Source organism: Onychomys torridus, chromosome 20, assembly GCF_903995425.1.
Source record: "Onychomys torridus chromosome 20, mOncTor1.1, whole genome shotgun sequence".
Classification (NCBI taxonomy): domain Eukaryota; kingdom Metazoa; phylum Chordata; class Mammalia; order Rodentia; family Cricetidae; genus Onychomys; species Onychomys torridus.
In genome coordinates, this window is record NC_050462.1 from 18,926,799 (window position 1) to 18,998,887 (window position 72,089).

The 72,089-nt window shown below is 40.2% G+C and overlaps 1 pseudogene; it reads left to right on the plus strand.

The window, feature by feature from the left end:
- Positions 1–25,506: 25,506 nt before the first annotated feature.
- Positions 25,507–25,638, plus strand: LOC118571277 (annotated as a pseudogene).
- The last annotated feature ends 46,451 nt before the right edge of the window (positions 25,639–72,089 follow it).

A 72,089-nucleotide genomic window follows, 5' to 3' on the forward strand; every position in this document is an offset into this window, starting at 1 on the left:
TCTGTTTATGTCTTCCATGGAAAAGATTATTACCTGGTGTTTGGGCTGCCTTTTTTTTAAAAAAAAAAAAACAGCATAGGTATTAAAACTTCTTTGGGACTGAGTGTGAGCTTCGATCAGTTTTATTCATTTGTGAAAACCATATCAGACTAATTTGACACTATAAACACAGCATACACAAGGAAGGAAGTGCATTGTTCCATAGGCAGTCTTGCTGTGACTAGGCATTTCCTGTCTTTTTTTTTTTTCATCCCTAAAATACATTCCTGCAACTTCCATAAGATCCGAATTAAAAGTCCACACTTCCCAGAACTCCACGACTAACTCAGATGCTGACATGCTGATAGCTGCTGAGCTGAGAGAAACAGAGATCACATGCCAAAACCGGTTGCCTTTTGGTATGTTTTAACATCTGGACTTCAAGTCAAACGTCCTGTCAGGAAACTGGTTGCCTTTTGGTATGTGATTAGCATCTGGACTTCAAGTCAAACGTCCTATCAGGAAACCTCTGCTCCTCACACTCAATCGCTCACAAGAGGATGGGCACGAAAAAGAAGTAGAGGAAGCTGGAAGTTTGATGGAGCAGGCCAGGCACCATCTGGGTGATGTAGGAGGACTGGAGGGGGAAAGGGAACAAGATGGCATATGCTAGGAAAGTACAGATTGTAAAGAAAGGGTAGCACCCTTGTTTTGCAGACTAGCTACTACATTTATGTTGCTGAAGATTCGGGAGGCAAAGAGATATCTTCGGGTTTCTGCAGAGCTACATGGCAACATTCTGCAGCACTGAGGAGGAGAGAGAGACTCACCCATTACAACGCAATAGGTATAAATAACTGTCCATGGGTGTGAATTCTAACAACTGAGTAAGAATTTGTGGGGAGGAACCATGTCTAAAATGCCTCCTGCATTCCCCCACAGAAACGCAACCCTGGGCACAGGAGACGGGCAGAAGCGCTGTGCTTGGGGGAACATCTGGGTCTAATTACAAGCTGTTTCTGTGAGAAAGTCAACCTTTCAACCTAACTCCTCCTCTGCAAAAAAGGGGGGGGGGACAGAAAGGGTGGATTATGCCAATCTTAAGGGCTCATGTCAGAATGAAATAAACTAATGCATGAAGCCATGCAAGGTGAACCGGGAATAGCTCCACCCTAGCAGGTGATGGTGTCATACCTGGGACAGAAAAGAAACAAATACTCCGTAAACTGATTGCCTGGTGAGCTTTGCTCATACGCCTCTGTACAAGGATTCCTTTCGATTGACTTAAAGGTTTCCCAGCTTCGGCACTACCAACACTTTGAATCAGGAAACTCCTCAATGAAAGATGGAGGATGAGGGGAAGCAGACGCTTCTTGTGCATTGTACCCTGTTCATAAATAAATGCTCTTCACTCTCTCCCCACTAATTCCAATAGTAGCATGCTGGTGACCATTCCCATAAGTCAGAACCAAAAATGTCCCCTGACACAGTCAAATGTTCCCAGTGGAGGCAGGTGTGCCTGTACAAAATTGATCAGCAATTGAAAATAAAATGCTGATTTAGCTTAGATACCAGTGCAATTAATCGATTTTGGTAAAGCTATGAGAGTTCTGCTTTCTCTATCCCTGAGTCATAGGTGATAACCATAGTAGGCACCTGTGGGTACACTGCAGAAGGCACCCCACTAATCTGTTTACATGCATTATCTCCTTTACTCTTATAAGGGAGTACAATTAATTTGTAACTTCCAAATGAAGAAATAGATGCTCAGAGGGCTGAAGGGTCTTGCCCAGGTTCAAAGTGAAGTTCTGCATCCTGCTCTATAGCATTCCAGAGATTCACTTGACCACTGCTGCTGCTCATAAGATGAGGTGGCCCATAGCTTGTGTCTGATGAACGCAATTCATCTCTATCAACGGGAACATGATTTTAGACGTCAGGAGGATTAAAAATAAATACAGCTATCAGGAGTTTTAGATACTTGGTAAGTATTTACATGAGCCATGAACCCAAGTTAGGCATTAAAAGAATCAAGCATACATGAATTGAGGCAATTCCCAATGTGTGCACTGCATGCACAATTATCATTTAATTCTGTAGAAACTGGGTTTTGTGGATTATAGTTTCTCAGTAAATGTTTCTGTTTTCTTGCTTCGGTGTTAATGGAAAACATGACACTGTTCAAAACACAAAAATGTTAAGATTGGGTTTGTAAAAGTATGTATTATTTGACAGATATGACTTCCTAAAGACTTTCTATCAATAAGCTCGTGGCAAACACGATTGTTCATTAGGTTTTACACGCTGGTTACTTGTTGCCAGAGACCTAACACAAAGTTAGTACCAAGTTGCTTAATGCTGAATCTAGGCTCTTTCAAAATACTGAGATTTATTATTGTCATTTCCAAATTCAAACACTGGAGATGAGGAAAGGCTGAGTCATATGTGTTCAGTCCCAGGAGTCAAGGCAAAAGAAAACTTTAATTACTGAGTAATGTATAACTCAGATTGTCCTATTGGTGTCAATCATTAATGTCTATTGCAAGAGTAACCAGGGTTGCAAAGGTATTTAGTGTCGTAAATGATCCATCAGCAGGGGATGAAACCTTCTCCACTGACAAAGAACAAGATCGTTAAGTGCTAATTTACTACAAGGAAGTCTGATTTCACATCCCTCCGACTTCTTTTCTGCTCCCTAGGGCAAGCAGAATCCTTACCTTCTACAACTGAGCACACGTATTGTGTCCTCAAACAACAGCCTTGAATCATAATAATGCTGACAATCATTCTCTCCACTCATGCTAAGATCACACAGTGGTTCCCATGGGGGCCCAGAAGATCTTCTCTGGGCTGAGATATAGTGCGGCAAATACCATGAACAGCATGACTACAATCTCCCCTAGTGAGTGCCACAAGCCTTTGGTCAGCCACATTTTTATGCGCTGATGAAGCCCCTGGATGGGAACCCAGAAGACACTCTGCAAGAGAATTTTGTTGTGTCTTAGAACTGTGTCTATCCTGATTCACACCAGGCTTCTAATGAAGCAAGGATCTGAATTCGGAAGCCCACCACAAGTGACACGGGCTGCTTTTCTGTTGTAAAGGACAGAAACCTATCTCAGTTTTGTTTAAGGAAAATTAAGAAGTAACTGTCTTTGCTAACTGGAAAAACTTTAGGCACGAACAGATGCGAAGTACATTAAGATTCTGACACCGCCCCAAAGCATTCCCCAACACATTTGAGCTACAAACAACCGGCTCCTTTATTGGATTGTTAAAGCAAGTAACACGAAACAAAACGAAGAACTTAACAGATAGGCAGAACAACTGTTATCTTCATCTTGTAGAAGCTGTTAAATGATATGTTCTCAGCTAGTAAGCTACGTATGTCATTACTGGTGGCCCCAGATGTTCTGAATCTCAAACACTGTGCTTTTTCCCAATACAACATACTCTGAAAGAAAAATATTATATAACTTCTTTTTCCCAGTGTACTCAGCTAGTAGTTATGGGGAGGGGAAGAAACCAGCCACCATAGGAGCACTACTGGTGAATATTTGGATCATGTTTTAGTCATTGTGACTTAGAAGCATCCCCCAAAGGTTCCTGTGTTGGAATCTAGCTCCCCAGCCTGTGGTGCTAGAAGTCACAGAACCTTTAGAAGCAGGGCCTAGTACAAAGGTGTTAGATCAGTAGGGCCAGCCTTTAGGAACAGTAGTTCTCAACCTGTACGTCTCAACCCCTGCGGCAACCCTCTAGCTCCAAAAATATTTGCATTACAATTCATAACAGCAGCAAAATTACAGTTATGAAGTAGCAATGAAGATAATTTTATGTGACCACAACATGAAGACCTGTACTAAAGGGTCACAGCATTAGAAAGGCACTGCTTTAGAGGGTATATTGGGACCTTGTCGTTTCCTGTTTCTCTCTTTGCTGTCCGACTGTCATGAAGTAAGTAACACTCTTCCACCAGCCTCTCACGATGTACTGTACCCTCAGAGGTCCTGAGCAACTAGGTTAGACCACCACTGGCTAAACATCAGAAAATATATGATGAAACAGCTTTTTTCCCTCTTAAGTTCATTTTCTCAGATATTTCATTGCTCAGTGTCAGAAAGCTTAACACGGAAGTCTCTTTCCTGTGTTCCCCTGCAACTAAGTTTAATTCCACAAGAGGAATTCATAGGATTGTTTCAGGAAACTAGTACTTAAAGTCTACAGCACAGAGAAGCTGATGCTGGTTTTGATGAGCATCACGCCAAACAGCAAGATGGACAGAGGTTTACGTCAGCATGCCCACCTCCCCATTGTATACTGGCTGTGTGTCAAGATCAGCAGAAGCTACAGAAGGGACCTTGACATTCTCTCCAAACAGGTCCTTTGTGAAAATGCAGTATCTCAAGGGCAGGTAATGGGTTTGGTTCCTCATCATATCCCTGACAGTAAGCATTATTTTGGCTCAACGGAGAACATGCTTTAATGAGCCATAACATCTGAAGAATGAGTAAAGGAAAAAAAGGAACTCTGGAGACTTTATGAAGGCCACAACTGTAGATATTCTTCTTCCTGAGAGCATAATGAAAATGAATCATTTCTTAAAACTCCCATTGGTAATAAATGAAGATTACTAATTGATGAAGGACACATATAAGTTACCCTATTGTTATGGGGCTGTCTAAAGTTTCAACACAGTTACAATGGAAAGACACCAGCCCTGCCACTTAAGAGACTTTCGGCTCTGAATCCTGTCTCCCCTTGCACATCAGGGACTTTTGGACATTAAATATCTACTCTTCACTTGTGGAGTTGCGCATGATGAAATTAAAGTCATAAACTTCAATATTAAGACAAATTTGACTCCTCTCTGCGTCCGCGCCACAAGATCCATTCTTGTTCCTTCCCTCCAGAACTGAGTCTAAATTCATTGTGTCCAGCTCTTTACCCCTCATTCAGTTTTTATGCTGTGACTCAGTTTCCACACTGCTGTTCTGTTATACTTGTTCCTGAGAGCTCCTGATACCATATACCAACTTCAAAGTATTGTTTTTATTCTGTGTGCTACCCGACTTTTTGTGACCTTCAACGTTATAAACCACTCAGTCGTTAAAACTTTCCCCTCTCAACAGCTCATTCCTTTGATTTTTTTCCCCAATTACTGTTTCCCTTACATCATTTTCCTCCCACTATCATCCCACTGAAAGCCTTTAGTCCCCCATTTCTCCATTGTCTGCTATCTTTTCCATGTACACACCCTCATAGGAAATGTTATCTAAATCCATGTCTTCAATGATTTACCAACAACCTAACAAGTCTCTCATCCTAAATGTGTCTCCATTCTTGAGCTTTAGACCAATAAATCTACAAACAATCCCTCTACTCCACAGGCATCTCAGTTTCAACCCATTGACTCATTAGTCCGCTCCAACTCTCACAATGCTAACCCCTGTTCTCTGTGAATACCAGTAATATTTACTCCATTGCCAAAGTCGGAATAAATTATGTCAAATGCTTTTAGTCTTCTTGGCATTTTTTTTTTATTTGACTCATTTCCCCAAGCTCTCTAAAATTTCTATTTACCACAAAAAATATTTCTTATTTGGTGTTATTAAATAAAGCCCCATTTGCCTCCATTTCCCCATCACTACAACTAAATTCATATGCATAGGTCATCCTATCAAACAAATACGATCACGTCATATCTCTGTCCAAGATGCATCAATGGCTCCCAATACTTTCAGGATGCAATTCTCCCTCCATTACAGGTTTATTATATAAGGTTCTGGACCACAAAACTCTGGCACTATTCATCTTCATTCATAGACACTTCAGTCAACTTTCATACTATGAAGCAAAACAGGTCTTCAAAGGAAATTAAAGGAATAAATTCTAAGGAGATGGGGCTGGAGAGATGGCTTAGCAGTTAAGAGCACTAACTGCTCTTCCAGGGGACTAGGTTTAACTCCCCACACGGCAGCTCACAACTGTCTGTAACTCCAGTTCCAGGGGCCCCAAAACCCATGGCAAAACACTAACGCACATAATATAAAGTAAATAAATAAACAAATAAATACCTAGAATGGAATATATAATTTTTTTAAATCCTGAGACGATTGTCTCTAGATGGTATGACTCCTACTCAACCTTACACAAACAATTCTTCCTACACAAAGAAAATTTCGTACTATGTTTTTGCTCTGAAGCTTAACATGTTATCTAAAAATGAATCCTCCCTAGGCATAGTGGTGCATGCTTATAATCACAGCATGTGAAAAGAGATGGAGGCAGGAGAATTGCCGCAAGTTCTGGATTCACAATGAGTTCCAAGTTAGCCTGGACTAGAGTGAGATCCTGTCAAAAATAAACAGTCCTAAATTTTACCCTTCTTTTTAGGAAATACTCTCTCCAAGGAGGACTTTTAATAAGATATTTAAGAATTCCCACTCCCCAAAATATATGAGAAATTCCTGAATTTATAAATGGGATGTGTTCCAAAAATTCTTTTATAACTTGGATCTGTGAAACTTGGAATGCATTTTCTCATAGAAACAATGTTTTATATTTTTATTTAATTTCGACTTAAACTATTTTTAAAGTGATTTAAAGCATTATATAATAAAATACATATGTCATAAGCTTTTAAATAATGAAAGAGAGGTCCATAACAATATATTTGGCCTATGGAAAGTAATTATATCATAATTCCTATAAACCTACACTCACCCAAAACTAAGAAATGTTAACTCAGAGAATCCTGCTGCACAATTCAAAATGAAGAAAGTAATAAGAACCCTTTTCTTTCTTTCTTTCTTTCTTTCTTTCTTTCTTTCTTTCTTTCTTCCTTCCTTCCTTCCTTCCTTCCTTCCTTCCTTCCTTCCTTTCCCTTCCTTCCTTCCATCCTTCCCTCCTTCCTCCTCCTGTTCCTCCTCCTCTTCTTCCTGTTAACTTCTCTTTGGTGTCTCATTGTCTAATAAAATGATGTAAGGTGACTTACATGATATATGTTTGGGTACTCAACTTTGGGGGAAAAAAGGGCTGGCCCTATTGCCCTTTATAGTATACTCGATAAACCTATTTTTATGAAAAATACATATCATACATAAATAATTAGTACATGAAGGTAATTTAATTTAAAAAGCAGAAATATTAATACATGACTGATTATTAAAAACAGGATTTAACAAAACAGAGACCACACACATGATACCCTACAGAAATTTATATAGTTAATTTGAGAAATAAGAACCTACCACTCTGATGATATGGAACACACTAGGAAGAACTACACAGCAATCACTTGGAACATACGTACATATGTTATTGCACTTAATCCTTGGAATCACACTGTGAGGTAATACTATTGTTACTATTGCTTCATTTTACAAATGACAAAACTGAGGCCAAAAGTGAATAACTCATGAAGTTATTACAGCTACAACACTAAGATCCCCTTACATTTTTTTCTCAAATATCAGTGGCGTCTCAGAGTCCTAACAGAAGTTGAAAAAGAGAAAAAAAAAAAAAAAGGAAATGATTTTTGACTCTGCCAACCGTGAGATGTGTGGACTTGCCACTGCCTTTCTCGTGATAGTGCACAGAAATACCCATCATGCTCACTTATTTCCTCCTGTGTCTTGAATCCTAAACTTACCTAAAATATTATCATTTTTACATACAACCAACAAAAGCTTAGTGAGATATTTTAAATTCCTACTTTCATCATAAGTATACAAATCCAGTTTGTATTTTCACTAGCAACACATTGCAAACACAATAGGGCCACATTTCCACTGCTGAGTAACATATTTTAAGAGTTTAGTAATTTCATGTAGCCATTGGCTACCATATTGGACAGTATAAAGGGGTGATATTTTATTTGTGCTTTGATAAATAAAGCTTTCCTGGACATCAGGGGGGAAAGGCCAGCCATTTTAAGTAAACAAAGTCAGGTAGCACATGCCCTTAATCTGATCATTTAGCAGGTAGCGTCTCTGTGTGTTCAATGCCACACTAGGGAACAGAGCCAAGCATGGAGACACAGGCCTTTAATCCCAGTATCAGCCATAGAGACCTGGAGGTCTGTACAGACAAGCAGTGAGTGACAAGGAAGTGAGGTAGCTGGGCTAAGAGCCAATGAGAGGGCAGAACAACAAGGCAAAAAAGGCATGGGTAGACAGGAAGTAGCTTGCATTTGGAAGGTTGGCTGGTGGCTCTCCCTGTTTCCCTGATCTCTCTAAGGCTTTCACCCCTATATTTGACTCTGTGTTTTTTTATTTAATAAGACCACCTAGAAATTTGTCTATAGTATAATTTCAAATGTAAACTCTGGTTCACTGGTATATCCCCCTAGGGCCCAAAAAGAGCACAACATGACTTCTTGGACTATTTAATAAATGTATGAAGCGAACGTACAGTGAACAAATAAACTATAAATATTCTCAGTCTTGGGTTGAAAGAAGAGTCATAGTCTATTCATGGCAGTTTTGCAGATGCTAATGATAAAATATCAAATTTCAGATAAATTAAATTAAATTTACTTAACATTTATCTTGTGGGCCAAGGATATAAAAATATAGTACCAAGCCATTACAGCTTCCTTTCTGATATACTTAGTTATCTGCATCCTAAATGCTATCTACATCATAAAAGCTATCTACATCCTTTCTGAACATTAGACCAGCAAATATCAGCTTGAGCCTACTCCCAATTGCCCATCTACAGAACTGAGTGCTTAGTGATTGCTATTTATATCTAAATGTTGAAGTAGCTCACAATACAGAAATCTGTAATGTACATTTCCATAGAGCATATTTCTTCTAATATGTTAACTTCCCTATAAAATATCTCAGGAGTCTTAAAAAGAAAACAATAACAGCAACATCAACAAAACTATTTTTAGTCTTACTTGAGGACAACACCAAGTATCTCATTTCTTATTAGACCATCCACAAAGCTAAGTGGTTTCTGAAGAAGCAGTATTTCAATGTGCTTAACATCTCAGTGCATACCTAGCTCAAGATAATTTCTCATCACAAATTAAATAGAGATAGTATATGGCAAGAAGAATTTGAAGGTAGATGTAGGCAGATAGCATACCAAAAAATTGCTAAATATAGTTTTTTACATCAAGCACAATTCTGGATAAAATGAAATTTTTTCCCAAGGGATACAAATTATTTATAAATACTGTTAAAATGACTGGACTACCAGATATTTAGCTGTTATTGTTGATGTGAACCCTAAGGAGTAACTCTCAAACACTCATGATCCTAATTTTGGCACTGTTGATATGAGACGATATTTTCTGACAGTCACTAATTTCAGTCAGTTCTTAGTCTTCACCCTGGGCAAGAATAAGCTTATGGAATGTCATCACAATAAGTATGGAAGTTTCTTGGTCTTCTGAGTCTGAAGGCATTGCACTGGATTTATCAGACTGATATTCAGCTAGATGATTAAAATATGCAAGGATACGACCTACATCTCAGTATATAAAACTATCATTCAGAGAAATCATTCACAATTGGGACTTGTCTAGCATTATGCGATTCATGTATCCTAGCTTCATATAAATATACCTATGAATATAGGAAAAAAAACTGATGAAACCCAAAACTATCACAGATACTCATTCTACTTTTTTTTTTTTTAAGCTGAGGATCGAACCCAGGGCCTTGCGCTTGCTAGGCAAGCACTCTACCAGAGCTAAATCCCCAACCCGATACTCCTTCTAATAACAGAAACAGAAAATTCATTAACTTCAGGTGTTCCTAGTGAAAAATTATAAATCACAGTTAGTTACTATTAGAGACAGGGACAATCACTGATATGAAAGGAGAGCTTTTTAAATCTCCAGTTCTATACAGTGTAGATCAAATCCCCAAGACAAACAATAACTGCAAGACTGGATAAAAAAAATCCCATGCAGGACACACATGTCACCACCAATTACCTTATCTTCTTTGATAAGACTCGCCTCCCAAATCACAGTGTGTGTGTGTGTGTGTGTGTGTGTGTGTGTGTGTGTAAGGAGAAGAGATAAAGATGATACTGATGGTGATGAATATACTGCATGTTTAAGGACAGTTTCAACAAGTAAAGTACCCCAGGTAGATATAAAAATATAAGCATTTCTTTGTAGCATGAATCTTAAATGGTCTTATTAATAAAAAACAAACCTAGACCAGGTATTGGGGGGAATGCTGGAAGATCAGAGAAGCAGAACAAGCCACAGCTACCTCACCTCACCTCATCAGTTCCCCAGCTGATCCTGTTTCCTCAGACTGGAAACATCTGAGTCCTCATCCAAATGGGTCTCAGCTGAACTGTGCTGCTCAAAGCCTAAAAGCTTAACCAGCCAAATGCTTCTAGTTTCTGGTCTTCACGCCTTATATACCTTTCTGCTTTCTGCCATCACTCCCTGGGATTAAAGGCTCCCTTCTTGGGATTGAAGGCGTGTGTCACCATGCCTGGCTGTTTCCAATGTGGCCTTGAACTCACAGAGATCCAGAGGGATTTCTGCCTCTGGAATACTAGGATTAAAGGTGTGAGTGCCACCATTTTCTAACCTCTATTTCTAGTGTTCTGCCTCTGACCCCAGATATGTTTATTAGAGTGCACAATATTTTGGGGAACACAATACTACCACATTTCTTAATCATGAAGAGTCTGATCTTACATGTATTTTCTTGGTTCCAAGTGTCAGACAGCAGGCATTCTAAGTATCTCAAAACCTATATCAAAACAGCAAACCGTCACCCACTAAATAGTCTATGACTTGAAATAGTAATCTATGCATGGCACCTAGAAACCTACTGATATCCAATAATCCAAATATCAGGTGACATGGCAGCCATAAACATGTATTAATAGCCATGGGAGAGTATTAAGAGATTGAGTCAATAGAAAACAAAGAAACAACCTAAGGACTTAGGACAAATTCTCTACACAGACAAACCCTTCTCACAACAAAATAAAAGGTAAGTAAACAGTCAGGTCTTGATGAAAAATGATAAAAAGTTTTCAAACAATGTTCTTGACCAAATACACATAATAAAGGAAAAAACAGAGTTAAACAAGGTAAGATCTAAATAGCACGTTAATGCGATCTAAAACATTAAAATGTAAAGGCTGACTCAAAATCAAGGGTTGGCATAGAATTTAATTATTAGTAAAGTTGATTTAAAAATAAACAGAATCAGTGACCTGAAGGTAAAATATAGAGGAAAAATATGAAAATAATGAAGTTCATATGGTAGAAATTAATAAATGGATGAATTAGAGTTCTAGATGAAAGTACCTTAAACCAACATAACAATTAAAATGGAAAATCTAATACAATTTTCTGATGGAAGATCTGCCTGTTACAGAAAAAAGAAAGAAAGAGAGAGAGAGAGAGAGAGAGAAGGAAGAAAGGAAGGAGGGAAGGGAGGGAGGGAGGAAGGAGGAAGGAAGGAAGGAAGGAAGGAAGGAAGGAAGGAAGGAAGGAAGGAGCCTGACAGACGCCCTTGGAGGGTTTTGTTGTTGATGTTGTTGTTTTTACTCTCTCAATTCCAGGCTAACACTACGTCACTGCAGGGAAATCCAAGCAGCATGAGCTTGAAGACGCTGGTCATCTCACATCCAGAGTCAAGAACAGAGTGTGATGAACACATGCATGCTTGTGAGAGATGCTCACTCTATCCACTCATGTAGTTCACAATGCCCAGCCTAAGGAATGGCACCACCCACAGTAAGCATGATCAAGGTAATCCCCTGCAGACACACTCACAGGCTAACCTGATCCTAACAACCCTTCATGGAGACTCTTTTTCCAGCAGATTCTAGATGGTGTCAGGTTGACAAACTCTAACCTGTATCTTATAAAAATTATAAAAGATAAACAAGATAAATTATACCAAGAATTTATTACAAAGACACAGTGCTTTAATTTATATAAAAGAGGCAGGCTTGTAACAATAAAGTAAAATATGTCTGGCCACAGAGTTCTCTCTAATAGTAAAAAGTATTAAGACAAACTGTCTATGAAGTTTTTGGAGGCAAAGCTTGTATCAGGCAAGAACTTACTCCTATGTGAGAATAACAGAGATAAATTCAAAAATATAGAAACTACACAGCTTTTTGAACACGGAGGGGAGGCAAAGCTGACAGTAAACATCAAATTTAGTTACACATGAATTCTTTAAATAATTACAATTACTTTGTACAAACATAAAGCAAACGCCAAGATTAATCACCAATACATAACCAATCTACTGACATCTAATAGTCCATGTTTTCATCTTTGCACCAGAGAAATCACAAATAGCACCCCAAATATTCACAGTACTATTGTAGATAAAACCAAAGTAGCTAAACCGACATAAATATCAAAGAAGAATATTTATGTTAGGGCTAGTAGATGGTACAGTCTATAAAGCACTTGTCTCGTAAGCATGAGGACTTGGATTTTGACCACCAGAGCTCATGTGATATGGTTGGCAGTAGGCACATAGAATCTCATCATCAGAAAGATGGAGACAGAGAAGGCACATCCCTGGAACCAGCTACGCTGGTTGGTGACGTCTGAGGTCAGTAGGAGACCTTGTCTCAAGCAAAATGTGTGATGCCCCTGAGGATTAACACCCAAGGTTGTCCTCTTATCTCCACACACATAAGGTGCATGCATGTACACACACACATAATTATATAGAAATAGATACGTGCATACAAAATATTAGACATGTATGTCATTGATTCTCTGTTTTCATCAATATATATTAGGCACAGACATAATTCTACAGCTTCATTTAAAAACATATGTATCCATGAGAACACAGAAAATCAATTAATAAATACATCCCTAAATATTCACAATACTTTTGCAGAATGTCAGTGTATCACTGTCTTGTCAGCCATTTCCTTCCTTACTGAAAATTTTTATGGTCTAAAACCAAAGTTATACAAGCCAGAGTTTTTAGAACACCCATGCAGTTTTTCTGAATTTTAGGCTTTATTTGCCATAGCTCTTTTTTTTATTTCTCATTTTCCTTTCATTTGCTCCTGGGAACACCGAAGCTTAGACAAGTGAGGTGGCCGGCACATTTGACCCAGCTCTGCGGCGAAGCTCGGTGACACTCGTCTCCAGTTACAAAGCCCCGGTTTTATCTTTCACTATTGTGTGTTCTGTGGGTCTGACTGGTGCAGGGTTCCAGGGCCATTAAAAACTGGCATAAAAGGAAATGAATTTCACTGTGGCATTTTCACACATTTTGTTGCTCGGCTTTCCCACTGCCATCCCCCAATCCCATGGATCTTTCTCCCAGGAGCCCACGCACCAGTTCACCTTAATGTCACGTGTCTTCTATTACTCTCTTCTCTCCTCCACCCTTAAGACCTCTTTTCCTCTCTTACAGCCTTCTTCTACTTTCTTTATCAACACCACCTACCCAACCACCCAATAAATACACACACACACACACACACACACACACACACACACACACCTACATATAAAAGAATTTATCTTTCTGCATCTGAGTCATTTAAAATACTAATACAATAATAATTTCTAGATACATTCATTTTCCTGCAAATATCATGGTTTCAACCCTTTTGAAAGGGCTGAAGAAAACTTCCCTAAATTTCATTATCTTTCAAGTGTTGATGGACATTTAGGTGGGTTTCCTTTCCTGGCCATGGTGAATAATGCAACAATAAACATGGATGGGTTAAGCATCTGAGCAGAAGGGCGTAGAGTCCTTTGGGCAGATGCCTAGGAGTCTAGCTGGGTCAAATGGTAGTTCTACTTTTCATTTTTTTGGTGTTTTTGTTTGTTTGTTTTTTGAAAAATGTCCATCCTACTTCACAGAGCGGCTGCATCAGTTTATACTTCCGCCAGGGGTGAATAAATGTTTTCACTCTACATCCTCATCAGAATTTGTTGCCAATTATGTTCTTGATGCTTAGCTATCTTAGAGATCTCAAAGCAGTTTTAATTTATATTTTCATGAACATCAGTTATTTTAGATTTTTTTATCCATGATGTTACAATAATAAATAATATGTACTTTTATAAAATATCAGCTTTTAGAAGTCTCTTATTTTTGAAAATTAAAATTAGGTTTAAAAACTTTAAAATACAATGCAAAGGGGGAAAGATGGTAATAAAGAGTGATTATGATCAAAATACATTATATGTATGTAAAGAATGAAGTTTTTTAAGTAAAAGATTTTTTTAGAAACTTAGTAGATAATAACAAGAGTTATATTAAAATATAGATACCACATAGAGTCATTTAATAGTATATTTTATTTAATAAAAATTAAAACAACTAAGTATCAATTTAAACATAATAAAGGCAATCTACAGCAAGCCAACAGCCAACATCAAATTAAATGGAGAGAAACTCAAAGCAATACCACTAAAATCAGGAACAAGGCAAGGTTGTCCCCTCTCCCCATACTTATTCAATATAGTACTTGAAGTTCTAGCCATAGCTATAAGACAACATAAAGAGATTAAGGGGATACAAATTGGAAAGGAAGAAGTCAAGCTCTCCCTATTTGCAGATGACATGATAGTATACATCAGTGACCCCAAAAATTCAACCAAGGAACTGATACAGCTAATAAAAACCTTCAGCAACATTGCAGGATACAAGATCAACTCAAAAAAATCAGTAGCCCTTCTATATACAGTAGACAAACAGGCTGAGAAGGAAATCAGAGATACATCACCCTTTATAATAGCCACAAATGATATAAAATACCTTGGAGTTACGCTAACTAAGCATGTGAAGGACCTATATGACAAGAACTTTAAGTCCCTGAAAAAAGAAATTGAAGAAGATGATAGAAAAATGGAAAGATCTCCCATGCTCATGGATAGGCAGGATTAACATAGTAAAAATGGCAATCTTACCAAAAGCAATCTACAGATTCAATGCAATCCCCATCAAATTACCAACACAATTCTTCACAGATCTGGAAAGAATAATACTCAACTTCATATGGAAAAACAAAAAACCCAGGATAGCCAAAAGAATCCTGTATAATAAAACAACCTCTGGAAGCATCACGATCCCCGACCTCAAGCTCTACTATAGAGCTACTGTAATAAAAACAGCTTGGTACTGGCATAAAAACCAACATGTGGACCAATGGAATCGAATTGAAGACCCTGACATTAACCCGCACACCTATGAACATATAATTTTTGATAAAGAAGCCAAAAATGTACAATGGAAAAAAGAAAGCATCTTCAACAAATGGTGCTGGCATAACTGGATGTCAACGTGTAGAAGGCTGCAAATAGATCATTGTTCGGCAAACCTGAACTGATAGTAGAGAAGTAGGAAGTACTCTTGAATGCATTGGCACTGGAGATCACTTTCTAAATATAACACCAGTAGCACAGACACTGAGAGAAACAGTCAATCAATGGGACCTGTTGAAACTGAGAAGCTTTTGTAGAGCAAAGGACACAGTCAACAAGACAAAGCGATAGCCTACAGAATGGGAAAAGGTCTTCACCAACCCCACATCTGACAGAGGGCTGATATCCAGAATATATAAAGAACTCAATAAATTATACATCAAAATGCCCAACAGTCCAATTAAGAAATGGGCTATAGAACTAAACAGAGAATTCTCCACAGAGGAAGTTCAAATGGCTGAAAGACATTTAAGGAATTGCTCAACATCCCTAAGTATCCGGCAAATGCAAATCAAAACGACTCTGAGATACCACCTTACACCTGTCAGAGTGGCTAAGATCAAAAACACAGAAGACAGCTTACGCTGGAGAGGATGTGGAGCAAGGGGAACTCTCCTCCACTGCTGGTGGGAATGCAAGCTTGTACAGCCACTTTGGAAATGAATATGGCGCTTCCTTAGAAAATTGGGAATCCATCTCCCCCAAGACCCAGCTATAGCACTCTTGGGCATATACCCAAGGAATGCTCAATCATACCACAAAGGCATTTGCTCAGCTATGTTTGTATCAGCTTTGTTTGTAATAGTCAGAACCTGGAAACAACCTAGATGCCCTTCAACTGAAGAATGGATAAAGAAAATATGGTACATATACACAATGGAGTACTACTCAGCAGAGAAAAACAATGACATCATGAGGTTTGCAGGCAAATGGATGGATCTAGAAAAAATCATCCTGAGTGAGGTAACCCAGACTCAGAAGGACAAACACGGTATGTACTCACTCATAGGAGGATGCTAGATGTAAAACAAAGATGACTAGACTGCTGCACAACTCCAGGGAGGCTACCTAGAAAACGGGACCATAGGAAAGACCCAAGGATCACCCAATGACAGAGAAATGGATGAGATCTACATGAACAACCTGGACGACAGTGGGAGTAATGAAGGGCAAGATTTGAGGGAAAGAAAGCTTAGGGGAGCAGGAGACCCAGCTGGATCAAGAACAGAAAGGGAGAATGAGGAATAACAGACCATAATAAATGAAGACCACATGAGAACAGAAATAGGCAGAGTACAGGAGAGGTCCCGTGAAATCCACAATGATACATCCTCTGTAGACTGCTGGCAATGGTCGAGAGAAAGCCTGATCTGACCTAGTCTGGTGATCAGATGGCCATACACCCTAACAGTCGGGCTGGAACTCTCATCCAATAACTGATGGAAGAGGATGCAGAGATCCTCAGCCAGGACCCAGGTGGAGCACCAGGTGTACAACTGTCGAGAAATAGGAGGGTCTGCAAGAGCGTGAATTGCTGAATCCAAGATTGCAAAAAGCACAGGGACAAATAGCCAAATGAATGGAAGCACATGAATTATGAACCAAAGGCTGTGGAGCCCCTAGCTGGATCAGGCCCTCTAGATAAGTGAGACAATTGAATAGCTTGATCTGTTTGGGAGGCACCCAGTCTGTGGGACCAGGGTCTGTCCTTAGTGCATGAGCTGGCTGTTTGAATCTTGGGCTTATACAGGGACACTTTGCTCAGTCTGGAAGGAGGGGACAGGACCTGCCTGTACTGAATCCACCAGATTTAAATGAATCCCCAGGGGTGCCTTGATCCTGGAGGACATGGAAATGGAAGGGAGGGGCTAAGGGGAAGGTGGGGGTAGGAGTGGGAGTGGGGAGGACAGGGGAACCCATGGCTGATGTATAAAATTTAAAACACATAATAATAAAGAAAAAATTATAAAAAAAGAAACTTAGTAGATAATAACAAGAGTTATATTAAAATGCAGACACCACATAGAGTCATTTAATAGTATATTTTATTTACTAAAAGTTAAAACAACTAAGTATCAATTTAAAGATCTTAAAGGAATATAGAAATAAGAAATAGAAAAATTTGTAATTAATGTCTAAATTTCAAAATTTGGAAATCCAAAAAAAAATTTCTTGTGGACATAATTACACAAATATATAAAGTTGGTTAGGCAAAGACTATATAATGTGGAAATTTTTAATTTTTATAATATGCTTCTAACCGCTCTATATTAGTTATTTACACATATATAACAAAGGGGATACCTTTTAGACAAATATAAATACCAAAACTAAGGTACCATGGAACTACCAGAAGAAGAAAGGGAAAATACTTGAGGATAGATTAATAGGTCCAGTGCATTTTCTTCAGGAAGTGAACTGGAGTCTCAGCACTCATTTCACTTTATGAAACTAGAAAAACTCTCTGAGAAGAGCTGTCAGTTTATACAATTATCGGGAGTCAGCAGTAAATATGGGTGCACTCAAAATTTCTGTTACACTACAATCTGATCTCAAAGGATCATGTTGCAGTTCTTTAATTCCTCCAGGCCATGACTGAGATTCACTAGCTTGTTTTTAAAAAAAAAACGTGATTAAGCAGTATCAATGTCTGGAAACTATATTTTAGTGATGGCTTCCCGGTTGCATTAATGTTCTAAAACATTTAATAGAAGGTACACAAATACATAAAATGAATACAGAATACTCTGCATGTAAAATAGATAAGTTTTATGGTATGCAAACGATATCTCAATATATGTTCTAGCCAGGAAAATAAAGCAAAATATCCAAATTCTGTTTTGGAGGGGAAAAAGAGATTATTTGGGTAATCTGAGTTTTGCTTAGAGTACCGCCTTCTGGTGGTCTCTGCTAACAGAAGTGATGAATAGTTTCAGCAAACCTCGGCCAGCGGGCTTCCTGGCTATGATTTCTTTAGCAGAATTTTTCTGCTCAAATGTCTATCTGAGAAGCAGCACTTCCTTCTTTTCCCTTTGGGAAAGCCTCCTGCTACCTCAGCTTTAACCCCAGGAGCCAATACCAGCTATTTGATAGAATGGGAATCAAGCACTTCGATGTCAAGAAAGGGAAAATGATTTCAGGGACGTGCCTATCAACTGCTAAGTTTTCTACCTCATGAATAAAGGCCATTAAAGATTGCATTATATCACTATAAATAATATTGATGCTGTTATTATGAACCAAAGATATCTAAACCTTTTGATATTATGTCTCCTTTCTAGAGTTTATTCTAATGCTGTCATATTTGGCAAAGTCAGATGTGACAGCTTACCCCTGGTGTCCCAGTATTTGGGAGGAAGACGCAGGAAGATAATAAATTTGAGACTATCATGGTGTACAAGTGTGGTGATATAATGTGCACCCCAATAAAACTTATCTGGGGATCAGAGAACAGAGCCAGGATTAGACATAGAGGCCATACAGTGGTGGCACACACCCTTAATCTTATCACTTGGGAGGCACAGATCCATCTGGATCTCTGTGACTTCAAGGCCACACTGGGAGTAGAGCCAGGCATGGTGGCACACACCTTTAATCCCAACACTTGAGATCTCATGCCTTTTCTTGGGAAGCACACACACCTTTAATCCAAGGAAGTAAAATGGCAGGGCACAGAAAAGTATATAAGGCATGAGGAAACAGGAAGCCTTGCTCTTGAGACTGAGGATTTCAGAGAGGTAAGAACTACTGTGTAGCTTGCTCTGCTTCTCTGGTCTTCCAGCTTTCACCCCAATATCTGGTCCCAGGTTTTCTATTAGAAAAACCATTTAGCAATTCATGTTACATCAAGTCACAAGCCAGATGAAAAGTACCCAAATAAATAAAGACATTTGTCCATAAATTTATACAATATGTATCAATAATAGCAAAAACATTAACCAAATAAGGCAATAGTTAAATAAACATGTTGTATTTCTAATATTCTTTCTCTCTTTCATTTGTTTTTATGCAAGACAGTGGTGGGCAAGGAATTCATTCACAAGTTTTTGAACTTTGCTTAGATATTATTTCCAACACTGGAGAGAAAATATAAAGAATCTCTATTTAACTCTCACCCCCACTTAAGTGTACTTTACCCATGATCAACATCTCCCACCAACATGACACATTCATCCCAAATGCTAAGAATGTTATGTGAGATGAAAACATTCTGACCAACAGGAAAGGTTGATGGGTAACTAATATCTTTAGAATTGCTAAAGGAAATGTATTATCCTTTTTTTTTTGCTAATATTGTCTGCATTTCTGAATAACCAAATACAATATGAAGAAAAATCTTTCACAGAAAAATTCTACACAACAAAGGCAAAAAGAATGACAAAAAGTTTTCATTTTCCAAGCGTTAAGAAAAACATATATAATAAAACCATTGCAGGTTACAAATGGTGGATCACACTAATATCAAATATATACATACATGATATATATATATATATATATATATGCATTATATACAATTAGACATGGTGCCTTGTGATGAATGTAACAGAGATCACAGATTACCATCTATCAAGTTTTTCTACCAAAAACATAAAAAATAAAATTTGACCAGAATCAAATCAGGTTTCTAGAAACAGCCACCAACCATCAGTGTTTTGATTGGAATGTCCTCCTGTGTTGAGGGCTTGGCTCTCAATGCAGGAATGGAAGATATGGCTTTGGAGAGACTATGAGACCTGAATTCTCTTTGTTCACAATGGACTATCCATTTATGGATTGGTTCCTAATCTGATGGGCTACTGAGATACGACAAAACCTTAGGGAGGTGGGACCTAACTGCAGAGAAGTGGGTCTAGGGAGTATGCCCTTGGGCCTATATACTGTCCCCAACACTCTCTGTTTGTCTATCTGTCTGTCTGTAACTGGCTTCTCATTCCTGGCCTCTATGAGATGAGCAGCTTTCTCCCAACGTATCTTACAAAGGTTCTCTGTCTCTCCATAGGCCGAGGAACAACAGAGCCAAATGACCATGGGCTGAAAATGTCTGCAACAAAATAAACTCTTGGAAACAAGCTCAGTCTTTCCTGCTTCGAGTTGACTTTCTCCAAATTTGTCGTAGCAATAGAAAACCGACTCAATTAGTAAACTGGGGAAACACACTATCTGTAAAATGCTGACTAGAACACAGTGACAGTTCCTTCTCCAAAGAAATTGCAATTTTTAAAAATGAAAAGAAATTATAATGGACAAGAAAAAACTTAAATGGCATCAACTAAATGTAATGGATGGACTTTGAATCCTCAACAAACATTGCAAAATGAAAAGTAGCATTTGAAATGAGAAAAACAGATATTCATAATACAAGTTAAGAAATTGGTACTTTAGTTATGTAAGAAAAAGAAAGACTCTTATACTTTACAATATATGCTGCTGCATTTACAGGAGAACTTATACAACGTTTGGATTGTTGTGTCAAGAAAAGTATGGATACAGTGCATCTATCATAGAGCAAAGAAAAAATGAAATATGAATAACAGAATGCTGGTAACTGTGGAGGACAGACAACGGCAACACAGAGGTTCATTAGACTCTTCCATTATACTTTTGTATATGTTTTATGTAACAAAAATCTTTTCAACTGAACTTTAATTTATAAAAATTAATCCCTGAACCCTACAAGATGAAAGGAGAGAATTGTCTCCCACAAGGTATCTTCAGGCCACCATAAGAATGCCATAGCATGAGTGCACCCAATACACATATACACATACACACACAGAGTAAATACATACATATATATGTACATATATACATATATATACATACATAAATGTGAATAATTTAAAAGAAACATGAAAATTCACTGTAAATAATTTCTGAGTGAAGATGTTATTGATTAAAGCAGATTATGTGCAAATATCACAAGTCCCTTCTGCACAGACAAGACTTTAAACAATAAATACTGGTCCCTTGTTTAGAGATTCCTTTAAAATTCGTTCTATTCCTCCAGATGTTCCATCATCTGGCAATTATCAGCATTTTGTTATATGTAGTTAATTCCTTCTGAGACTTAGTCATCATCCCTGAAAGAATCCCTTGGGAAAAAAAAAAATCACCTGCTAAATTCAGATGTTTCTTCAATGAGAACTTAGTTAAAATTGTTGCTCATTTTAACACAGAAATGTCCCAAGATACTTTTGTGAATTAGTGGTACCTAAAATATAATACCAACAAGCCAAACAAAACAAAATCAGACATACCATGCACATACCACATTGGAAGTGGAGGACAAGTCAGTGTATTATGGTGTAAACTAATCTTACTATTTATGTGGATTAAAATTAAAAGAAACAATTATGGAGTGTTCTAGGAATCTGAGAAAACATACCAGTGAAACTCTTGAATTTTAACAAACAGCTTTGTTTCCACACTTCATGGATGTCTATGATTAAGTTTCTGAGTTTGTTAAAAGGGCCAAAACCCTTAAACATAAAGGATCAATTATTTATCAGTCATACAAAGTGTCCTGTATAAAGATGATATGAAAACCAGCAACCAGCCTTTAAAGTAAATATAACCAACTGCACATGCATAGTTCCCTCCCCTCGCCTCCCCAAGTGCCTCCAAACTATAATAATAATAATGAAGAAATTACAAGAGCCAAAGTGTATAAGAACAAGGAGCAGATGGTAGCAGAAAAATTACACAAGCTAAACAGCAGAGCGAGTGGTTGTTGAGTTAGCAACTAGAAAAAAAAAATGCAACAGTATAAACTCCAAGACCCCAGAAGGCCTGAGAAATCAGCGACACCTGAGATCTCTGCAAGAGAGGGTGCGGGTGTGCGTGAAGTAAGAGCGTGTTGGAAATCCACATGAGTATAGCTCTCTCAATTCTGAACGTCCTCAGAGCTGCCCTCCCCACCTCCAGGAAAGAACTGCAGTTTTCAGGCCCCAAAAAGCCACCAGGAAGGCAGCGCAGGCGCATCTCAGAACTGCCGTCTCGCCGTACATAGGGAGCAAGCAGAAATTGATTTCTAGAATGTGAGAATCAAATCAATACACAGCGAAATGATCATGCAAATGAAGCACAGGAGAGAGAGAGAGAGGCATAAGGTTCCCTCAAAAAAAAAAAAAAAAAAAGTTAACCACAGATAGTGCCAAGAAATGAGATGCTAAATCACAATAGTGGAAAACCTAAGATTTTAGAAACGGAGATGCCAGCACAGGTGGGAGCTGTGGACAGCTAAGCAGAAAGGCCAGTCTGGAAGGGTTCCAGAAGGAGGTAGCTCTATGGTAAGGACGGGGGGGGGGGGGGGTTGGGGGGGGGGGTTAAATCTCATTTTGATGTGTTTTAATAGCCTGAAAGAGATTCATACCTCTGCCAGAGAATTAGTGAAAAGATCGACAGAGGTACATAGATGAGTAAGCCGGGAGAAAGAGAGACGGGGTGGGGGATGGGAACCTCAAATCCTGTGACTCAATTGTCAGTAATGTTTTCCCAGTTAGAGTTCAGCTGCGTGCACCAGAAGTTCATGTGTCATTGAAACGTCAATGCCTATTGAGGCAGTGTGGGGAAGTGAGGCCTACTGAGGGCTGTGGGTCGTGGGTCATAATCAAGAAGGATTTCACAGTAGTGGGTTAGTTTGCATGACGCACATAGTTACAGTGAGTTGGCCTTGGTGCTTTGGTCCTGCGCATGCGCTCACCTGCAGTCCGTGCTCTTCTGTTAGAAGAACAGAGAACAGAGGAGAGCAAGCAGAAATAGGAAAGACCAATTTAAAAAAAAAAAAAATCGTTATCTATGTAAAAAAAAAAAAAATGGTGAGAAAGGCAGATGATAGAGAAGCGATATTTCGTCTTCTATCAAAAAAAAGTGAAGAAAAAAAAATAAACCAAAGTGGGGAAGCCGGAGAAATAACAACATAGAAATGCTACTTAGAAATAAAAATACGAAGACCAGAAGAAATCGAAAACCATCTACAAACACTATGAATGTCAGATCTCAAAAGATAGACCCCAAATCTCAGCACTCAAGAGACTATGACAGGAGGAAAAAAAGAAAAAGGGAGGGAGGGAGGGAGGGTTTGAGGGAGGGAAGGAGGGAGGGAGGGAAGGAGGGAGGATGGGAGGGAGGGAGGGAGGAAGGGAGAGAGGGAGGGAGGGTAGTGTGAGGGTAGGAATGAGAAGCTAGGGAAACAAATTTGAGTAAATATAGATTTTAAAAATTATTATTATGCCACTGGTAACAAAGTTGGCTTTTGAAACCTCAAGTATGTGTATACCATTGATAAAAAGGAATAATTAAATCTTAAAATCAGAAACTGAAGTTCATAAGCAAATTTAGCAGGCCAAAGGTCTTTGAATGCAGCTTATTTTTCCGTCCCTTTCTGGGCAGGGTTTTTAATGAGTGTGAAATGTGTTTCTGGAAATCAAGGGAAATGTTGCCTTTTGCATTTAGTAGGATTAAGTTGAAGAGACAGACTCACTCTTGCTTATCTAATCAGAAAAGTGGTTAATACAGAGAAAACAGCCAGAGAGAGAAATGGAGGATGGGCTTGGAGGGGCCAGACTTAGTCATGCATAGCTTCCAGAAACGACTCGCCCCACGTATCACAGTGGACTTACGTGAGAGCGGCAAGTTCTGCTACCACTGGGAATTAAGAGAATGGAAAAATGTAATGTAATTGCTCATCCCACCCCAACCACAATCCATCCTCGCAGAAGAGTTGCTCAAAGTGTGTGTACACAGCACCCTACAGCAAAGACCCAAACACCCAGGGAGCAAGTTTGCCTGAACAACAAATGCACAACCTCCACCTTACATCTGCCTTTCAGTCTTCTCCATAAGCTCCTTAGTGAATACTTTCTTAAATATGGCGAGACCCTCAGATTGTAAGGGAATTGGGGGAGCCAAAACACAGTACATTTTAAGATCGGTATATGATGCTAAAGCAGCCAATTCCCTAATAAGTGCCAGATGGTGTTGACCACCCACTCAGGTCTGGATTAAGGCTGGGGCAGTTATCCCTTGTTATGGAATTGTTCAAACAGTTCCTAAAAGTGACCCTATTAGAAAAGACAGAATTGTATCAAGTGCCACTAATGAATGATAACTAATATAATGTACTTACATATAAATATGTATCATGCTATAACATTATGACCATTCTGGAGATGAACAGACACGGTGCTTACAGATTCATGGACAAGACTATCAGTCAATCTGGACAGGAAAGAGCCTCTGATGATCCTATGGAAATGGGGCAGAAAGATTAATTAACTGGAAAATTAACTCCATCTACCACTCAAACAATGGCTTCATTAACGAAGTTTACAGTGAATTTCAAGAGAGTGTCTTGAGCTTGGCCCTAGCATACTTGTGGCCAATGCAAAATGAGCTCCTTGCCTGTCAATAAGGAAAACAAGAGTCCCATTTAGAGGCAGTTTGGGAGTCTAAAGCCTGCCAAGCAAGGAAGCATATTAAATCACTCCATGATTTCAAAGAAACAACTATCAGTGTCCTAAAGTCCATGTGTGCATTATCCCAATCTTAGACAGGTCTTTTGGTAAAGAAAAATGATTAACTAAGTTAGTACTAGACACCAGAAGAAACTTTTTGAAATCTCACTCTAAAATCTGACTGCAGTGGTCTCAGCTTATGCTCCAAGGCTGCATTCCAAAGCACACGTAGAGACTTCAAAACCACCAATAGAACTGAACTTAATATACAAGTACTGCACAATTTTGATGGTAACTCTGACTGTTGGGACAACAGTGTACACATCATACCCTGGACAGTGAGATGGAGCTGATAGTTCAAGCCTTTAATCATACTACCCAAAACAGTGTACAATTTAAGTTTTTGAATTGTTCCAGAATTTGCCATTTAGCATTTTCAGACTGTGGTTCACCACAGGTAATTGAAACAGCACATGAAAGGAGACTGCTAGATAGTGTTTGGAGTAGGTTACTAAGCAGTCAAAGGAGATTACACATGTGCACAGAAAACATACACATCACATGTACAAGCACATTTTAAGATTGTATTAAAATCCCAAAACAAAGATTCCAACCATCATTGGAATGAAGTGGCATTGTGCAGGCATATATTCAGACAGAGCATCCATCCATATGCATAAAATACATAAGCAAATAAATCCTTTTTTTTTTTTTTTTTTTTGGTTTTTCGAGACAGGGTTTCTCTGTAGCTTTCGAGCCTGTCCTGAACTAGCTCTGTAACCCAGGCTGGCCTCGAACTCACAGTTCTGCCTCTGCCCCCAAGTGCTGGGATTACAGGCATGCACCACCACTGCCCGGCACAAATAAATCTTAATGCTTACCTGAACGGGGAGATACCATGCTCACAAAGTGGCCCTCCTCGGGTGAGTCTTATCTTATTGCACTCCAGATGTGCTGAGCTGACCCCTGCGATTTCCTCAAATGCAGGGAACTTGACTGCATGAAAAAGAAAAGAAAGGAAAAGAAGAAAAGAATGAAGTGACATGTAGGAATGATCACCCTCACAGTTTCATCTGTAAAAGCTGTACTGTCTAAGAACGGTATGCTGGTTCTTGACCTTTGTTCTCAGCATCACCTCTTGCTTTTCCGGTCTGCTCACATCTGTAGGCTATAAGGACTGATTCAGTGGCTTGTTTCCCAGACTCTGGTGTCAACTGTCACTCCAGTGGGCTTAGTTGATGAGCAATGCTGACTGGAAACAGGAAAGAAAAAAAAAAAAAAGCAGGTGAGACAAATCAGAAGATAATAAAGAGCCTGAGGAAAGAGATTCACTTCCAATTGCACTGTCAGAAGAAGCATCCAGAATCCAGAGAGAAGAATGTTTCAAAATGAGACCAGAAAGATGGTTATCCGGTCAGCAAACTGGGAGACAGGAGCATGTCTTTTCATGGACTCACAAATGATTTTTTTTTCCACAAATGATTTATTTGTGGATCATTAAAACTTGACACAAACTGGGAGTCCTAGGTAAAACCAGAGAAAGAGGTAGGAGTCATCACGTTCAGGTCCCTGAGGCCAAGTGTTTTAATCAGAGAACTAACACTTAGAATATATTCTAGGGGGCAATTGCAACAGAGGGATCAGAGACAAATGAAAGTTGAAGAAAGAAGGAAGACAATTTGGAAATTATATTTGCAAAGCCCCAAAAACATTAGGAAAGTCCTAATTATTGTATTGACTTCAGTCCTAGGCTATTTATATATAATTCTCAGAAATAACGTTTATTTTCACTCTAGGGGGAAAAAGAGAAGGCAGACTATTCCCCCCAACATTCACAGCTCTCTGCTTTGAGAGCATCCCTGGCAGCAGCTGCTTCTCCCCCACCCCCTCTCCTGGCTCCAACTGAGGCAGGAAAATACTACAAAGAGAAAGGTCTGGGAGACCTTGGGCCAAGTCTTACAATTTAGCATTGAGCAAGGCTCACCCTCCCTGAAGCTGGGTTGAGTTGGTCAACGCTGCTATTGTACATGCAGAGATACTCTGGAGTGGCTGGAGGTGACTCATCCTAATAATAAACTGCTTGCTTACCTTTGGGTGGAGAGTTGAGATGTGTGGTGGTTTGAAAGAAAATGACCCCCAAAGGGAATGGCACTGTTAGGAGCTGTGGCCTTGTTGGAGTAGGTGTGACCTTTTTGGAGGACGTGTGCCACTGTGTTGGGGTGGGGGGAGTTTGAAGTCTTTTCCGCTCAAGCTTCCCTCAGTGTGACACTGAGACTACTTCCTGATGCCTGCGGGTCAAGAGGTAGGACTCTCAGTCCATCTCTTGCCCCATGTCTGTCTACATGCCACCATGTGTCACCATGGTGATAATGGACTAAATTCTAAACTGTAAGTCACCATTTCAATTAAATGCTTTCCTTTAGAAGAATTGCTGCACTCATGGTGTCTCTATACAGCAACAGAAACCCTAACTAAGAGAGCCCCCATAGGCTCAGATGTTTAAATGTTTGGTCCTCTGTTGGAGGAACTGTTTGGGAAGGATTGGGAGGTGTGGCATTTTGGAAAACGATGTACTGTGGCTTCAAAACCCTCCTACCATCCTCAGTGTTTTCTAAGCCCCCGGCTTGTGGTTTGACACATGAGCTCTCAACTGTTCCTGCTGCTCTATCTCTGCTCTGCCATCATGGACTGGAACCATAGCCCCAATCAGACATTGTTTGTTTGTTATAAGTTGCTTTCATGATGGTATTTTATCACAGAAATAGAAAGGTGACTAATGCAAGATGTTAATGGTGCATAGGATACATGAAATTGTACACTAGAATCACATGTATAAAAGCACAGACAATGGGGCTGGGGATTTAGCTCAGTGGTAGAGTGCTTGCCTAGCAAGCGCAAGGCCCTGGGTTTGGTCCTCAGCTCTAGGGGAAAAAAAGAAAAAGAAAGAAAAAAGAAAAAAAGCACACACAAAAAGTCCTCACTGAAAATGAGCCAAAAATCCAATCTAAAGTAACACAGAAACCAGAACTCAGGGACTGAAAGATGGTTGAAGGGACTTGCTGCTAGACCTGATGATATGAGTTCAATCCCATCAAACCTGACTACTTGAGTTTGATCCCAAGGACCCACAGGGAGAAAAAAAGAGAGCAGACTCCCTAGAATTGTCCTCTGATCTTCAACGCATAGTGTGGCACATGTATATACAACTCACACCGAGAGAGAGAAAGGATGTTAAATTTTTAAAGACTAGATTCTTTGTACAGCAGGACTTTCAAGCTTCTCAACTTTAGCCTTGCCTTAGCTAGCTCCCTCCCTGGGAAGTATATCCTTTGTTAATAAATTCTCACTTTGCTTCTTACCATCTGTGTGTCTCCGTTCAACTATTTATTCCAAGACACAAGAAGCTGGAACTCCCAGCAAGTGCTCACTGAATCCTCCCTGTCAACTAAAATCACAGCTACTACTAAATAAGCCCATCTTGGTTCTAGCTTCCTTCCTGAAATCCAGGCTCCTGAGCTCTGTTAACTTCAGCACCTCTTCTGGACCTTCCTGCAGCTTCCAATCCCCTGCACCATCTAGGCATCTAAATCCCCTCACTAAACTATTCACCTTTGCGGGTTGGACCCCAGTAACATAATTACAGGAATTCTCTTAAACTTCTCTACAGTTCTTGAGACCAGATAGCGTTGGTACTCAGCCAGTGCTTCTCCTGGGTAATCAACTCTAGCCCTTTCTTTCATTTGAGTTTATTGACTTTTCCTAGTGGGGTAGATGGTGAAGGTCAAGGGGTTCATGTGAGATGTGAAAGGGAATGTTTTATTGGAACTATGAACCTCTGTAAGTTCTTAAGCAGGAAATAAAACCCAGCCGTGTTCCTCTGTTTAGGACAATAGTGCTCAGCCTGGCTCCCCATTAGAATCATCTGGGGAGCCTTAAACCCTCCCCTACTCAGAAGATTCTGATTTAAGTCATAAGGATGAAAAAAAATATTTAAGCAGTGGTCTGTAGACCAACAGTATCAGTATGGCCTGGAACCAGTTATAAATGCAAAATCGGGGGGCCCCACCCTAGAATTACTGAGTCAGAAACTTGGGATTGGCCTAGGAATCTTTTAAAGTTTTACCAAGTGAACTGATGGATGCACTCTAAGTTTGGGAATCATTATTTTAAGACTACTGAGGTGAAACTAATGCACAGCCCAATTAGAAAAACACAGACTGAGAAGTGGACCATCCAGGAAAGCAGAGCCTATGTTCAACATAGCCTAATACATTTTGCAATTTTCTATTGTCCAACAGAAAATCAACAAAAGATGACAGCATTCGTAGATTTTAAAACTATACAGAAAGATGATTTAAAATGGAGAAGACACAAAAATGTAGTCAGAAGACACAAAGGAAAACCAAGGCCATTTCTGCCAGGAGGTGACACACATCTACAATCCCAGCATTCCAGAGGGCAATGCTGGGATACACACGTTCAAGGCCAGTTGCATATGCACAGTATGATAGTGTCTAGTTATATATGTGTGTGTGTGTGTGTATGTGTATACATATATATGCATATATATATTCTGAACTAAAAATTGCTACCTAGATAGTGAATGTGCTTCAACAATAAGACTAAGATTCACCAAATAATGCATATCCAATCATCTAACATATATGCCTCCAACTTGCCTTCAATTCCAGCTTCTTTTCCCACAAAGCAGTTACTTGTCAAGATGAACTTACATACCAGATATTGGCTCATGAGCCCAGGGCTGACAAGGGTTTTTCTGAGAATGGAGCAGTTAAAGTGGTGTCTGAAGAATAAAGCAACGTCGTTTTGACTTAGCATAAATGATCAAATGTATTATGGTTCATTAAAAGTATGCAAGCAGTGGTGGCCTCAGGTGTGGTTTGGCCTTGTGGACCTCAACTCCATTTCTCTTGGATTTACCTCCTCATGGATTGTGGTTTTTTTTTCCCCTTGGTCCAGGTTGTTCCTTGGGATCTTGGCCTTTTGGTCCATTCCTCCAGCTATGGATCAAGTTCTTTTCTCGTGGGACAAACAGAAAGCTCAGATATTACTGCCATGGAAAAGTGGCATCATAATGCCAAGAAGCAAAACATCTGCTATGGTGGAGAGTGGGCATGTTAAATTGTTCAATCCAATGACTGTGCATCAGCCTTTAAACGAGGAGCATGTTTGAGCCACAGAGAGTTCATCAAACAAATGTTTGTGGCAGCCAATGGTGATCAAAGAGATGTTTTTGTGACTCAGCCACTGTTTGTGCATTTCCTGACCCAGGTTAATCCTACTATTCAACTGTTTTGCTTATTGTTCAGCTTTACATAATTTCACTTAGTCATGTATTATATAATTTAACTCCAATAATGAGTGACTAATTGGGAACTGAGAAAGTGGATGTGTTGAGATGTATTACTCACACTCGCTCACCACCTTCCTCTTCCTGGTATATGAGTTTCAGAGGGACTGTCAATCCTATATAGGACATTACCCTAGAACCAAGCTGTGATCACGTGACCCATTCCTTTCAGTGAGTGTGAGTCTTACCTGAGTCGTGACAGACAGCAACAGCTGATAAGTCTTTGCGCTGACATGAAGACAGAGTTAATCCTCTCCTACCAGACTAGCAAGACCCTGCAGTGTTCTAGGTCCCCTTTCTTTCCCAAACCTACTCCCTAACCTGCCTTTCACATGAGAGTCATCCCAAAGCCTTCTTGTCAACTTCCTCAATTCAAGGATGATTTTCAAATGTTTCTAACACACATTCTGTTAAGAAGTGTGAAGGTGGTTGTATTCACAGCTCAGCTGCTAAAAGCCCCCAGCCACAGAAGCCTGGTCTGAGCTTGACTTCAGGAAACCACAGTTGAAGGAGAGAACCAACTCCCGACAGTTGTCCTTTGACCTCAATACCTGCACCACGACGTGGAAATAACTGTGCTTGACCTACATGCACACACTAGAAAAACACACTTTAAACCTTTAAAAAAAATCTAAAATGGTAATTCCAAACTTCTATGTGATGACTCACACTAATTTTATAAATTATACACATCTGATCAAAACTTGTAGTCTTTCCATCAGTATGTTTCTAATCTTTTAAACGCCACTATTTAATGGAAAATTATAATTGCATTTTGTCCAATTTGACTTGTAATGTGTTCACTGTTAGCAGTATAGCCTCTCCAAACATTCAGTGTGTTATTTGTGGATAAATGCTTGGAAATAGCAGCTTGAGTCCTCTGATACCCAACCATTTAAGAACAAAGGGAAAAGATTACAAAAATAAGCTAGCTTTTTTAGAGCAATTGTAAGAATTCTAAGTATAGGAACAAAAGCAGCTTTCTGTCAAGGCTTGATGCATTACACAGAGTTAAATTTTACTGTGTATTTTAATATCTATTTATCTCTATACTGATTAATTGCTTCTTCAGCAAGTTATGCTTTTTCTTACATAACAAAATTCAGGGAAAAAAATGTAAGTGTTTTCTAAAGTCAAAAATGTACATTTAAATATTAAGTAGATAATATGTGTAAAAACAACATATTAAAGCTAAAATAAATGGAATAAAAGAGCTTGTCATACCTACCAGCACTTGGGAGGTAGAGTTCAGAGGTTTAAGGTCACTGTCAATTACATAGTGACCCCCAGACCAGCCTGAGATTCTGTCTCAAAAATAAATAAAAACAAACAAGCAAATATATATATATATATATATATATATATATATATATATATATATATATAGTGAGAGAAAGTTAAAAGGTAAAGGAGAGAATTAAAATTTGTATAGCAATTGTTAAAGATACGCTGATTTCAAAATTTTAATCTTCTTTAAAATCACTTCTTTATCATATCAAATTATAAGAGACTGAATGAGATTATATATGCCATTGGAAGGTGTTTGGAGTAACGAAGAAAAACAACAACAACCTGGGAAACACTGATTCACTCTCAAACCTGACAGGAAGCTAGAGGAATCCTTCCAGGAAAGACAGGAGGAGGAAATTGTGTAGTGAAATACAAGGTGAGTAAGCGCTTACACTCATCATCCACCAGACAGTCTTACTTCCTGCTAATATAAATCATTTCAGTCTTTGAAATGCCAGCCGACAAGTCCACCCCAAAGTACAGGCTTTTACGTAATTAGCATACCAGATGACTTGTGAGGCCTCCAATGACTGTTGTACTGGGTCTGGATATTTGGGTTTGGGTTTTTGTAGGGTTGTTTAATTTTGTTTTATTTAATTAAAATATAATTATATAACTCCCCCCCCCACCTCTCTCCTCCTTCTATCCCACCCATAAACCCTCCCTTTCAAATTTATGGCCTCTTACTCTTTAATTATTATTGTTATATATATGCAAATAAATATAAATCCAACCTGCTGTGTCCATTTAGTGTTTATATATATGATTAGGACTGACACTTGAGATTGGATAATCGATTAAGGGGCTCCTCTCTGGGGAAGATTAATCCTCCCTCTCTCAAAACTCTTGGAGGTCTTCATCTCTGTGAGATCTTCACGTCAACAGGAACGGTTGTCAGGTCTTGTTTGAGCAGCCGTGTTGTTGAGATTTCAGGACTGCCACATCTCTGGCATAACTGGAACACTCACTCTTACAGCAGACTTTGCTGGCTCTCTGACTTTTACTGTCTTTCCATCCTCCTTCTTTGAGGTTCTGTTGTATTGTGGGTGTCTCAGTGGAGGCTGGACACCGCACAGTCACTTGTTCTGTTCATTTGGACCGTTTAAGGCTTCCTGGAATGGTCCCCATCTGTGGCAAAAAAAAGAAGCTTCTTCGATAAAAGGTAAGGATCTACACTAGTCTAGAGGTCTAAGGGTAAGTATTTAGGGTGCCGTTATGAATTATACTGGTTTAGAAAGGGGCAGCAGTATATTCTCCTTAGAGATCTATGACTTTACTAGCCATGGGTAGTTAGTTAGCTTTACTGTGCCAGTCAATCCATACTGTTGATTTGGCCCTAAGCCTTTGCAGACAACTATTAGCTACCACCAAGACAGAAGGGCTACCACTGCACCTCTAGGAATATCCTGCCATGCTGGCCATTGTTGTGGTTCACAGACACCACAGCTGAGTAGGACTATTGATTGCTTTCCTCCCTTGGCAGCTTGCAAAACATCTTCCAGTACAATTAAATGTAGGTCTCAGGGAGGAGGGTTTGGGTCAGACCCAGCCCAAGGCATCTGGGTCCTGTGGCCAAAGTAGGTTGTATCTTCAGCAATATGAGCTTCCTTTCAACTTCTGGGAGGCAAGCAAGGGCAAAGGCAGGAGCCTACTTTGTTTTATAGCCTCTTGGGTTCCCCTGACCAACAATGCAAAAGGAGGTTTCTCGTGCCTGATAGAATGAACCTAAGAGCTGGCTCTTTGGGAAAATAAACAAGGGCTGGAAAGATAGCTCAGGCACTAAAGGCAAGGCTCACAACCTATCTGGTATAAATATAAGGGAAGATAAACAAAATCAAAAGATCCTTGGCTCAACTATCTAAAAGAAGAAAGATAACCCATATTGACACATCAGGAATAAACAGGGAACTACTACATCAGACACAGAAGAAATTTCTCAGGGAATACTTTAAAAAACCTATACTGGATTAGGTTGGAAAATCTGAAAGAAATGCATGAATTCCTTCCTAGATTCATCTCAAACCACCAAAGTTAAACCAAAAAGAGATCAACAACCTAAGCAGACCCATAACAAGTGAGGAGATTGAAAGAGTAGGGAGAGAAGAGACTAAAACAAGTCTAGGCCCTGATGGATTCATGGCAGAATTCTACCAGATTTTTTAAGAAGACCTAAAAGCAAATATTTCTTAAATTACTTTCAAAAAGGAGAAAGTGTAGACAGACTTTTCTTTTGGGGCTGCCAGCTCGCAAATAATATCATGGAGACTCTGAACTTCCCATCCTGTTTCCTCTTCATCCGGCTGGCGATTGTGCCCTTCACCTTCTTAGCATTAAATGCTGCTTAGCCATTGGCCATTTAGCTCTTTTTATTAAACCAATCACAGTGACGTATCTTCTACACAGTGTAAAGGAATATTCCACAACAAGAAAGTGAACAAGCACTCCCAAACTCCTTCAACTCTAATACCAAAACCAATTAAAGACACAACAACAAAGCCAAAGCTACAGACCAGTATCCATGATGAAAACATAAATGCAAAAATCCTCAATAAAAATATTTACAAACATATAGACATCTATCAAAAATATCCTCTACCGTGATCAAGTTGACTTTATTGTGGAGATGCAGACATGGCTCAACACATGCAAGCCAATATATATAATAAATAAATCATATACAGGAGCTAAAAGATAAATGTCACGTTATCATCTCAATAGACACACACAAAAAAGCCTTTAACAAAATCCAACAGGCCTTTATTATAAAAGTCCTTGAGAGAGGGACCTGAGGGAACATACTTCATCATAATGAAGGCTAGAAGGGACAAACCCACAGCCAACATTATCCTAAGTGGAAAAATTTCAAAAAAACAATCTATTTAAAATCAGGAATGAGATGGGCCTGCTATTGCCACTCCTTTTCAATCTAGTATTCAACGCACTAGCTGGAACAATAAGGTAAGAGAGGGAAATTAAAAAGACTCAAGTAGGAAAAAAAAAGTCAAACTATCCATATTCACAGATAATACGATACTACATATAAGAGAGGGCAAAAGTTCCACCAGAAAACTTGTAGAAATTATCACTAATTTTGGCAAAGATGTAGAATATAAGATAAACATGCAGGAATTAATATCGTTCCTATACAACAAACAAGGAACAAGGGGGGGAAAGAAATTGTGGGCATGCTCCCATTCATGGTAGCCTCAAAGAAAATAAAATGTGAATAAATCTGACCAAGGAAGTAAAAGACCTCTACAACGAAAACTTTAAACCCCTGAAGGAAGATATTGAGGATTTAAAGATCTCCTAAAATAGTTTAAAGATGACCGTTGCACTGAAATCAATTTATAGATTCAATAAAATTTCAATAACAATCCCCACACTATTCTCCACATAAATAGAAAAACAATATTGTACGGAAACACAAGAGAGAGACCCTGGATAACTAAAGCAATCCTGAGGGGAAAAAAGAACACCAAGGGGGTGGGGAAGAGGTGTTACCATTCCAGATTTCAAGACATATTACAGAGCGATATTAATTTAAAAAAAAAAACAGCATGGTACCAGCACATGGAAATAAATGTAATAAAACAGAAGATCAAATATGACTATATGTAACTATATGCATCTAATATTTGACAACGAGTTCAAAAATATATACTGGAGAAAAGACAGAATCTTTAACAGATGGTGCTTTATATTCCCATGTAGAGGAATGAAATTAGATACTTATTTATCACCCTGCACAAAGATCAACTCAAAATACATCAAACACCTCAGTGAGAAACCTAAATGCTAAAACTGCTAAAAGAAAATATAGGCAGTGCCGTATAGCATGTAGGTAGAGAAAAGGGCTTTCTGAACAGGACTCCAGTTACCCAAGAATTAAGGCCAACAACTGACAAGAAAGATCTCATAAACCTAAAAGTCTTCTAAACAGCTGAGGAAACAATCAATCCAATCAAGTGAAGAAGAAATCTACACACATAGTAAAAGAGCTTTTACCAGCAATGACATGAAAGAGGATTAATATCTAGAATATATAAAGAACTCAGAAAACCACGAGTCAAGGAAACAAGTGACCCAATTTATAATGGGCTTTGGATTTGAACAGAGAATTCTCCAAAGAAGAAATAAAATGGCTAAGATATATCTTTTTGCTGTTGTTTTTGGGAGATAGGGTCTCATTATGTTGCCCTGGCTAGCTTAGATCTCACTATGTAGACCACAGCGGCCTCCAATGTGACTCCATCCTCTGTTCTGCCTCCTAAGTGCTGGATAAGCATGTGTGCCACCCAGCAGCATCTGGATATTTTATGCTAAAATTCATTGACCTTAGATTATTTGGGGACATTATTAATATTGAATGATAGTGTTAAATTGAGAGTACATATACTGAGATTAGATTTCTAATATTCAAAACAAATATAGATAAGAGAGATCTTGTGTCTCAGCAGCTATATATATATATTTATATATATTCATTTATACATCAACATGAATATGTATACAATCATATATACATCAAGACAGACACACACTGAACTTCACTGTCCCCTTTGGTTGCTTCTGTTCGCCAACTACTCCTCTTTAAACTTTTCCACCATTTCCGGCTGTCTAAAGAAAGCCAATACAATTTTTTTTTTGGGGGGGCAGTTTCCAGACAGGGTTTCTCTGTGTATCTTTGCGCCTTTCCTGGAACACACTTTGTAGACCAGGCTGGCCTCGAACTCACAGAGATCCGCCTGCCTCTGCCTCCCGAGCGCTGGGATTAAAGGCGTGCGCCACCGCCGCCCGGCCATACAATTATTTTTGATAACCCAGATTCCATGATACAAAAAAAGCTGTAATAGAGAAGAGTTTCTAGCCAAGATTACTACCTTGTAAAATGAGCTGCCTTGATAAGCAAGAAAGGGATGGATGTCTAGAAAAGCTGTGGTATTCCAGTTTAATAATTCTTTGTTTTTGTTTTGTTTTTTTCAACTGTTATAGTAGTTTAACTAAGGCTTCACTTGAATTCCACAGTATAGGAAGTATCACGTGAATAACGAAATCTTATTCTGGACCAAAGTCCTTTTAAAAGGCTTCACAAGTCTCATAATCTGTAGCTATAGAAATTGCATGGATGAATACAAAAAGAAATGGGAGGAAAATTCTGATTGCTGTAATATTGCTGCTGTGTTCTACCTGATTTATTGGCATTGTTGATGTTTACTAGCTCTAAATTATGGCACAAAGGCATATATTTCTTGGACACCCTGTGGCACGGTCTAGAACACTCAAGTGTCTGAGTCCTTGTACGGCTATGAAACTCGAATTCAGAGTCTACTGTCCATGTCTATCCCCTTCCCTATCCGATAAGGGATGATTTTCATTTAAACTCCAGAACACTGCAAATCATGGTTTTTTGTCATTACCGCAGTGACACAGTTCTTATACTTCTGACACCATTGTATCCATGAGAAAAGGCCAACTTTCGCCTTTTGTGATCTTCCAGTGTTTTACTTGACAGCTAAGTCACCAAAGCATCCTATAACAATCTGCTTAATGGAGAGTCACCCTTAACTGTGGTATTAATGCCATCATGTCTTAACAGGCAGGGTGTCCACTGGAGGGTCAATGATACATCTTCCTTTGCTAGATAGATTCAACATCTGCATGGACAGATTCAAAGTCTATATGAAAAAAGTGCCTTAGAATCAGGCTTACTCTACTCTACTATCTGACTTTATCGGATAACAAACATTCACTACGCAATGCATGAACTTTTCAAAGAGTCTTCTTCCGCTAAATTTCTCTGCATTTCTTTATTTCTCAAGAACGTCAGGGCCGGTAAGATGGCTCATTGGGTAAAGGCACTTGCCACCAAGCCTGATGACCTGCGTTTGATCCCCAGAAATAAGGGAATTGATTTTTGTAAATTATCTTCTGAACTCCAATACTCATGGCCAATAAAAAGAAGTAGGGATAGGCACTATAATGTCCTCCATAGTTATTGTATATTTTTATCCACATATTGATTATTTATTTGGATGAAGAGTGTATTAAGGAAGCAGCATTAGTCAAGAGAGGCCTATGTTTATTTATCCAACTCTAGAGCTGAGCTATCTAACCTTTGAAGTTAGGGCTTTCTTCAGAGAAAGCAGTGGAACAAACTTTGAACTATTCATGGCTGTTGTAGACTGTCTAGTGGGCTGAGAAGGTATAAGTAATCCACGTGCTGTACCAGATGTGAAACAGCATAGTTGAAAAGAGAAGAGATGTTCAAAGAGTAAAAGCACCCAGGTCCAGAACTGGAATATGCCTTGGATATCTTTGATGGCAAATTTAATATCTTTATATAAGACCATCAAATTATAAAATTGGTAGTTAACACAGCTCTTACTTTCAAACGTCTATTTATTCATTCTAGTTCTGTTCATGTTTCCAATGCCTTTATTGATATCAAATGAATGACCTTTCTGATCAGTAAATGGATTTTTTAAATACATGCAGCATATAAACCATATGGCATTTGAGTATATATGTTTTTACTCAGTTATTAGGTATTACCTATGTCATTTATCTAAAAGCAACTAAAATGACAACCTGCTGACAATTGTAACAAAGATATCTAAAAATTACACTACACCTCTGCACAACATTAAATGCAATTACACCCACATTTGTCAAGAAAATGTATGAAATAATGATTACACACTCTTCAACATAATTACCAAATAAAATCATTTGCCTAGTCATTTTAAAGTTACAAAGGAAAAAAATGATGGATGCCGTGGACACAGTCATTGGTGCGTGGCGCTGGATAATCTATGTATACATGTACTTAGCTGATGGGCTGGCTGACTGAAGGTCTTTCTCTTGCCGACAGCCAGGGCTGCACATGGAAAGGGCACTGGTCCAGGAGCCAAAAGATCAGACATCAGCTCTGCAGCATCCCTGGGAAAACCTTTCAGCCTGTTTAAACTCTCAGTTTTTTCATCTGTAAAATAGAATAAAAATATCTCCTGGCTTGCCCTGCTGGATTGTCAAGAGAATTAGAGGATACAGTGCATATGAAAGCATTTTGGAGATGCAAAACATTAATAATACACTTTTTATTAAATGGTAGCTGATAGTCTCCTGGTTTTACCCACATTTTTCAGAAACTAAGGTAATTAGTCATGGCACTTAAGATATACCCCAAAGCTAAATTTGACATAAAAGCATCAAGTTCAAAGCCACAAACACAAACCCTGTCCTTGGGCCTGAAAATTATTCAATGCCTTCTAGAGCTGAGGTCAGTCCGCTGGAGCCTCGGGATGGTATCAGCAGCATGCTAATGATATTCTGCTTTGGCGCTGGACCAGTTTTCCTCTGACCTCAATATTACATTTTCAGCTGTCACATGTTGAAATCCTGGGAAGCTGGTTGATAAGAAAAACGAGGTAGAATCTGAGCCCCTAGGGGGGCCAAATACTTGAGTCAGGGTAAGTCATTGTTTTCAGCCAAAGTTCTTGCAGTAGGTTTAAATTGACATTAACCTTCAAGAACTATAAAGCAACCTTAAGGGCACTAGGGTAAAGTATCAGTGTAGTCTCTGAATTCAGTCACTGAAAGCACCCAACTTGGACCCAAACCTTAAATAAATATATTGTCAATTGTCCCCTGGGTAGTCAATTTAGACAGAAGTTATGTTTTCCGCTCTAGGTGGACAATGGAAACAGCCCTTCTAGGGCATGACTTCTGCAAAGGGATTCTGAAGAAAGGATCCCTGCTTGAGAATGCATCTCAATAGCAATCTCATCGCCAGGAGCTAAAATTTCAGCCTTTTAGATTTCAGCCGTCAATGCCGTAAGACGGGTTTCTATGAATGACCTGATACTTTTCCCTGCCCCCGCCATGTTGGAGCCACATTATATCTGGAAGCTAAGATATAGGTACAGAACTTGTGGTGTTTCCATTAACAGCTTAGTTGGCATCCCTGGATAAAGACATCTGGGGGAATCCAAATCTCATTTACCACAAGGCTCCTTTGTAGTTTTCCACTTGACTTCTATATGGTAGAACATAACAGTTAACTAGCAGAGATTCCAAAGGCTAGCAATAAACTAGAACAAAGCTCCAAGAAGCAAATAATAGAGAAGCAGAAATTGTAATAAAAACCAATGATGATGAGGAAGAAATCTTTTTAAAAAAAAAAAAAGATTGATTGATTATGTATAGTGTTCTGCCTGCATGTGTCCCTGCAGGCCAGAAGAGGGCACCAGATCTCATTACAGATGGTTTTGAGCCACCCTGTGGTTGCTGGGAATTGAACTCAGGACCTCTGGAAGAGCAACCAGTGCTCTTAACTGCTGAGCCATCTCTCCAGCACAGGAAATCTTATATTTAACTCATTTTACTTCTCACAGGCTCCTGCCATCTGTTCATTCATCCTTTCCTCCATTATTGCAACCTTTGATTTATAAAATAACAGCTAATTAAATATGTGACTGCCTCTCCTGGCAATTTAAATATATATATATATATAAATATATATATATATATATATATCTGAAAGCAGAATTACTATATTATTTTGTCTCAGCCATTACTTCAACAGTTAGATAAGGATGTTCTATGGAAGCTCAGGCTTGCCCAAGAATTTCCCTAATCAATATGAAATTCAGAGTTGAAGCAATCATTTTTAGGACCTCTGAAAGTGCTGGTATTCTATGCTTTTATTTCAAATTTAAAAAAAAAAAAAAGGAAGAAAACAGCTCTTGAATTGACTGGGAGGAAATCAGTATACCTCTTGCCATATAACTGAGCGTACAAAAATCTAATTTTATCACTTTATTTTTGGTTCTTCATCTCCTTAATGATTTATCTTGATTTTACTAATTCTTTGGTGATTGTCCAACCAGCCAAAAAAGGATGGTGGGGGTGGGGGTAATTAGATGACATTGAACAAAAGGTAACAGCTAGGCTGGGCAGCAGTGGCGCATGCCTTTAATCCCAGCAGAGCCAGGCAGATCTATGTGAGTTCGAGGCCAGCCTGGTGGTCTACAGAGCAAGATCCAGGACAGGCACCAAAACTACACAGAGAAACCCTGTCTCGAAGAAAAAAAAAAAAAAAAGGCTCCATACCTGTTTTACAATAGGTGTTTTAAACCTTGGAACATGTCAGGTGAGATCCTATGTAGGGCCCTGCCCACCCCCACCTTCACCCCCACCTCCACCCCCACCCCCGTTTTGGGTAGCTGTTGTCTTGCTTGCTGACCTTCACCAGATGTCCTCCCTATGCTGATTCCCTGCCGGTTTCCACCCTCCTGAATGCTTAAGGGAAGTTCCTTGTTTGTGTATCCTGCATATTGGGCATTAACAGCTTACATGCAAGAAGGTAGAACATCGGTACCAAACTTCTGCCCTCCCAGGTTCTCCCATTGTGCTGTAAACCTGTAATTCTGCTGAGGTGAATGACTTGCTGTCTCTTGTCTCTGTCCCCACCCCCCAACCCAGCTGAGGACTGAACCCAGGGCTTTGTGCTTGCTAGGCAAGCACTCTATCACTGAGCTAAATCCCCAGCCCCCTTGTCTCTCTGTTTTTTTGATCCACAGCCCCTCACTTGGACATGGTGAACGGGCGCTACCACTAAAATCCTAGATGTCATTTGTTTTTCTAACTAATGAATGCATTGCACATCTTGGCCTGGATAGCTTTGATAAACACCCCAGGGAGTCATTGACAATTCTGGCTTAGTCCTTGGTGCTACTAGTTGGCCTCGGTACTGATGTAGAAGGTGTACCTTCAAATCTGAAAATTAATTTACAGTCTATTCCAGGTCATTCTTTGGCATCTGTGCTGAGAAGACCTATTAATGCCAAACCTCTACAGAAATAAGTACACACGCGCCAGGAATTGGACCGAGATCATCAGTCATTGAACAGGAGATAAATAGTAGCACAGTCTAAGTCATGAACTTTCCAACTCAAAACTGAGTGCAAATAGCAATTCCCAAAACATCAGCGTGAATAATAGTCCACCCCAAAACACACTTCAAACTTCCTTCTAAATAGAGTAAATATATTTCTAACACAACAAGCAGTATTAGAAAACTGCAAATGTAAGTCATTTATTTCAATTTAGGAAGCGTCACTGTGAATTAGCCTTTGTACCTGGCACAATGGGAGATACAGAGATATATTTCTGAGTTATGTAAAACTTCCATTATACTAAAAACAACAATAAGCTGGAAATATTATAGTGGTGATGACTAGGTCCCTGCCAGCTCAATTTCAACACACTTTCAAATATCTCCATAGAATGAAGGGACTTAGAGGGTTACCAATGGGGCACAGGATATTCCTGCCAGTGAAACACAGCAGAGTGGAGTTCATTTATACTTCTTTTTCAATATCAAAAACAATGCAAATTTCAGTCAGCACATTGTATTAGACAGAGTAAAAAGGGATGTCCTGGTGGTTCCCATTCAAATATAGGTGTGTTTTTGCATCCTTACTACAACTGGATTACATGTTTTTGAGGTCCTTTTTAACCTCATAAGGGATAGATCTGAATGAAAAGCCTGTCTCGGGTACCTTTCAGAGAGAACCGTGTTCTCCCCTGAGCAAGTGCGGTTTCTGCTGGAAGGGCATGCTGATACTTTAGCTGTGAAAGTGAGTGATGGAGGAATGAAGCCAGGACTGGGCAGGAACAAGGCTGGGAGAAATCGATCCAGCTGCAGGACGGGTGCCCAAGAAGGTCTATAGTCAAACAGGCAGTTCCACAGAGCAGAGTGATCTCAAGGGGGGTTGTAGCAGGCATCGGAGTCACAGACCTACTGAATCTAGCAAAATGAAAACCCTTAACCCAGAAAAGGCTATCCCTAAGACTTGTGTCAGGCTGGGCCCCAGAAGGCAGTGTCTGCCACACCCAGGGTAGAGTGCTTCAAGGACACAGGACTTTTCAAGGTATGGAATTCAACTTCAAAGTAAAATGCAGTAGCCTGGTAACAGTCACCTGCTACCCACCTAGGCTGTCGTCATCCTTAGGGAGTCAAGGGAAAATCTGAATAAGCCTTCCAGCTTCACTTGGCTTTGATTATTTGTTTTTATCACTGAGTTTAGAGTTCAATAGAGAAGTCGTACACTCCCATTAACTTTGCTCCAGATAACATTCCTGACTATGGGTCACAATGATAACAATTACTTGGGTTTTTGGGGTTTTTTTTTTCTGGTAACTTTGATGCCGCTCAAACTAGGCGAAACCACTAGCCCTTCATCTGGGCCTGCCCAAGTATCTAGTGGACTAAATTTTTTATACCCGTGACTTAATTTCCACCTTCAGAGCACACGAAGCTGCCATTTTCTGAGCGTGCCTCCTTTGAAGAGTGGTGAGGTTTGATTATGCGTGTGCAGACCACGAATTACCTCATTATTCCTTGCCTCCCAGTCACCTTTCCTCAAACCTCAGATCATCCTGCTTCTTGACCCCATAATTATCCTTAAATACTATCCTTAGGAAGGTGGTACTGAGACTTGCTTCTGGATCTCCACAGGTGAAATTTGCCTTTTCATTGATGGACATATGGCAGGAGAGGCAATGAGTTCAATAACACATAGGAAGATGGTGAGAAGAACACATATGCTTGGAACCTGGAACCTGATGACCCTCTGGAAAAGAACTCTGACCCCCCTCCTCTTCCTCCCCCCCCCCCGCCCCAGCGGAAGAAGGTAAAAGCTCAAGGTAGCTCCAAAGGGAAAACTACAGAGACTCTTGTATCACTCAGTAGTGTCTTCCTGAAACCTCCTACAAGAGTTCCTAATTTGTGACCCCAGCTGGAGGCAAGAAGACACTCTCCTAAGCTTGGAACTGGGCAGTCCTTGCCAGACTTCCTGTTAGATCCCCTCCCTCAGCCCATCCCCTGATCTGTTTGCAAGGCTTATATGATACACTTGGCAGCTTTAACCATGAAGAGTATTTTGAAGCTCCACCTAAATGGTAGAGACAGTAACTGCTAAAATCTTTCTTCAGATCTAGGTTGCATGGAACCTGGATCATCTGGTTGGAATGATCTCGCTAGAGTTTAGTCCAGCGTGGAGCGGCACAAAGCATTGTGAGTTGCAGTGAATTTTAACAGGAAGTAGCCCCAGGAGTTCAAAGTCCACTCCAATGTTCTGTCCAGAGGAGAAAGAAGGGGACACACAATGGAAATGAAGATAACCTCACTAAACATACAGCCTTCCTGCTCCTTTCCTCTTCCCCTTTTCTATAAAACAACTTTGTATTTCCTGATTCCATTTCCAAGATCCTTGCAAGAAATTTCCCTTCTGTCCTCTTCAGGGCTCCAGCCCTCATTTTGCAAGCACTGACCTTTGAGAAAAGTAGGTAGTCTGGTCTTATGCTGGTAACAATTACATATAGGCCAGTATGGAGAGTGGAGAGGGGCCGATTGTAGAGCCTTTGTCAGAAAAGGAGATACTAGTTCAGAGACAGACCCTCACCAAAAGTCAGAATCAGAAACAGGAAAATGAGGCAGCCATCTTCAAGTACAAATTATCCCAGGGATAGGAGAGCAAAGTAGAGCCCCCAGACATGTTAGAGAGCTGGCAGAGTGGAACAAGATAGACCCAATGCCCTGATGCCTTTGGCATGGAAGGTCGGGACAGACATGAAAAGCAAGTCAATGTGCCGACCATAGGAAAAGCAGTACAATCAGCAACCAAGGAAATAGGAAAGAAGCTAATGACTCGATAGGAGCATGTAAATATCGGGGCAGGAAAAGAACTACACATTCAATGTGGGCAGTGGGCTGGGCGGGTGGCGGTGGCTCACACCTTTAATCCCAGCACTCGGGAAGCAGAGGCAGGTGGATCTTTGTGAGTTTGAGGCCAGCCTGGTCTACAGAGCGAGATCCAGGACAGGCACCAAAACTACACAGAGAAACCCTGTTTCGAAAAGGCAAACAAAAATAGGCCCTTTACAAAGGGGAGAAGGTAAATAAACTGCAAGGGGTGCATTCTTTACATCTAGGCTGGAAGCAACACAGAAGAAGGCAATTCCAGTGCCTTGAGCTTCAACCTGAGAGATGATCCACCTGACCTTCTATTGATGATGAAAACATGTCAGGGAGGGGAGAGATAAAAGAGAGGAGACTACAGTAATATATCCCTGGACCTCGCTCTCCATCTTTTACATTTTCCCATTGACTAACTCAACTACAGAAGTCCAAAGCAGAATGCAGATGGATGGGAAGAGGACATGGTGAGGCTGAAGTAGATATCCCAACAGAGACTATTGTATAATAATGAAAAATCATATACGCCTAATGTAAATAGGGAAAACAGTAACTTGTCAGCATAGACGTGAATAGACACCTGGAGTAAGTGACCAAGGGTGACATTGTCAGTGATGTCATCATCATAGGTACATCACACAGCTCCCTAAATGATACACTCAGAAGAACATATCCTAAGCATCCCTGCCAAAAAGGCATGCTTGTACCTAAGCAAATCCATTTTATGAAGAATTATCACATGAACACAGATGTGGGGACAGTCTACAAAATAGTTGATCCATCCACTTAAAATACAGTAATGTCATGCCGGGCAGTGGTGGTATATGTCTTTAATCCCAGCATTTGGGAGGCAGAGCCAGGCAGATCTCTGTGAGTTCGAGGCCAGCCTGAGCTACAGAGTGAGTTCCAGGAAAGGCGCCAAAGCTACATAGAGAAACCCTGTCTCGGGGGGAAAAAAAAAAGAAAAGAAACAAACAAAAAGGCAATGTCATGGAAGACAAAAAAGCATGTGGGAAAAGCTAAAGAGACATGACCTTGCATGCAGAATTTGACCCAGAATCTTCTTCTGGTTCAAGAACTTTATAGGGCAAACTGAGGACATCTCCATAAAGTCTGCATGTTCGATAACAACATGTCTCAATGTTCATTTTGAGGCAGGCCAGACAACATCGAAGAGGCAGGTAAATACATAGTAGCTAGATGCTGGCGCAACAGCAGAGCTGGGTTCCTCTATGACCTCAGGCAATTTCTCAACCAGCGAACATCAAGACCTGATAGAAGTAGCTGAGATCAACTTGACCAAGAGTGACAAGCGCTATATTTTGCTTCATTCTAATGGTCTCCAGGTCATTAGCCTTGCAGAATTTTCTGTTCCCGTGTGCATCTAGTGTCTTGATGTATCTAAAAAACTCATATAAAGACAAAATGAAGAATAAACCCTATTCTGAGGGAAATTCCTAATCCATTCCAGAAACCCTCCACTTTCTCTTATAGCTTACTTCGTGAACAATCTTCCCCTCCATTACGCTCACTGACTGTAAGATGTTCTGTCTCAAATGCACAGGACTCACTTGGAAATATTTTCACTCTTCCCTTGAGTTGTTGATGTTTTTCTTGGTGTTGAAAGCGCTCTCCTAGTTCACAATTCTGTCTCATCTCTAGATTCTCCCTCTGATGGTGACAAGAATGTGGAAACACTGAGTAGTCTTGGCCCTGTTCTTCACAGAAACCTCCTTAGCCCTCACTACCAATGACAGTTTCACAATGTCTTTGACTGTTATGCTGTGGTTACAGCATGTAAAGACCTTATTTCAAAACCGCACACACAAAAGTAGTATCAGATGGTAAAGGGACATCATAAGAAGGATCCAACGTGAGCATAACACCTATGACTTGGACTACACACAGTGCTGAAGTCATCATTCTGAAGAGACTTGCTGTGAATCATTAATGTACCCAGGTACTACTCAATGTACTCCCCACATAGGGTTCAAAAGCTTGTGTGGATTCCCTATCATATTTATTGTATCTTATTGCATTGACTTCAGGGTCACTTGGCCAGTTAAATATAAGTGGATCCTAAACAAGATGCTAAATTTCTACCTCATCAATAATAACAAACATGTAATTCTTACCCCCAGGAAAAGTAGGCAGTTATGGATCCACTCAATATGAAAAGAAAGAATGCCCCTGGCAAGTCAGGCCCTCCTTGCCAGTTTTCCCTGGAGTATGGTCAGAGATCTTTCAAAGCATCAAGAAGACATTTAGAATATAAAAGTAACTCCAGCCTGTGAGACCAAGAGGATCTGGGACAGAGGAGGAAAGAGAACATTCAGACTCCTCTATCCTTGTGCGAAATGCTCTTTTATCCAGGACAGAAAAGAAAAGTTCAGTCATACAGAGCAGGCTTCTGTTGGTCGCAAAGAACTCTTGATATGAAAAATTAACAGCTTCCTTGGACCTCCCAAATGCCTTACTCCAAGGTAGAGCTGAGTAGCTTAATGTGCACATATTCCATGAGCATGGATGGAGCACTAAGCATTAGCCTCAGCCTTGTAATCAGTGTGAGAGTGATGGGTAGGTATAATATATACTTTACAGCAAATGGTAGCCTAAAGGGCCTTGAGGCTGCATTTCTGCTGTACTTCTTAGAATCCTGTACCATGGGAGTGGTTGTAAATGAGGTTATAAACACTCACTGAGTCTAAGATATATCTTATCTGTTTTTATTGCTCACAGTCTAGAAAATGTTGGTTATAACTGGAATGGCTAACTATGGGTAGACTCCTGTTACAACTAGCCACCAGTACCCAGAAAACTTAGTACACAGACCAAGAAGGGAAGGACATCACAGTGAAATAAAAACTCTGGTCACTAGTTGATGCCTTTCTGAGAGGCTTCAGGAGCTCTTCATCCATCAGTTCTGTGGTTTCCATCTGAAATCTTCCTTTGAAGTAATCAGGCACACCAAGTTCTCCACAAAAGGCAGTCACTGAGGAAGAAAGAAGACCATTAAATGTTGTAAAGGCATGGTCAACAATAATACTGTTTTCTCTGGAAATGAAAGATTTTTTAAAAAAAAAAGAAGAAAAGGCAGAGAATACAGAAGTACAAATTCTTAGAAAAAGAGGCTGCCTCCTACCACAGCCTTGGCGAAGGGATTCAGCCAGAAGGAGGAAAAGACATGTTTTCTTTCATTTTTGTCCAGCTAAGACAGTTTTTTTCTTCCAAGGTCACAGCATCCTCAAACTCAGGCAAACCTATTGACTTAAATTCCTGTCACTATAACAAAACATTGAGAAAGCCAACTCAAGGAATGAAAGTTTTGTCTTGGGTCACAGTTTCAGAGGATTGGGATCTGTAATGAAGCAGTATATCATGGAGAAGCTCACAGTAGGGACAGTCTCCCTCATGACAGTCAAAAAGCAACAAGAAAAGCAGTAAGGGGCCAAGGCACCATATATTTGCTTCAAAGGTACACCCTTAATTTCCCAACATCCTTCCACAATTTCCATCTCCTAAAGGTTCCATCTCCTTTCTATAGCACCATGGAAAACACAGATGTTTTAGCATGGGGGCCTCTACAGGATATGTAAGATCTAAGCCACATATACATTATATGTGAAAATAAGCCAGGTGGTGGTGGCACACGCCTTTAATCCCAGCACTTGGGAGGCAGAGCCAGGCGGATCTCTCTGAGTTTGAGGCCAGCCTGGTCTACAAAGCATGATCCAAGACAGGCACCAAAACTACACAGAGAAACCCTGTCTCAAAAAAAAAAAAAAAAAAAAAAAAAAGATTAATTAATTAATTAATTAATTAATTAAATAGAGGAACAGGAGTCTAGGTGCTCAACAAAAGTCCTAGGCGTTTCAGACCACATTTCCCACCAGGCTTCAACTGTAGGAAACAGCTTCAGGTCCAGTAAATATTGTAAGATACTGGCTTATACTCCATATTTGCCTAGCTTCCTATTGGGGGATACAGTTGGCATTTTCTCTGCCCCAAACAAGAACGGTTCTGACTCCATGAATGAACAGCCCTGAAGTCAGCAGCAGCATGGGAACATCCCTACAAGCATGAGGCTAGACGTCTTCAATTAATTTTCAAAGAATGTGTGTTTCCATGGAGATACAGTCAGAATTTCAGGACTTGGCACGCTGTACGTAAAGCTTCATTTTTTAAACCAGGTTTTCTTCTTTATTTTTCTTTTAGCACACAAAATGTACACAGAGTAGATACTACACTGAGGCCCTTGTCTGATCTCTGCTCATAGTTCAGTAGAGGGGCATCTTCCAAACCAAGCTCATAAAGTCAACTACACAATTCACAAACACCATGCATATGTAATCACTTCAAGCACTGTGTCTCTTTTTTTCTGATAGATTCTACCTTAATTCTCTTCTATAGCATTAAAAAAAAGAGAGAAAATGAAACACATTTATAGAAATTGTCTTCAGCCAGGAGGGGAGGGATGGAGTGGGGGAGGTGCACACTCTTTAATCCCACTACCTGGGAGGCAGAAGCAGTGGGATCTCTGTGAGTTCAAGGCCAGCCTGGTCTACAGGGTGAGTTCCGGGACAGTCACAACTACACAGGGAAAACCTGTCTTGAAATACAAAACAAAACAAAAATTTTTTTTTTCTTCAAGTATTTTGTTACTGGAGCTATATAACTTTCCCACACTGACTAGTTTTCCCAAAGACAGATTACATTCTTAAAAATATAAATACATCTTGGTTTCTCCAGTGTGAGCCAGCCATTGTTAGACTATACAGAGCACATCCTGTAAGCCAATCTAATAAATCTCCTTTAAATAGTGTGTGAATGACTGGGGAGCTGCCCACCTGTAATCCCAGAATATAAGAAACAGAGACAAGGAATCCCCCCACCCCCCCACCCCCGGTAAGCTGGCAACAAGCTCTGAGTTCATCAAGAGGTGCTCTCAGTATACAAGGAGAGTGATATTTATATGATATATATACTGGGTGTCATATATATATATATATGACACCCAGTGTCAATCTCAGGCCCCCACATAAACCTATGACCACATGCACCCACACAAATGTGAACAAGTATACCCACCTTACACACACACACACACACACACACACTGTGTGCACATGCAACATATGTGAATACTATCAAAATCTAACAGGGTTAAATTTCTTGACAGTGTCTGGGGTGGTTTGAATGAGAATGGCCCACAGAGGCTTAGATATCTGAATACTTGGTGGCTAGTTGGTGGTACTGTTTGAGAAGGATTGAGAGGTGTGGCCTTGTTGGAGAAAATGTGTTATTGGAGGTGGACTTTGGGAGGTTACAAAAGCCCATGACATTCCCAGTGCAGCATCACCCTCTCCCCTCCCCTCTGCTTTGGGTTTATGGATCAGAGGTAAGCTCCAGCACCATGCTTACCTGCCTGCCTGCTGCCACACTCCCTGCCTGAAGGTCACAGACTCAAAGCCTCTGGATCCATGCGCCCCCAAATGAAATGCTTTCTTTTATGTTACCTTGACTATGGTGTCTCTTCACAGCAATAGAAAAATACCTAAGACTGAGATAGTGTCCATATGTAAAACAGCAAACTAATGCTTTCTGTCTCTATGGGCACAGATGATACTGCCTATCATACATGTGTTTGGTAATGAGTGATTGTCATCTTCGAAGACTGTCACGTTGAAAGTTTTCCGTTCAAAAGCAGGGTGGAGCCTGTTGATACTGAGAACACAATGGCGACAGTTAGCCTGAGCATCGTCATGTACAATGTGGATTTCATACACTTTCACCCATCAACTCCACAAGGCAGATACAATAGCACTTTTTTATTGGCCTTGTATTGCTGCCATAACTACACATTTAGAGAGGTGGCCAACACAAATGTATTATCTCATCATTCTGCAGGTCAGAAACCCAATAGAGGTCCCACCAGGCTAAAATGACGGTGTCCCGGTGCTGTGTACTGGAGTTATAAGGGAGAAGTTTTGTTGCTCATTGAGGTAGATGGTAAAATTTAGTGCTCAGCAGTTGTAGGAATGAGCATCTCATTGTCTTGCTGTACCAACTGGGTCATTCCAGTTCCTGGGCTGTTACATTCCTGGAGTCTTGGACTCCCCTTCCTGGAAAGCAATGTCATTAAGGTGGGTCCCTATCGTGTTCCAAATATCTCCTCCTACTTCGTGTGTGTATTCGCTTTTCTTGTTGCTCTGACTAGACATGGCAGAAACAACTTCAGAGAGGGTAGACTCACGTCAGTTCAGGGAGTCGGAGGGTTCAGGCCATCACGGTAGGGAAAGGATGGGAGACTAGCATGGCTCCCATTGTAGTAAGCCAGGCACGTAGACGAACACCAGCATTTTCTACTTTATTGCTTTCCCCTTTTATTCCATTCAGTTGCCATCTCTATCTGGGTTTCATCCTCTTCTTTCGGTTTGTCTTTGCCAGAATCACCCTTACAGACGACACTACCAGAGGGACACCTCAGTCTCCTGGGTGACTGGAAATCCAGTCAAGTTGCCAGTGAAGATTAATTTTGACTCACAAGAGGTCTCATTTTGAGAGTTCACCCAATTGGAGACTAGGGCTAGTTAAATAATCCAGGACAATCTCCCCATAGAAGTCTGCAAACTATATATTATATCTGCAAGATCCCTTTTATTGTGTAATACAGCACATTCTCAAGTTCCAAAGAAGCATACATAAGCAGTGTGGGATGGGTATCGAGAATATTTACCAGTTATCAGTTACTGTTGTCCATATTTTACATAAGGAAAACATAAAAGCCAAACAAAAACAAAAACAAAAACAGATAAGGACTTGTGATGAGCACAAAATGAACAGCAAAGAATGAGTTTAAACCTCAAAATCATTTTATTCTAATCCCAAGTCAATGGTCTTCCAGTGAATTGTGTTTTGTCCAAAAGACCATATTGCCCTTTTCCCCTACCTGCATGCAAACCCGTGCCTCCAATCCCAGTGCCAGGTATGGCATACCTCCCCTCAAGTTGGTGATCAGAGGTGTCCTAGAAACCCCCCAAACCATTCAGGCGACGGTCATTGCTCTTACTTGCCCACCAGACCGAGGTGGGAAAACCTCATTGCCGATAACACCACACACTGGTCACAAGACACAGAAAAATCAAGTCATTACCGACCAGGAAGCTTCCTCCCTGCTAGCTATCTCTCCGTACTGGAAGGTGCTATGCAAGCCTCTTGGGAGGAGGGGGCAGGAGGAGTTATCAACAGACTTACCCAGGTGCAAACCTGCAAACTGCAATAAACGTTCACAGGTGTAGTAGTGGCACAAGCGGGTGTAACCAACTGCTTTCTGTTTGGATGTAAGGCCTGCCGCATAGGAGGAAACACGTGCCTGGCACCGTACATTCAACCAAGAACCCTTGGGTGGGGAGCTCATGGGCACCAGGGGTGAACCTACTACTACTATCTTGCTAAGTGAACATTGTATCAAACTGCCCTCTGAATCAGTACCTCTCTCCCTGTAGATTAGTATAGCTCTCAGGCCTTCACAGAGACGGTTCTTTGTGCAGTGGAAGGTGGTTAACACAGAAACACACAATTGACTTAAGTCCAAAGAATAAGTGGTGGGGAGGGCTTAACCACAAATGGGGTATTGATATCACATCCCTTCTCAAAGGCACCACAAGGACCATGGTGAAAGACGGGGCAGGGCGGGGCGGGGGCGGGGCTGTAAGATCCAAAGAGCTGGAAGGACCAAGGAAAAACAGGTCTTCTGGACCTGATAGGACCACTGTACTCACAAACTTACAGCAGCTGTGGGTGCCTCCCCCAAAACCTGCACAAGATTAAACCAGCCAACACTCTAGCACGGAATGGTAAGAGGGTTGGATTCTTAGCTCCCACCCCTAACTGAGCAGTGAGTTAATGACAGTTAATGGTTTTGAAGGGAGAAAGAATCAGTTTCCTCTAAAGCTGTGGCTTGGGTAGGTCCACCACACTCCAGTGGATGGCCCCATCCCCAGAAGTGTATGGAAAGAACACATTGGAGTCAATGGGCTATTACATTTTAAAAAGACAACAGAAAGTTGGAGGAGTACGGACGTGAATGAATCTGTGGGGAATTAAGGAAATAAAATTCTCAAAAAAATAAGGAAAAATATCTTTAAAAGATAAGTTACGAGATTCACTCAGCTTTTATAGATTGAAGGCATTTGTGTAAATTTGTCAAAACATAAAGCAAGTATAGATATTAGGTGTAAATACACAGTGTCTTGGTTAAATTTTTGTCAACTTGACACATCCCAGGGTCTTCTGGGAAGAAGAACTTCAATTAAGAAGTGCCTCCCTCAGATTGGCAAGTCTGTGAGGTACTTCTCCATGAGGACTAATGTGGGAGTTCGGCCTGCTGGAGGCAGCGCCACCTGGGGCAGGGAGTCCTGGGCTGAGGAAACCAATAAGCAGTGTTCTTCCATGGTTGTTTTAGCTCCTGACTCCAGAGTCCAGCCTTGAGTTCCTGACCTCCCTCGCTGACGGATTGTGAGTTGAGAGACATAAATGAATCTCTTCCTCCCCAAGCTGCTTTTTGGTCTTGGTGTTTATCAAAGCAAGAGGATGCAAACTAGAACATGTCAATTTATAATAAAATATAAACTGGGGGAAAGGCGGTATTCCTGAGGAATAAATCTAGCTTTTTCAGGGCTTCTGTACAAGAAGCCAAAGTTGAGCTGCATTTTAGCTGTTTTTGTTCTGATTTCTTCTAAAGCATACATGTTACCTTTTTCAGTCAGTAGACATCTTTTGGGCTCGATTTGTTTAAAGGAAAATATCTGTTTCCTAAACTGGGTGTGGTGGCACAAGTTTTGGATCCTTAGCACTCAGGAGGCTGTGTCAGGAAGGCCACAAGTTCATGGAGAGTTCGAGAACAGCCTGAATGACGTGCCTAGACTCTGTCTCAAAAGGCAGGGGCATCTTGAGGCACGGGCAATCCCCGACATGTGGAAGGCTAACAGGTTTGTTATGCTACACATGTTATATCAGCAAATAATTTTTCTCTGAATATACATTTAACAATCTGATATGGATATGATTAATATTCATTTGGGACAAGACTGAATACTTTCTATTGTCTAGAAAATACAATATTTCTAGACTTGTCCTTGTTGTTAGAATTTAAATGTGTAATTTAAATTTATTTTCACATAAGAAGCAACCAGTAGATATCTATTAACCTAATTATTAAGTTGAAACCGTCTCTTGGCAATTCAGAGAAATAGGTTATTGAAAGGCAAATTGTGAATCACTGGTTATATTTTGAAAATGGTCATGCTCCTGAAATATAGGCAATTTCTAGGAAAATGCATAAAGTTCTCTTAAACAAAGGAAAAGCAGTAACTTTAGGTTGGTCATACACAGAGATCAAAAGGCATGCTCAATGCCTGGCCATGATCAGTTGCTACAATAATAGCATTCAAGCATTTTTTTTTTTTTCAGAGCTGAGGACCGAACCCAGGGCCTTGCGCTTGCTAAGCAAGCGTTCTACTACTGAGCTAGATCCCCAACCCCACATTCAAGCATTTTTATTGACAAGGCATAGTGGTGCACATCTTTAAATGTGGCACTCAGGAGGCAGAGGCAGAGGCAGGTCTGGTCTACACTGGGTGTTCCTGGCCACCTAGGACTACATAATGAGATCCTGTTTTTGTTGTTGTTTGTTTTTCTGAGACAGGGTCTTACTATGTAGCTCTGTCTGTTCTGGAACTCACTCTGTAGACCAGGCTGGTCTTGAACTCACAGAGATCTGCCTGCCTCTGCCTCCTGAGCATTGGGGTTAAAGGTGTGTACCACTACTCCCAGGGAGACTATTTTAAAAAATACTAATAAATGTAAAAGTTGTTTTCACTGAGTTCCAAGTCTTAATACACTTAATCTTACTGTAACAGGATGTCATAGACTTTGCAGAGAAACCAAATAAATTCTTAGACTTCTGGAGCCTTGAGATTCCAGCATCAAGGGAGCAGTTTCTGGTAAACTTCTTGCTACATCTCCCCATCACCTGAGGAGAGCAAGATGGGTGTGCTCAGGGAGGGGGGTGTCACCAACTTTTAATCCCAGCACTCCGAGGCAGAGGCACTCAGATCTCTAGGAGATCAAGGCCAGCCTAGTCTACATAGCAAGCATTAGGCCAGGCAAGGCTACAGAATGAGTCCCTGTCTGAAAACCAGGAGGCACTGGGCAGTGGTGGCTCACACCTTTAATCCCGGCACTCGGGAGGCAGAGCCAGGCAGATCTCTGTGAGTTTGAGGCCAGCCTAGGCTACAAAGTGAGTTCCAAGAAACTCTTGTCTCAAAAAAAAAAAAAAAAAAAAAAAAAAAGCCTGGCATGGTGGCACATACCTTTAATCCCAGCACTGAAAAGGCAGAACCAAGGGCCAGCCTGGTCTACACAGCAAGGTCCAAGAAAGGCGCCGAAACTGTGGAGAAAGGCTGTCTCGAAAAACAAACAAACAAACAAAAACCAAGGAGAGGAGGAGAGGGGAGTGGAGGGGAGGAGACAGGAAAAAAGAGAACAAGGTGGGCAGCCTCACTTTCATGACACCCCCCTCTCACAGGAGACTAACACAGTCTCAGAAATCAGAACTATATCACTCCATTCTTGAGAACAGAGCCCTTATGCATTATCAATTGCTATGAGGATTCAGTTTTTAACATTAAATTTTTAATAATATAGTTGTGAACAGCAAAAAAAAAAAAAATCGATAAATAAAACTTGGTTTTAACAGGGAGGCTATGGGGGGGGGGGGTACCCTAGGATGACTATGGCTTATAATAAGTTTTGGTTTTACTCAATTACTGGGCAAGCCTCAATGAAACATTTCACTATTAGGATAAGAATCTATACTGTATCAAGCTGATAATAGAAAATAAATGTATAAAAATGAAAAAGAAAAAAAACTTGGTTTTAAAAGTCCAATAACAGAGTTTTGAGGAGATGAACAAATAGAGATATTAAAAATATTTAAGAAGCAAATGTTAAGAAAAATAGTCTGATATCAGTATCTAGTCTGAACTAAGTGAAAAACCATAAAGAGAAACAGAAGCCTTTCAGTCTCCTGGGTTTGTAATGATGAAGGCAATGCAACCTAACGCTTGGCTGGCTCTGGAGTCAGATATTGTTTTAAATCCTGGCTCTCCTGTGTAACAGCTATTTACTTTAAGCCAGTCACTTGCTAGTTCCAAACCTCAATTTTCTCATAAAATGAGGATGGAAATGTTATCCACATGCTGGACTTGTGAGAATTGAGATGATATATAAAAAGCAACATAGTGTCTGACACATTGGCAACACTCAGCTCTTCCTTATCGTTGTTATGATTATTGAGAACAGTGGGCCATGGAAACAGAAAGAGAAAAGAAAAGGTAATTTTAAAGAAAAAAAATTACTAGCGCATTGTAATGATTCTGGCTTTTTTTATGATCACTCAAGCTGTGTTGTTTTAAAAGGTGATAGAGCATAAAATGTGTCATCTAAACCTCTCTCCGATGTGTGTATGTCCTGAAGTCCACTAAGGGCAGAATCTAGTCAGGGCCAAGCTCTGGAGACTTGAAGCCAAACATCATTGTCCATTCAAGCTGTCTGCTGTAACTGATACACTCCTTGTCTGAGCTGTCCAGTAAACCAGTGGCTACCACTGATGAGGACCACTGTGGAAGTGATGTTTAATTCCACTTAGGTCATTTTATTTTATTAACTTGGTTACTTTAAATTTAACTTTAATGGATCTTAGATGGTTTCCTGCAGCTAGCACATGGCGGCACCAGTTACACTCAAGAGAGACAATGTTCAGGATGTAAAGGGACCCCAAATGCAGATGCACTGGGTATCGCTGGAGACAATGAGGATATTTGTAGAGATTCTCCAAGATAGATTAGAACATCCAGCTGGAGCCACAATTGTTTTGGGGCTGGAGAGTCTGGCTCCTAGCTCTATGCGTCAAAGCTACCTATGAAGCATACTTCCAATGTTCAGTAGTTTACTTAACTGGGAAGGATGAATAAAGAAAATACCTCAGGCAATAAGAAACTAGGCAGCAGAGACTAAAGACAAAATACTGTCTTCCAACCGGGAGAGAAGTTGGGGTCCATCTGTGTTTCTCAGCCCCTGTCTGTAGATGTTAAACCCAATGGAAGAGGTTTGATTTTGTTTCCTTTTTTCCCCCATATGTCTATTTTTCTACTTGGCTTCCAATTTTAACCCTTTACTAACTGCATCATCCATCCATCTTCTTCTGCAGTATCAACAGCAAAGAAAGAGGTCTGGGCATTCCAGAAGTCCGTTAGCCTTCTGTGTTCTGGCCTGTGGCTGTATTCTAGTCATGCTTATAGCTCCATTTCCAAATCTCCCCTAGGCTCAAATCATACCAAATACTCTTAGTTCCCCACTGCCCCAAAAAACTCACCTTTTTTGTTGTTCTGGGAATGCTCTATAAGCTGTCCTTTTTCTGCTTGTATTTGATGAAAATAAAAATGTTAAGTAACCGCTAGAGGTTTTGTTACACAATGCAATCAGTACTCAGTTTTATACTAAAGTACACAAAATTTTCAAAATAAAAATTGAAGTTACACGATGATAAAGTCTAAAATGACTAAAAACAAGTAATAATAAACGTTAGCATTTAATGCGTTGTGTCACATACCACACAATTCCCTAGAACTGAGAGATGATTTGTTGATCAAACTATAAAATAAACACATAATTTCAGAACTAGGTGGAAAGTCTCAGACATTTTTTTTCCAGGTTACCTATTTTATTTTACAAGCAAGGAAAATGAAACAGAGAAATACAGTTCACTACTTAGGATCATGCAAGATGTCAGTGGCAGCTGCTAACCAATGCTATTTCTATATCCCATTTCTTTCTTCTCCAAATGAATCACAGCACTCCAGGGTAATAATTACTGCTGCCATGCCTTTCCTATCAGGAAGCTGCCCCCACACAAATCAGGCCAGTATTATCAGGATGAAGACAGCCAAATGCCTCTGTGCTGGGATCCTTCTTTCAAGGAAGGTGGATCTTCAGCACAATTCCATCTTTCAACATCAAAGTCCCTAGTAGCATTCATTGTTAATTCACCCATCAGACCTGCTGTTGTCAACATCCACAAAGGAAACCTGTCTTACGCTTACAGGTTATTTCCTCCAAAGTCTCTTAAAAAGATTAGAATGCAACAATACCCCATATGACTATAAAGTATCCCAAAGCCCCAGAAAGGAATAACAAGAAAATAAGACCTAGAGTCATGATTTTTTTATACCAGATTAAAAAAAGGAATCAAAATGACAATACTAATCTATTAGTAGCTATGGTTACACTTTTTGGAAATTAGAAAATTCAGCCCATACATATGGATCATGTGACACATCATATTTGACACATGAATACTTATGTTTCATGGTGTGTAAGAATTAAGCCCAAGAATAAATATTAGTTAGTTTTTATTCTGTCTTAAAGAGATGCTAAAGTGTGTATTTGTATGCAGGGATTTTTTGATGCTGTGTTCACCAGAAAAAAAAAAAAAATGGTACTTATGAAAGAGAGAGAGAGAGAGAGAGAGAGAGAGAGAACAAGAAGGCAAAATTTGTTGAGTGAAAATGAAGATCTACATGTATGTTTATATAAAGGCTTCAGCAGATCTCATGGAGAACTCAGGGGCTGACCTGTTGTGCTCATCTGAATAAGGACTGGGTCTTTTTACTGCCACATGGGCCAGCCCTGGTTTTCAGGCTTCATAGAAAGAAGAGGTATAATTTAGATGCAGGAGATCACAAAGATTGGCACACAGGAGCACACAGCCTCCAATGCTCACAACAGCTAAAACAAGGGCTTTGATTTTGGGTGGGGATCAGGGTGGAGTACCACTGCACTGGTTTTGCTGTTTGGATCAACTTGCTTGATGTAGTGTCACACACACACACACACACACACACACACACACACACACACACACACACACTGTCAGGGAACAGGCTCTCAAGATTTAGGATGGCAACTTCCTAAAATAATCTTGTAAATCAGAGGACCTGCTTCTGATGCCTTGGCTCTCCTCAAAGCCATGAATGGTATTCACTGTCTCCCTGTCCTGCCCATTTAGATTCTCCTCATTCACAGCTAATGCTTCTGTTCCTATGTGGCATACTATTGAGGTGACTCACACCTTTGTCTCTGAGATACCTGAGCCATGGGAACACAGCTCTTCTGAAACATTGAAACATTGCAACATGTATCAGTTTGCCATTGGGAATGAGCAGCATTTCCTAATGTGAAATATCTTGCACCTAGAAACCAAAGACATCTACCAAGCCGCATGTTCTCCTTGGTAGTGGGTGATACAAGACACAGCACTTTTTTTTTTTTTTTTTTTTTTTTTTTACGTTGGAGAAGATGTTCTTTCCTCTCTTTGGCGACTGAGCCCTCAAAAGCTTTGCTCTGAAGTCCTCTAAACCTTCACAGGATCTTCCCATATCTAGACATTATGGTATCCAAGGAGTTTCTCTGATGACAGATACATTCTCCATCTGTTCTCTCCAATGTAATACTATGAGCTACATGTGTCTATTGTGCAACTGAAATGTGCTGAACTTGACCGAAACCTCAAAAAGGTTTTCAATCTTAATGAATTTTAATTTAAATAGTCATATTAGTTGAGGCTGCGGGCTACAAGATTGAGGATTGTAATTCTCGGGTTTGTCTGTCTCAGAAAATTCCTTAATATATTGCCATCGCTCTGATTAACAAGGTACCAGCCATACATTGTTCTGATGTGGATAATAAGCCTAACATCCACACAGTTTGGTTCTTATCAGACTATATTATGACTAATAAAATAAAGAATTAACTTTTTGCTCTTACTCAAACTCTAAATGTGGACCTCATGTGAAGAAGAACCGTTGTTTAGCTTTGTTTGGTGAAAAGATCTTACTATGTAGCCCTGGCTGGCTTCAGTCTCATGATTGGTGGAATTACAGGTTTGTGCCACCACATTGCATGACAAAGTATACTTAATCCTCCTTTTGGGTAGGGAATGAAAGAGAATGTACCAACCAGGTCAATGGCTACATACCATGAACCTGAGTTTGGGTTAATGCATTCTAATGAAGAATGATATCCATATACCACCCATAACTAAGGCTACAACTTGGCTGTGTCTGTCAGGTTGAAACCAGATTGTAGGGGTGTGTTTCTATGTGTTTACATTATTTTATTTTGTGGAACAAGACAAATGGGTGCAAACATGATAGAACTATAACTCAGGTATAACTCCCAGTATATAAAATCATCTTTTATTCATCTAGCATCCCATATCAGGATCTTCCACTTGGACTTTCCCTTTGTGAGAGGTTTCATTTACAAACAAAGGATACTGAGTTAGAATTTACTGAGTACTAACTATGTCCATTCTAATTATAATTTCATGGCCAACAGGCATGTCTAGAGCCAGGAAACTCATGTCAACTAGTCAGAAGTGAGAGTACAAATGGCCTGTGACTCAGAATGGTCAGTATAAGATTTTTAACACTATAATGGTGCAAAAGCAGTAGGTGCTCAGGAGAAACTCTACTATGGTTTTAATTTTTGATTTTTTCCCAGGCTAGCAATAGCCTACTCATAAACTCTTGGGATACCAGCTACAGGCAGTAGCTACAGTTCCCAGTCACCCTTGCAAGCACAGAGGTAAAAACGGACACTTTATTGTATAGTGTGTCTTTCAGACATGATGTTCATCAGGTTAGTTAAATTATATGCATTTGAGTTATAATATTTTCAATTTATGATGGATTTATTACTATGTAATGCCATTGAAAGTCAAGGAAATTCAGTGTCAATAATTGGACCAATAAAGCATGGTGATATATTAAGAACTATTACCAATAATGAGGTTCTCACAGACAGATGACCAATGAATGACCACCTCCAAACTCCCACTTAGAACTGTCTTCATCAGTGCACTGCTGACCCTGACTACCACAGTCTAGGTCTGTGGGAAGAAAACTCCAATGCCGATTGCTTGCAGTAACCTTTTAGGGAAGTGACCATGCAAAGCTCTACTTGTGAGGGAGCAAGAAACCTACACTGGCCAGATGAAGCCATCCAGCTGTGAAGCAATAGAAACAAAGGCCTCTGTGGATTCCTAGAGAACTCTGGAACTGGCATAGCCCCTAAGGAATTCTGAAGTTCAGCCAGAAGTTTGGTCCTTTGAATGGTCCTCATCCGTAACAACCATCAGTCACTGAATGCAGGCTGTCCCTGGGGAGAAGCAAAGACTTAACACAAGGCAACTCATTTGGCAAAGGACAACGCCCAGAAAAAGAGGGTGATTCCTGGAGAGGGACTGGGCTGTTCGCCTCAGGAAGCAACACTCCTAGCTGTTGACAGATGGAATGAGTGTCCCAGATAGAAAAGTTGGCAGTGGGTGCCACAGGAGGCCTGTAGACAGTGAGAGCACAGCAGCCACCAAAGGTCCCCTGCCTGGTTTTGCCTGAACACTGAACCTGCCTTCCCAAGTCTTCTCTCCCCCATCTGGATTCTACTAATTATTCTAATTTCCCAGTCTATAAGTGTATAGTTTTTCAAATGATATTTTTCAATATAAATAAAGGGAGGATTGATAGAGGGATTTTTTTCCCCTGATTTTCATCCAAACAGAGAATTATAGCAACACATTGCTTCACTTAACCTCAAAGTCAGTATCTAATTTTTATAAGCTAAGGATGTCGGACATCTTTCTGTTACCACTCCGCATCTTTACAAGGTGCCTTAAGTCTTATTTGCATACACAGCTTTGCCTCAATGTGCTGTGGAATCTACTGGTTTATTTGTGACCTGAAGTCATGTCTAGTCAGCTTTCAAATATAATAAACAGAGCATGAGTGTGTGTGTGTGTGTGTGTGTGTGTGTGTGTGTGTGTGTGTGTGTGTGTAAAGCCAGTTAGAGAAAAAATTTTCAGAATCCAATCTTAGGAATGTCATTGAGACTGGATAGGACTAATTAATACAGACTAGTAGTTACTAACTACTGTGATGAAATACCCTGGCCAAAAGCAAGTTGGGGAAGAAAGAGTTTATTTGGCTTACACTTCCACATTGCTGTTCGTCATTGAAGGAAGTCAGAGCAGGAACTCAGGCAGGGCAGGAACCTGGAGACAGGAGCTGATGCAGAGGCCATGGAGGAGTGCTGCTCACTGGCTTGCTCTTCATGGCTTGCTCAGCCTGCTTTCTTACAGAGTTCAGGACTACCAGCCCAGGAATTGTACCACCCACACTGGGTTAGGCCATTCCCTGTCGATTAATCACTCACTAAGAAAATGGCCTATATTGGACACTTCTTAGGGAAGTATTTTCTAAATTGAAGGTCCCTCTTTTCAGATGACTCTAGCTTGTGTCAAGTTGGCATAAAACTAGCCAGCACAACTTCTTCTATGCATCCACAAGGAAAATGCTTAAATCTCATTCTTAGGAGTTTCTCTGTACTTCTTTAAAAAGTGATCAGCAAAATTGCACAATTAGCAAGTTTTCTCTCCTTCTGCAATTTCAAACCGCGTCCTTTCTCATGCTCGTGTATTGAGAGGGGCTGCCAATCACTGTCTATTGCCAATCATTATCTTTCACATGCTGAGCTTTATCACCATGTATTTATGCCTAAGCAGTCTCTGACACAATGGCATATCTTATACTCAGTTACTGCCTCCTTTTAAACTATTGAGTAATATTAGTCCTTTGATACCTTTCTCTAGCTCTCTATCTATCCCAGAAACTATAAAACGCAATTTAATGAATCTTCAAAATTCATGTATGGTGAGCTTCTGTTCCTTGAGAGGTTTGAATGTCACAACCTAACGACACTGGACTATTATCCATGTATGAAAAATGCAGATCAAGCCGGGCATTGGTGGCTCACACCTTTAATCCCAGCACTCGGGAGGCAGAGGCAGGCAGATCTCTGTGAGTTCGAGGCCAGCCTGGTCTACAAAGCGAGATCCAGGAAAGACGCAAAGCTACACAGAGAAACCTTGTCTCAAAAAAACAAACAAACAAAAAAATGCAGATCAAATATTTTACATCAAAGAAGAAGCCAACTTAGCCACAAGAGCTATTTGTAAAGCAGGCTAGTATCTTCCTCTATGTGATAGCCAATGTAAACTATAATGGTATGTATCCAGTCAAATGTTCTTCATGCTAACCCCTTTTAAATAACCTTGCAGAGTAACAAGATTCATTTTGTCCAGTAGCATTTGATTTGGAAAGACAAAATTTTTTTGTTTGTTTGTTTGTTTTTTGGGTTTTTGATTTTTTGTTTGTTTGTTTGCTTGTTTGTTTGTGGTTTTTTTTTTTTTTTTGGTTCTTTGAGACAGGGTTTCTCTGTGTAGCTTTGCGCCTTTCCTGGATCTCACTCTGTAGACCAGGCTGGCCTCGAACTCACAGAGATCCACCTCTGCCTCCCGAGTGCTGGGATTAAAGGTGTGCACCACCAACGCCCGGCAGGACAAATGTTTTAAGTGTTGCTAGTTCAGTAATTGACACTTGGGAATTATAACTATCTTATCTCAGTTCAGTCTTCATGACATAACCAACAGATGTGAATTTCTTGATATAATCCCTCCTGTGTGGCAATGTTAAATGTAACATGTCTTCTGGTGTTTATAAAATTAGAAGACAAAATGAAGAGGGCTGCTGAAGAGATTTTACTGTCTATAGAGTTAAAAAGAAGCGCCCACACAGAGACAAAGCAAAGGTCTAAGTTTACATTTGGAGGAGCATCTAGAGGAAATAGTTAATGATTAGAACTCATTTGCACCTGACATGTAAAATTCAAAAACATTTGCAGTGGTCTCTACAGTCTTTATAATTTTCTCTTATGAAGTCTTTATAAGCCAGGCAGCAGGTGGCACACTCCTTTAATCCCAGCATGCAGGAGGCAGAGCCAGGCAGATCTCTGTGAGTTGGAGGCCAGCCTGGGCTACAGAGAGAAATCCAGGACATGCACCAAAACTACACAGAGAAACCTTGTCTCGGAAAAAAAAAAAAATAGGGGTTGGGGATTCAGCTCAGTGGTAGAGCGTTTGCCTAGCAAGCACAGGGCCCTGGGTTCTACCCTCAGCTCCAAAAAAAAAAAGAGCTTCAAGTGCTCTGCTGAGCTGTCCCTCTAGACTTCCTTGGGGCTGGAGAGATGGCTTAGAGGTTAAGAGCACTGCTTGCCCTTCCAAAGGTCCTGAGTTCAATTCCCAGCAACCACATGGTGGCTCACAACCATGTGTAATTAAGTCTGGTGCCCTCTTCTGGCCTGCAGGCACACATGCAGATAAAGGACTGTATACATAATAAATTAATAAATCTTTAAAAAGAACAAAAGGCTTTATAAGCAGAAAGTGTGTATAGCATACCTAACTATGTGTCAGGACACAGCTCCCATTTATGAAGCGCTACCAACTAACTTCATCATCTCATCTTAAAAGTTGCCTATCACAAAGGCCTGTGAGTACGAGACTCCTGTGTGCACTGTGCTTATGGTACTTCTCATCTGTGGGATTGTGATAGGTACCATTGCCTCTTGGGTTCACGCTGTTCTTAAGCACCTCCCAACTCTGACTGTGGACAGTGGGCCAGTCTGTCTGATACTGCTGCAGACTGCAGTGTACACACAGGGTGAGAAGGCACAGAAATGCCTTCCGTCTTCCCACCTGCCAAACATTCACGCATGTGAAGAAAGTTTTACACATGGGCAGCAGGGCCCTATATGTGTTAGTTTATCTTTTGTTACAATAACACTTGAATGTGAGTTCTATCATTATTATTCCCCATCTAGGAACGTAAGTGCCAGAGAAATTAAACACTGTGCCCAAGCCTCACAGCCAGAAAGGTACAGAGGTGGGACTTGAATGGGTGTCCAGGATTCTACAACACAGGAATTTCCCATAATGCCCTACAGATCCCTACTCTCAAGTTTTGGCAGGATACCCTAATGGTTCATAGTAGCATTTGCGGAACTTAACTGGTTTCAGACTCTTTGATTTTGCTACTTCTTAAAGGTCATCACCTACTTAATTCTTAGTAAGTTAGTTCCATGCTAGTAGAACACAAATAATATCAGTGTATAACTTGTAAAATTAATACAAAAATAAATTCTTTTAATGTATATAAAGTATTATAGGTACATAGAGATTGTAATATAGAAATAACTAGAACACACAAACATAATATGGAAATACTGTATTTCTGTATTGTAGAAGACATTGTTATATTAGCTATTATTACAGTTCTTCTGTTCTCACTATGCAATACAGGCCCCCACTGAAAATGAAATCATATTAATGAAGGAGGGTAGCCACCTACTAGTCCAGCTGCCCAGGCTATAGTCTCTCACAATCCTCCACTAGTCATCCATTAGAGCACACAGGGAATGGGGATGATGTGAAACCCTGTTTTATCTGTTGGATAAAAGATGTGGAAGAGCCAGGGCGTTGGTGGCCCACACCTTTAATCCCAGCACTCGGGAGGCAGAGGCAGGCGGATCTCTGGGGGTTCGAGGCCAGCCTGGTCTACAAAGCGAGTTCCAGGAAAGGCGCAAAGCTACACAGAGAAACCTGGGGGGAGAATATGTGGAAGAGTATTCCAGTGTCAAAATAGGATGTAAGGGTGTTTGGAAACCTGGGAAAGGTTGGAATCAACAAGAAAGAAGTAAGCCCAAAGCTTCTGCTTTGAAATGCTGCTGTAGAAGTCTGCCCTGAGCCTGGCATGGTGGCACATGCCTTTAATCCTGGCACTCGGGAGGCAGAAGCAGGCAGCTCTCTGTGAGTTCAAGGCCACCCTGGTCTATAAAGCAAGTTCTAAGACAGCTAGAGCTGCAACACAGAGAGACCCTGACTGGGGGTGAGGGGAGGGGAGGAGAGGCTGCCATGAGTGTGTTAGATGTCATGTCTTGTCAGTGACCTGGTCATCATTTTGATTCACCTTATTTTGGATACAACTGTCTTCCTATTGTCCCATAACTCTTCCAGAATGCTTGTTCAGTGAAAGAAATTTTTCTTTTAACTTTGGGAACCGTAATAGAATTTTGAAAGGTGAGCACACACACAATCAATATTGAACGTATGCATTCATGTGGATCCCAAGTATTATTCTTCAGGAGCCATCCATCTTACTTAGAACTGACATAGGTTTTTTTTCTATTATCCTGGAACTCAAAGTGGACTAAGGCGGCTGGCCAGCAAGCCCCTGGGGACCCTCCTGTCCCTGCCTCCAGTGATAAGATTACAAGCACCCACCACCACACCCAGTTGTTTCTTGGTTGTTTAAGTTTTTTTAAATGTAGGTTCTGGTGATCAAATTCGGGTCCTCACACATAAACAGCAAGAATTTTACCCACAGAACCATCTCCCCAGATTTCAATTTTTAATTTAAAGTTAAATATGGCAAGTGTGAAAATAACTATAAAATTATGTGGCGTTATATATGGAACCTCTCTGAAATCTAGGTCTTATATTTGTTTTTACTATTTCCTCAAGATCTACTGCCTAATAGAGTTCACAGCATGTTTGACAGGATTTTAAATATGCATTATTCTTCTTGATTTGAATTGCAACTTCTTTATTTGACATTCAAATTCTTCACTACTTCATGCCTCACAGGACGAGATTCTGCCGAAACAGGAGAATTTGTGATAGTTTTCCACTGCGTTCTGTGTCTTGTATTGAGACTTTGAAGTGCTTGGTATCATGTCACAACTAACGTCTCTGTAGCATGATCAAAGGCTGAGATGCCATAGAGAACTTCAGGTAGGGTTTACTTGGATCCTTGTGGAGGCTGGGCGCAAACACACAATGACGTTTGTGAGTCTGTGCTGATTCGTTGTGAAAGAATTGTGTCATGCAAAGGAAAGAGGTGGGAATCAGACAAGGCTGAGTCATCAGAGTAGAGCTGCACCTCCTTACACCTTCTCTCCAACAGCTGCTACACAAGAAGGGAGAGGAATCCAGCCTGTCAACTGCAATCCCATTAAGCAACTACTGTCTTAGAGTACTGGGAACCTGACCAGTACTCACAATACAAACAAGTGGAACACAACCACATTAGTATGAATGCTTCCGTGAATGTTTAATAATATCCGATAGTCACTCTTATGCATCTCTGCAATAAAAATAAACTCAGTAAGAGTGAGCACTGTAATAGAAGGTCCATTGTTTGTGCACTAAAGATATCAAATAACATTACTTTAATTCAAGTCTATGCATTGATAGTAAGTCCTCTTCTTCATGGATACAAAAAAAAAATCTAGCTTTTTTGTTTTGTTTTGCTTTGAGACAGGGTCTTGATGTGTGGTCTTGAACTTCCTACCTCAGCTTCCTGAATGCTGGAACTGCAAGTAATGTGACATCAGGGTTGGCTTCCAAAGCCATTTTCATTGACCATATTTCATTTGTCATAACTAATCCTTGTGGTAGTTTAGATGGGGCAGTATTATTGTCCTCATTTTTGGAGCTTAACAAGAAAAACACTTCAAAATAATTTGCCTACAGTTATAACTAGTAAATTATAGGGACAAGACTCAAAATTTTGGATTTTTGCTGTGCTAAGAGGCACCAGAAATACAATACAGTCTTGAAATATTGCAGATAACAAGTAAGATGTAGTTGCTCAGATGAAGAGAAAAGACAACATAATCCTCAGGATAAAAGACAAGAAAAAATATTTTAGAGTTTTTCTTGGTATCAAAGGAAAGCTATCCTTAAAGAGCTGGGATCTAAACAAGTGTCTTGTGTGCTTCTAAAACGCATAGAAACAGGTAAGAAAAGGCCTGGAACCCATGAGTGGCCATTGTAGATAAGATTAGCAGAGTCAGGCATCTGCCTGGGAGTGGTGAGATACATCCGGGTGTGCTGTGGGGGAAAAAGATCTCACCTTGGACAGTAGCAGATGCCAGAAGACAAAGCAGGTGATAAAATGATAGAGATCTTGGCATCAGGCAAGCTATTTGGTGGTGTAGGTGCAAGGAGCATTGAGAAACCAGAGTTGGGGTGAAGGCAAGCATAGTTTCCTACTTTGTGATGAGCTAGAAAGACAGAAACTGAGGGAAACGAGGCATTAGTGCTGGAGCACAAGAAAAAAACAAAACAAGAACTAAGGAAAAAAAAGATAGTTTTGTACATGGAGACCACTATGCATTAAGTACAAAAGACAAGTTCCCCCAGGAATCTGTTACCTGTGTACGGACAGAGCTATTTACTAAGTAGGAAGATATACTTCCAGGACTGTGTCTATGTGTGTATTTGGGAGTATTCAATTGTGAAGCTGAAACTCCTCATAACAATACTTTCTTTTTACTAAAAGCAGAGACAACGTACTAATTCAAGGCAAAGGGATGATTGAGCTGTGATTAGTTAAGATCTTATTAAAATCATTTTACTAGCTTTAGCAAACAACACCGGTACATATTTGGAGAAATTCAATGTTGGCAGTCGACCGTGCTTAGGAAGCTTACAGGAACAAGACCAAGGTCAATGTTCTCTGAGTAGAATTTTATTTTACCACCAAAGCAGGGGAGCAACTCACAAATACCGAGGACTAATATGTATGTGAGGACTTTGAATTTCTCATCCATTTTTCAGAGGAGCCATTATTGTAATCGTCAATATAAAGGACTGGACATTGTAGATAGACATAGCACCTCATGGAGGGAAAGGTCTCAGGCATGTAAGACCCAAACCTAGGTCTCCTGAAAAGGTAACATTCTGCCACAGGGAGTTTTCATCTCTAAAAACATAGACAAAAGAAATCTGCTGTTTGAGGAAAGTAGGAAACAAGCAAACAAAGAAGAGAGAGAGAAAAAAAAAAGAAAGAAAGTGAGCTGAAAGGAACAAGAAGGAACACGGACACCACCATCTTCAATGCTCAAATGCATATGTAGAAACTGGAAAATTATTTAAGACAAAACAATAGATTAATAATAATAATAAAAAACAATAAACAAGATACAGACAAGATGTTCTCAAGAGTCTCATAAAATTGTTTTTAGTCTACTATGTGTCAACAGAATCCAAAAATTGTCTACAATAACATGAGGAGAACTTCTTGAGGTTAAAAATAAAGGATGAAAATGGGCAATAAAATGTCTTAAACCTGAACTTTTACACTGTGCTTTTCATGTTATTTAGAAACTGAGCATCTCTTTCATCGGAGAGTGTCAAATGCTTTGCTTTGTCTCCCTTCCTCAGAAACATACTGTTCTTCAGCATCTGCCTCTGTACAGGGCAGCCATTATCTTAGGGCTTAGTCATCACATTCAAGAGCTGAGACTCGGAGATTGTCCATATAAATGAATGTTTAACCTGCACAGCCCTGCAGAAAACAATGTCTCTTTCTAATGGGTGAATCATAACATAATAGAGCCCCTCCCTCCAACGAGCTCAACTCCTTAATGTACTTTCAAACCTCCACCTTGGCAGCCGATAAGAGTCTCTTGTGACGCTATGAAAGACACACATTGAACCAGGGCGTCTAAGGGTACAGCCTGGCCTCTGATCAAGAAAAGCTCCACTATGGATTCTAAAGCACAGACCTGCCTCAGAGTTCTGATATGGGCAACATGTAAGCTACGCGATGGGCTTTCCTTGAGAGGAATCAGTGAGGACATTACCATGTTTAAAAAAAAACAACAACAACAACAACAAAAAAAAAAAAACAAAAAAAACAAAAAAAACAAAAAAAAACAGCTCCCAAATAAGAAGAAATTGACTTCTGAAAAGAGTTACACTAATCTGCCTGCTCCCTGAAGTGGCGGTGGCTCCATGATCTGCACACCTCCAGGCGATCCCACTTCAGCAGCAGTGATAAATTCCAAGCATATTTCCAATGCAAACTGACCTGACCTTTGAATCTAAATCTCTCCAACTCTCTCCTAAAGTTTAACTGTAAACGTTCACTTGGGTTCAACTGTCCGTTTGCCCAGTAGTATTAGTCAGCTGGTGTGGTTTAAACATTTATAAATAGAAAAGTTCAGATGTGATTCAAGTTTTGTTGTAATCAAATGTTAACTGAGTTGTTCATGCTGCTAAGTCTTTGACTCTTACAGATCTTGGAGAATAATCCAACCATTCTACCCTCGTCATGTCAATGCCTGCACCATGAAATTCCAAAGCTAATCGTTCAGGAATTCTAAGCACAGAACCCCACTACTACTATAGTACGCTTGTCTTGGAAACCTCCCTTTGTAACTTCAGTCCTGTTAGACTCTCCAGTCAACTAACCATGTCAACCACTTCTCTGCTCTCTTCTGACCTGCATCACTCATCCCGTGTGCCACCAACTTCCATACCCTGCTCTTCCTCATCAGATCAAAGCCCTGATGAGGCTCAATACTCTACTATTACATGTCCAAACACTAACAGTTGAATACAACTGAAGAAAAACGATGAAACCCATTACCTAATTCTGCAGCTATCAGGGCAAAAAGTGACCTTCTCCATCCTTTTGCAATTGATGTTCCTTTTGCCTAGGATGCTTCTCCTCGCCCTCCCCCCTCCCCCCCCCATCCCCCAGATAGTCACATGGCTTGCTACTCTGACTCATTCAAGTATTTGTTTATAGATCAACAACTTCTTAAAGAGGCATTCTTGGAGTGTCATGTAAGAGCGTCAGCTACCCCAACCTAGCTCTCCTTTCTCTGTGTCCTTTGACTCTGTTTTATTTTTCCTCATAGTACTTCTTATGAAACATCTTTGTCATCTCCACTGATGACATGAGGCCAGCAACTACAACTGTCATGTTCATGGTAATGTGTCTGTGCGTGTGTCACATCATGAGGGATGTGGTTATTTGCATGTCAACTAACCAGGTCAAGGAGTACCCTGATAGTCAGTTGAACAATATTCTGGGTATGTCTAAGAGGGTCTTCCTACATATTAACCTTTAAATCAGCAGTGTGGATGGTTGCCCTTTCCAATGTGGTTGAACCACATCCTATCTGCTGAAGTCTTGAATAGACAAAATGGCAGAATGTGGGAGAATTTGTTCTCTCTGACTGATTCTGCACTGGGACATATCTTCTCTTGCCTGTGGACTTCATCATAGACTAAAACATTAGTGACTGGTTGGGTATCCAGTTTACTAACTGTAGATAATGGGTCTTCTCACCCTCCACAGCTACATGATAAAATTCTTTTCAATAAAGCTGGAAACGCATGTGGTTGATACATCATTGTTCCTACAACTTGATTGGATTTCACTGGAGAAAGTCAGCAATATGTCTTTACTGTCCTACCTTAGAGGTGTGTCCATTCTCCAACACCACATCATAATTTGTTTCAAAATGACATCTTCTTATTCAGGGACCATTATGAACCCAGGCTGACCTGGAACTTGTAGTTCTCCTTCCTCTGCCTTCCTAATGCTAGGATTACAACTGTGAGCTGCTACATCCAGTTCAAAAGGATTCTGATTGCGTTTCACGTCCACAGTTGCCCATAATAAGGAGCTATAACTACTCTAGACGTAACACTAGGACTTTTGTGTGTCCAGGAATCTGGAATCATCTACTTTGGTGAAATTGTGCAACTCTAGTAGTATGAGATATTTCAAGATCCTCTCCCCTTCTTTGCTTTTTGGTTTTTTTGAGACAGGGTTTCTCTGTGTAGCTTTGGAACTCACTCTGTAACCAGGCTGGTCTCGAACTCACAGAGATCCACCTGGCTCTGCCTCAATCAGGAGGGATTAAAGCAATCAGGCTGGGATTAAAGGCATGTGCCACTGCTGCCCAGCTCCCCTCTTTTATTAATGATTCTTTTCTTGAAAGATTTGTTTTAGTTTTAATTATGTGTATGTGTGTATCTCATATGTGTGCAGATACTTGCAGAGACCGGAAGAGGATGTCAGACCCCCTGGAGCTGGAGTTACAGATGTTTGTGAAGGACTGGATGGGAATGCTGGGAACTGCATCCAGGTACTTTGAAGAGCAGATGCTCTTAACCTCTGAGTCATCTCTAGCTGCCAACATACCCATTTTAAGATTAAGGATAAGTGGTTGTATCTGGTTCCTCCAGTAATCAAGAAAGAGGCACAATAGCTTGTAAGCCTATTTGAATTTTGGAGGTAACATATTCCTCTGCTGGTGTGATTTTCAACCCATTTACCAAAACAAAAAACAAAACCTTGTTAGTGTCAAATGGAGTCCAGAGTAAAAGAAAGACTTACTATAGTCCAAGCTGTTATGCAAACTACTCTGTTGCTATGTTCGTGTGACATAACAGATAACAATTGTGCTTAGTATTGATGGTAGATTAGTAGACAGCTGTTCAAAGCCTTTGACAGGGCTTTGCAGATGAACTTTGGTGCAAGCTCTTAGGATGTTGGAGAAAAGCACTCCTCTTTCTCAGGTAATAATCTCCCTTTGAGAAACAGTGTTAGGCCTCTTTTTAACCACAGGCCACCATGTGACCAAGTGATCTAATCTGCCCACCAATTACTGAGTGCTGTCTAAGTCACCAGTCATAAAGCCAGCATGAACAGCATTAAATGTGCAGGTCAGTAACATGGAGAAGTGGTTCAAATGTCCACGATTCCCATTATATTGCTTTTTCTTTCTGTGTCTCCATTTATGATTCCCTTGGAGAATTCACTATAATCCCTTGACAAGAAAAGACACAGCTGGCATATAGTTCTACACCATATAGTTCCCACCATTCTAAAGAAGCCGTGACACAATCGGTGTTGAAACAGACACCTCGAAAACAGCTTTCAGGATTGGGAAAGCATTTTCTGGAAGGCTGTATATGATCTGAGTCAGCATCTCACACATGGTGCTATGAGTTACACAGCCTACAGCGTTGTGAGTCTAGCTATAAAGGTGTGGTAACTGAAGTGACACCGTTCGATCACCCCTAGTCAACATCTGTGCTTCCTGCTCCTACGGTCTTCCTATGGTCTTCTGCTCTGCTCTGCTCTTCTAGATGTTTTAACTCAAGAGAGAAAAGAAAGAAAGAATGAAAGAAATTAAGGAAGGAAGGAAGGA